At 45.5% G+C, this 71,764-nt stretch overlaps 2 protein-coding genes across 3 annotated transcripts; one reads left to right on the forward strand and one right to left on the reverse strand.

Moving 5' to 3' along the window:
• Positions 1 to 13,195: 13,195 nt before the first annotated feature.
• GLRX3 (glutaredoxin 3) lies at positions 13,196 to 37,488 on the reverse strand (the record flags this gene model as incomplete). Of its 2 annotated transcripts, none has more annotated exons than XM_080620495.1 (11): positions 13,196 to 13,420; positions 15,047 to 15,139; positions 15,224 to 15,263; positions 16,663 to 16,715; positions 19,035 to 19,092; positions 22,240 to 22,301; positions 22,387 to 22,559; positions 26,733 to 26,934; positions 27,924 to 27,998; positions 29,887 to 29,995; positions 37,418 to 37,488. In XM_080620495.1, the coding sequence occupies 11 exons, from the start codon at positions 37,486 to 37,488 to the stop codon at positions 13,370 to 13,372; spliced, it is 987 nt and encodes a 328-aa protein (XP_080476621.1). In that variant the 3' UTR covers positions 13,196 to 13,369. The 2 variants fall into 2 exon arrangements, with proteins under 2 accessions (XP_080476621.1, XP_080476622.1); XM_080620496.1 differs by lacking the exon at positions 37,418 to 37,488 and adding an exon at positions 32,297 to 32,854.
• An 8,714-nt stretch (positions 37,489 to 46,202) lies between these two features.
• Positions 46,203 to 54,679, forward strand: LOC308222688 (uncharacterized protein C10orf143 homolog). Its single transcript, XM_080621024.1, has 4 exons — positions 46,203 to 46,334; positions 52,063 to 52,203; positions 52,320 to 52,385; positions 53,991 to 54,679. The coding sequence occupies exons 1-4, from the start codon at positions 46,248 to 46,250 to the stop codon at positions 54,018 to 54,020; spliced, it is 324 nt and encodes a 107-aa protein (XP_080477150.1). The 5' UTR covers positions 46,203 to 46,247; the 3' UTR covers positions 54,021 to 54,679.
• Positions 54,680 to 71,764: the final 17,085 nt, after the last annotated feature.

A 71,764-nucleotide genomic window follows, 5' to 3' on the forward strand; every position in this document is an offset into this window, starting at 1 on the left:
GACCTGGGAAGATAAGCCGTGTTGTTCACCAGCAAGCAACATCCTCCAGCAAGCGGCATGCACTGGAAATGAATAAACACGAGAAGAAAAATGATACAAACTGGAAATAAATCCTAAAGGAACCAAAAATGGTTCAGCCGCAGGTCAAAGCATCATCTGCATCTGGCCATCAACTACCCATAAGCACAATTCCTCCCACTTGGCTCAAATACTCAAGGATGTGTCATTTCCCAAGTGCAGCCAGGCTGTACACGTGTTATTCCTCCCTTCTTTTACCTGAATTTTGATCTGATGATGCACGTTTCGAAGCACATGTGTAACTTCAGTCCAATAAACACCTCTAGGGCTTTGGATGTTCGCTCCTCAGCACATTACTCATGTGAATACGAGTTCCTAGGATCATGGTTTTAAATAAATCAGTTGAACCGAGTAAACCTCTTCCTATGCTTCTTTGCATGCTATTCAGACACACTTGTGAAGAGCCTAAATTCAATTTGTAGCATGGTCACTGGTTTAGAAGAGCAGAGCTTAAAACACGCACAGCTCTTAGCAGGATTTTGGCATATACTGTCATAACAGTGATATACTTTGGGATTTCTGCCTCATATTTTCACTATCCCTGTGGCATATTTAAACTGTCATCCCGGTATTTTATTTATTATTTTATTGTAGACATCCCACAAAGATCATTCAGGGAATAAGACTGCATTGTTAGCATGTGCCCTAAGTGTTTTATTTTCCATTGGACTACCTGCAGGTCTCATCAGACCTTGCATAGTGCAGAGGCTGATAACAAACGATTTAGCTACCAGCCATCTTTAGTCCCACAAAATTACTTTAGGAATGTGCACAGTGAGTGACACATTACAAATGTAGTTGACAGAAAGATGCTTTTTTGTGAAGCATGAAGATGCTGTGAATACACAAAACACACGTGATGCTTGGAGAAGGGATTTGGAGTATCCACATGAACTTCCTTAGAATCATAGAATAGTTTGGGTTGGAAAGGACCTTAAGATCACATAGTTCCAACCCCCTGCCATGGGCAGGGATGCCTTGCCCAAGGCTCTGTCCAGCCTGGCCTTGAACAGGGATGAAGCATTTACCACTTCTCTGAGCACCCCGTGCCAGCGCCTTCAGCACCCTCACAGTAAGGAACTTCTGCCTTGTATCTAACCTGAACTCCCCATTGAGGTTTGAACCCATCATCCGTTGTCCTGTCACTCCAGTCCCTGATGAAGAGTCCCTCCCCAGCATCCTTGTAGCCCCCTTCAGATACTGGAAGCTGCTCTGAGGTCTCCACGCAGCTTCTCTTCTCCAGGCTGAACAGCCCCAACTTTCTCAGCCTGTCTCCATATGGGAGGTGCTCCAACTTCCTTGGAATCATTACTGTGCTTCAATAGCCACTGTACATTAACCATAGGCACTTCATGCATTGTCGATAGCGCTTAATTATTAACATGGCTACAATAATTTTACAAATAATGAGCTAATTTGTACAATTATGTATTTTCAATCATCTGAAACTGCTCAGCTCCACTGCAGGCGCGGAGGGAACATGAGCTCTCTTGTAAAGGAGTACAGGAGACAGATGTGATTCACAAATGATCGTGAATACTCACTATTTACTGGTCTTTTGCAGTAGAGGAAGAGAGTGTAAAGTCAAACTGCTTTAGTTTAATAGCATTTACTGTCAAACCAAGCAGGAAAAACAAGCCTCAGGGTTTTGGTATCAAACTTGGAATTACATCTAATTAATATAATGTGCTCAAGTTGATTCTAACCCATGGGAATTGATTTTATCCAAGTTAGTGTCTGTTTCACACTATATCCACTGCATGTACAGACTATGGATTGTATAGTGCACTATATATGTGTATATACACAGACATATTCTCAGTGAAGATTCTCGCCTAAAAATCCAAGCCTAAAAATCACTTCTGAGCAATCTGCTCTACTACACATCTGCTTTTCTGTCCTTGTTTTGGCTAAAGAATAAAGCAAAATTCCCTGTTCAATAGAGACGGAGAGGAAGCCCGGCTCTGCCAATGGGAAAAATAAGCAGTGCCCATCCCTTGTAGGGTTAATGCAATTTTAACACAGGTTCCTCACTCAGTTTTAGTTTCCTTTAGGTTCCATCATTTCTCAGGATGTCCTTTAACACAAGTCATACAAAACAGGAAGAAAAGATGATATAATGACTATCCAGGTGATCTAATGGGTGCCCCAGGTAGACCTTCACCTACCCTGAAGCATACCAAGCCCAGGCCACCTGCACAGGCTGCCTAAATCATCTCATTCAGGTAGAGGGGTAAGAAAGATCTAAACACTAACATGAATCAAAGACAACAGAAGGAACCCTGGTGTCTTCCTTTGGGAAGCAAAGTCCATTTAATCCTAAGGAAGAAGGACATACCAGCTCAGAAACCCGGCTGTGGCAGCTGGGTTTGGATGACCAGTGCGGCAGTGACATTGGAAGAGCACAGTGCACCCATTGTAGCTGAAATGCAACATGGATCTCAATTGAGGAGGTCTAGGGCTTCCAAAAACTTCAACTTCAAGCACGTTATAAGAACTAACAAGTGTAAAATGAGATCCAGAGGAGGAGAACTCCCACATGCTATTTCTCAGGAGCACAGAGCAGAACCAAGTCAGATCAAGCGAGCACCAACACCTGATGAGGACACGGCCCAACGTGAGCACAGAACTGAAGTGAGGCAGCATTAGGAGCTGAAGCAGAAGAAAAGATAATAATCTCATAGATAAGCCTTAGTGAGCCATTAAGATTTGCTCTCAGGCTATTTCAAACTGATTCACTGAAGGAGATGCACATAAAATCCTTCCAGTAGATGACTCGGCTATAAAGAGCCCCATAACATTTTATAATTTAGAATAAATTGATCAGTTAAGAACTGCATAAAGTCAGAAGACGAGGAGCACTTGAGAGCACTGCCATTAAGCAGCATAAGAGACCTCTTGGACCGAGGAACCTCAAGACATACAGAAGATGAGGTGATACTGGCCTTCTGAGGATTATAAGATACTCTCTTATTGAACTCATTCCCATTCTCCAAAGGAAAGGAAGAACAAGATAGGATAGAGGACACAAGGGGTTACTGCACCAATTTATTCATGTGGCCCTGAAAACCTTGTAGCAAAGACAAGTGTCTTTATCTCTGTAGAGCACAAGGGACACACAGAAACTTTAAGGTCTAAAAATGATATTTTCTGCTCTCCATTACAATCAGTCCGGACTGACAACTTGATTTTGTCACATCCCATTCGGGATGACTAAAGGGCCAGAAATCTTATTACTGAGATAACGGCCCAGGATTTTGCAAAGCTCTTGGGAAGAAAAAGGCTGGAGATGCTGTAACATAAAATACTCTTCATAAGAGGGGAAAAAACCACAAACCTTTTGTGACGTGAGCTTACATCCTAAGAACAGTTTACTGCCTTGAGGAGAGCAAGTAAATAAAAAGCTGGATGCAATAAAGAACTTCAGTTCTCAGAACATGCAATCACCTTTAGAAGAAGCGGGAAAGGACAACTCCAGAAGTTACTTACAGTTTCCTCTGAAACATCCAGCAATGGCTGCTGTGGGAAGGATGATGGGACCATGAGACTGGTCCGGCACGGTAGGACACATCGTCACCCTCCCAAATTGGCACTTCTGCATCTCCTCAGGAAGATAACACTTTGGAGGAAATAAGAGGAAAAACCTATTTATTTCAAAAACAGATGTGTATAAAAGACAGTTTTCCACAGGAAATGGGATAGTGCACTTCAGGGATGGGAAATCACGATTACTGATCATGTTTCCAGCAATGGTACTCGACGCTCATCCTGATACCAGTCCTAAAACCAGATTTTCCCCAGAGTTTTCCCTCTTCCTCTGGCTGCAGGAACCTGCCGCTGCAGAAGCAAACCATCAGGAGGTTCCCTGCCAGGGGCTGGAGGTGTGGGATGCACGTAAGGGTTAGAACTGGATGAGCTTTAAAATCCCTTCCAACCCAAACCAGTCTCTGATTCGACGAGAAGGGGACAACTGCTCTGGTACATGTCCCTGTCAGCTCCCATCACCAGGGCTATTTGTTAGAGTACAGAATACTTGGTGACACAGGAGTTTCAGTCTCTTTGTGGCATTAGAATCTTCATAGCAGCAATTTGGGTAGCAAAAAGCTTCAGATGAGGAGGAGTCAGTAGGATCATCACATTGGGTAGTAAAAGGCTTGGGGGCTTGCAAGAAAAATATACAAATTGAGGGTAATAATGACACCAAATGCAAGAATTGGGTTTTTGCCTAAGTAATTTTCTTGTTATTTTTATTGGCTTTATTAAGATGTACTGGGGGGAATAGGGCGCAATCTAAAACAGGATTTTCATTAGATTCTCTGGTTCAGTTCTTTTTAATGTCTCGGGCTAAATTCAGCGAATAGCCAGTAAGTGAAGGCTTTGTCCTGTTCAATCTATTAAATAGGCTCAGAAACCCCATAAAATCTAGATTTAGCTTTCAGATGAAAAGATAAAAGCCCTCACCACACAATTACATTCTGTCTGGCTGTGAAATTCAGGAATACAGTGAAACCATAAAGGCTGCATTGGAGATGGACCAGCAGATGCCATCCTCACACAGGATGCAGACAGCACATCACCCGTGAGCTGAACTCCACTGGGCAGGGTGCTTCCCACCCTCTTAATGTCCTTAAATTGAACCTTTCATAGCACCAGGTCTCAAAAATACCATCAAAACAGCCTTTGCCTTCCCTGTTTTGACACAATGAACAGCACAAGAGGGTAAAGCCAGCTCCCAGTTCTTGGAAAGGAGTAAACCGGGATGCTCTTCCCTCCTAATGGACTACAAGGAAAAACCCAATTGCCTACAAGTGTTCCTATGTAGAAGCGAAGCAGAAGCTGTAGGGCCCCATCAAGCAGAGGCAACAGGCACAGTCTGATCTCTGACTTCTTGTATTGGGTTTCCTGCTAAACACTAAGGAAAATCATCTCCTTTTGTGTTGTTGTTATTGGGGCTGGGAATGAACTGGAGCCGTCGCTGAGCATTTTGGAAGCGTCAAGTTCCTTACAGGCCCTGTAATTTTGAGGGTATTGTCTTTTCCTCTGTCTAGAGCAAACCCTGGCACCTGGAACAATTTGTCCCTGGGAACACTGTTTAACATCAGATTTTAATGAGCTCTCAGCATCAAAAAGGCAAAACCTGTGCCCCTAGCAGAAACAACTTGCTGCTTGCAGCAAGTACACGTGGACAGAGGGAGCTCTGAAGGCTGAGATCCCATTTCCTTAAGCCATTAATTCCCTGAACTTTCTGAACACAGTGCACAAAAGGGGTTCTGATGTTTGCTCCTTTGGCTTGTGGTTGACCAAAGCACTGACATCTACTACTCAGATGCAGAGACTCTCTGTGCCAACACGTCAACCCTTCCCCATGCACAAGGCACCAGCTGCCAGAAGGCATCAGAATTAGATCACAAATGGGTTGTTGCATGAGCACCAAATTACTATTATTTCAAGTATTCCAAGTAATCTAAACCTGAATTAATTCCTGTGCTTCATCTGAAAGTCCCAGGTATGGCTGCGGTGCCCTATGGATCTACAAGTGTAGACGACACTGTCAAATATCAGCCAGTGAGACCCAGACCTCTATTCCTTAGTGGAAAAACAAACAATGAAGACCAATATCTTTGTGGTTTGAGATATCAAGGTACTAAAATACCAGGTTTCCAACTAAAAGCACTGAAAAATCTAAGGTAATACAGAAATCCTCATTGCCCTTTAGGGTCTATAGTACCCAAGTGTTTCACTTCCAAAATGCAGGTTTCTCAAATGATGCCCAAAACCAGCAGCAACAGGGATCTGCATCCCCTTTGCTTGTCAGGAGCTGTTCACAGGGCAAGAGAGAGGTAATCCAAAGGAGGATGGGAGGTACGACCTCTCCATGTGCTCCAAAGGCATTTGATGAAGTTCCTGCCTAGCTAAAAGCTGTAGAGGAAACACAGCACTGGGTGAATGATAAAGTCCTGTCATGGATTAAAACAAGTTAAGAGATAGGAAAGAGAACAGAAAAAAATGGCCAATTCTGAGCATGGGGAAAGGTTAATAGTGGAGTGCTCCAGGGATCAGTCTTGGGCTGCAGTGTTTCAATATATTCATTAACAGGCAGCAAGAGGTGGTGAAGAGTGAGGCAGGGTGAGCGCCTGGCAGAAGTGGTTTAGGTCAGTCACAAGGAGGGGAGGCTGGGAAGGAGCAACCATCAGTGCAGACACACACTGAGCAGCCCAGGCTCTGCTCCCTGGGTGCAGCGGTGGGCACAGAGGCACCAGAGCTCCCAGTATTGGCCATAGAATCCCAGCCTGGTTTGTGTTGGAAGGGACCTTAAAGCTCCTCCAGCTCCAGCCCCTGCCACAGGCAGGGACCCCTTCCACTGGAGCAGCTTGCTCCAAGCCCCTGTGTCCAACCTGGCCTTGAGCACTGCCAGGGATGGGGCAGCCACAGCTTCTCTGGGCACCCTGGGCCAGCGCCTCAGCACCCTCACAGGGAAGAGCTCCTGCCTTACATCCAACCTAAATCTCTGCTGTGCCCTAAGGTGACAGCAAACCACTGCTGCCTTGGATTGACCACCCAAAGCAAAGGTCACCAAAATGATAAACTGAGATGCCTGAAGGAGCTCCCCATCTGTAAATGGCATCAAGGTGCCCTCGCCACAGCAAACAGGCAAACATCAGCTCTACGACTATTCCCTGGCTCCCCCTGTGCAGTGCATTCAATTACCAGCATCAAGATGGAGACAGCAACATCTTCATGGTCAACCGCACACCCCATATCACCACCTGAGTCATGGGAAGAGTCCTTTTAATACAAAGACCAAGTCAATTGGAGGAGCTGGCCCAACCAACCCCTCTTCACTTTGCTCCACTGCGTACTATCAAGCGGCTGAAGTGGAAAGCGGTAGTAATTTATGTGAGCGAGGATGAAGGTGAGCTTTGACAGATCACCTTCACCACTGGTGGCTGGAATCATGTCAAAGGCCCCTGAGCAGTGTATGAAAGCCACATCCACCTGGAAATGAAGGGAAAGCCACCCAGCGCCAGGGGCCTGTGCATCTGATGAGTTACAAAATGCAAGGCAAACTTCACAAGGCACGGGTTAACTCGGGTGCTTTAGGAGAAGTCGCATCACTCTGCATTACTTGCAGAAATCCACTGAAAACTCAACATCCCCTTGGCACCCCATTTAATTTACAAGACAAAGTATTTTACCGCGGATGCTGCTGCTGTTGTTTCCATCCCATTCGTGTTACTTTGCTAGATTGAATCCATCAGCCAAACCCTCCTGAAGCCTGCTGCGGCGGGTTGCTGAGCAAGGCGGGGTGCAGACAGCGACGGCTTCTCACTGAAAAGAGACTATGAACCCGTTTCATAGACTGGAGAGTCAACAGCAGCCTTCCCTGCCCCATCCCTTAGTGCAGCAATGCAAGTCAATAGTGTGCTGCAGTGCAGGAGCAAAGCACGTGAAGGCAGGAAAGAACTTTAACCTTAAACACATCCATTTTCATTTTTTCCTAAACAATTAAGCAGCATGTACCCATTCCTTAAACATTAGTGTTTTGTAACTATGGCCATACATGTAGGAGTATGAAAGACGGCATCATTCTCTTGATTTTCCACCAAAGAGGCTCTAATGAAGCCATTCCAGTAAACTCATTAGGAACTATTCAGCTGAGCACAACCTTAAAGCATAAATATTTGCAGGATGAGGCCACCAACCCATCAAGGATCCATTTCTACAAGGTTTGGACACTGATGGGAAGCTTATGGCTCAGAGGAGCCACCCTCTGTGTCTCCATGAGTTTCCTACAGCAACTTCCCTTTCAGTTACCATTCTCTGCACAAACACCAGTCATTTGCCCAAAATTTGCTTTATATTTGCATTTTCCCAGCATCCTATGATCATTCCGGATGCCAGCAAGATGCACAAGCTGTTTATACGCAGGCTAAAAGCTGCACGGAGTAATTAAGATGACACGGTTCAGTTCATAATGATGTTGCAATTTTGGCTTCTTAGAAACCAGTATTCCTTAATCTGCTTCCCTGGTTGCTTTCAGAGGCTGGGAATGTGCATGGAATGCTGACGCCGCTCGGCTTCGCTGGGAATAGCACTGGGAAGAGCCCCTTAATGCAGCCACCACCACTGCTGCGTTGCTCAGAGCAGCAGCCAGTGCCCGGTCACCAAAGCCATAACATGGAACAATAACAAGCTTAAAGTGTCAAAACTCATTGTACTTTGGACACTATTCCCAGGAAAAACAGCACAAATGGTTGTGGAAAGGCAGATATTTGAAGGACAAACAATCCTACCTATACCTAGGTGTGAGCATGCGTTCCCAAAGCCAAAACATAACCACCAGCCACAATCACAACCCTTCCTCTCCAAAACGCACTCTGAAAACGGTGTGTACCTAACCTGCAATGCTCCACTTCCGAGCTCCGATGGATTTTTGCCCTCTGCAGGTGTGAGAAAGAATTCCCTATCCCGTTTTCCCGGCTGCCTGGCAGCCTCTTTGCCAGCTCTTGCATTAACCCGTTCCACAAACTGCGGCTGGAAGCGGGAGCGCTGCGCTGACCGCTTCAAACGCTCCTCCAGCGCACAGAGGGCTCCATCTAGTGTCGTACCCACAGAATTCCAGGGAAAAACAGGCGAGAGGGAAAAAGCCAATTGATAATTGCCATAGATTTTTAAGGCAAAATAACTGCACTTCCCTGCCCATGCTGTCCCGTGCTTGAGAGTATATGGAGTAGATTTTACTACATAGACCTCTTCAGTCCCCTGCCTAAACCCCTCACACATGTACAAACCATCACAGTCATTAGCACAATAATGGGAAAGGAGATGCAATTTACACCAAGCAGGAATGGTGTCAGGAATTGGATTTTCACCCAGTTTTGGCAGCGCGGACACGCTGTGGCTCCTCACTCTCATCAAACTTCAGGAGTTCCCCTTGACTTAGTGGCTGCAGGGTGTTTGGGATCACAGGTCTCCATCCAGAGATGGTTAACAGCAAATGTTGTACCCTAAAGTCACATCATGAGAGAATGCAACACAGCATCTCCAGCCCAAATCAAAGCAGCTGAGGACCAGCTCTCCCATCCTGACTCTCACGTTGATTGTGGCCATGACTTCACTGCATTGAAGGTTGTGCTGCAACCAGCAGTGGTTTTGAATACAACAGGTTTCTGTACAAAACAAGCTCTTGGAACACGGTGCTGGCAGGCAGACCAGTGGCACCAGAACCAGGGTGGGTCTGAGGAGCCCAGCTGATGGGTACCCCGGGGTGCTGTGTCAGCAGAAATGCAAAAGGGATATTGCTGCAAACCTCAACACCCCTGGGCTTGAGTTTCAGTCTTCAAGACAGCTTGAGCCTGCCTAGTGCTGAGATTCTTAATTCCAACCCAATATTCCAAGCTGAAGGAATCACAGAATGGTTTGTGTTGGAAGGGACCTTAAAGCTCATCCAGCTCCAACCCCTGCCACGGGCAGGGACCCCTTCCACTAGAGCAGCTTGCTCCAAGCCCCTGTGTCCAACCTGGCCTTGAACACTGCCAGGGATGGGGCAGCCACAGCTTCTCTGGGCACCCTGTGCCAGCGCCTCAGCACCCTCACAGGGAAGAGCTTCTTCCTATATACCCAATATTTCCTTATAATCTAATATAAAGTGCAAGGAAAAAAAAAGAATCAAACCAAAACCTTGGGAGAAGGATGGAAAAGCAAGCAAAACAGAAATAAGCAGAACATGTTATATTAATTGTGTCCAAAACCCAATGTCAAATACTTCTCCACATGCCACCTTCAGTAGCCATAAAGGCTCAAAACCTCACTTACCTCTTCACCTGCAGCACTGTGGATCCAGGACTTTCTTGCCCCTTCTCCTTTCTGTTCAAAACATGTTTTTCCTCGTGTGTCTCCCAGCAGAACCCCCCAGTCCTCCCCATGCTCCACTTTGAAGCTCTGGGAACATCATCTAATTGTAATGCTCAAATCATTGGGATCTGCAGAAAAACAGTTCAGGAACTCATTCCACACACACACACACATGGAAAGTCAAAACAAGAGCCAGCCAGTCCTGGTTATAGGCATTAACTACTTAATTCCAGCAGCCCTTGCCCCTCAATGCATTAGTACCTCATCCTGAGACCGCCCCTGGAGCACCATCAGCTCTGGGCAAGAACACAGGAGGCCACAGAGATGCTGCGAGGGCTGGAGCAGCTCTGCTCTGGAGGCGCTGGCCCAGGGTGCCCAGAGAAGCTGTGGCTGCCCCATCCCTGGCAGTGTTCAAGGCCAGGTTGGACACAGGGGCTTGGAGCAAGCTGCTCTAGTGGAAGGTGTCCCTGCCTGTGGCAGGGGTTGGAGCTGGGTGAGCTTCAAGCCAACCCAAACCATTCTAGAATTCTATGATTTTATGATCTTCACCTTGTTGCAGGTGCTGATGAAGTACACACCGTCTCTTCCATTCCACACAAAGCCAAACCTTTTCCCCACAGTAGCAGCAGTCTATTCCAGAGGCAGAGGGATAACACATACCTAAAGATAGGGAAGAATCATCTTGCACAGCAGCACCATACGTACCAGCCATGCTCCCCAGCAGTGCCTTGAGTGGAGGTTTTGTCCATATGGTTGAAGCCTTTTCCAAGAATGTGTTACATTTCCTGAGTACTAAATATATTAAATATAGGAATTCATATACACACTAATCAATAATAATAATGAAAAACAAGCAATGGGAAAGGCAAAAATAAAGATAGTAATGAACGTTGCCAATAACACAAGCTGGAGACCCTCAATTGAGCACCGTAAGTGGAGAGAACAGCCACCAAACATCAAGAGCAGCACTGGAGCTTTACTTCACAAATAAATTCTGTCCTGGTATAAGAGTCATTTCCATACCAGTCTAAGTGGTGTAGCAGAGTATACGGAGTACAAGAGTATATAGCATGTATCTATACAAGTATATGGAATATAAGTTGTCAGAGACAGTAACAACCTTTATTCACTGGTGGTCTGTTGCACTTCTATAAACCTTGAGTGGTTAAATTCCATCAAAGTGACTTTTAAGGAAAACTAATGCAAAAGAAGTAGCATCTTGTATTTAGTCTTCGTTTAATTAAAGCTTCTAACTCCTAATTTGGCCACAGGGATGCTGCTCTTTGGTATAAGTTTACTGTTTTAAATGAAGTAGGTTACGATTCTTACCAATAAACGCACGGATGCATTTGAAATTCACTTTGAGAGATTAAGGTTTTCATGAGGACAGGATCTTTCCATAGTAGTTAAGCTTGGTTTTAAAGGTATAACCTCTACTATTTTATAGTGATTACTAAAGTTATTCCTAGAAAACTGACAGACCAGATTAAGTATCAATCACTAAGAATTCTGTAACACGGCCAAGTCCATTCTTCTCTGCAGTCAACCTTTCCCAGTTGGGGACTACCTCCAGTAACAGTCCTGCTTCAGATTCCAGTATACTTAGATTATACTGAGAACTGAAGCATCAAACCCCTAAACTTGCCTCCAAAACCTGCTCAGCTGCTGCCTGAAGGAAAAACCTCCTCAAGTGGGTTTCTGGCCAGGAATCTCAAGTAGACATCACTGTTTCTCTGCAAGATCAACCAACACAAGCATCAGGGAGGAAAAGGCTCTCAGCAATACTTCCCTGCTCAAAATGTGCTACAGGTGAGGTTCAGGCATTTTGCTGATCACCAGTGCTTCATTTTCTGGGTTTCAGGAAGGAATCATACTCCTCTTCAGTTCTAGACTTCTCCAAGAACATGATGTCCTTGTCCTCCTTGCTGTGCATAACCAGTGTGCCCAGAACAGTTTAATCCATTGCAGTTGATACTACTATAAACTCAGTAGCAGCTGACACTGCTGTCACACACAACAATATACATGTAGTTAACCTGCAACATTCCAGTACTTCACAAGCACAAAACCACCTTCCAGAAGAAATCCCTCAGGTTTAACTTCAGTCCGAGTGCAGATGCTAAGAACTCAAGAGACCTGAAAGCAAAAAGTGTTCCTCTCGAAGGGAAACCCCCTCCTGCACATACCTGCAAGTACAAAAGTGCTGCAAGTGGTTTCATGGTCAGCCTGTTCTTAGAGCCAATTGTATTTCAGAGCATTAAAGGTATTAAAAGAAGGATTAAAATGAAATTAAATCCTCTGAATACAGAAATTAAGGATTCATATATCAAGACAATTATTTAAATTGTCTAAGTCATACCCCAGTAAGTAACCCTTTCCATTTAACTGAAGGAGCACTGATAATACTGGAAAAGACTCCAGGGAGACCTTAAGAGCAGCTCCAGTGCCTAAAGGGGCTCCAGGAAACCTGGAGAGGGGCTTTGGACAAGGGCCTGTAGGGACAGGACAAGGGGAATGGCTTTAACTTGACAGAGGGGAGACTGAGAGGAGCTCTTAGGCAGAAGCTCTTCCCTGTGAGGGTGCTGAGGCACTGGCACAGGGTGCCCAGAGAAGCTGTGGCTGCCCCATCCCTGGCAGTGTTCAAGGCCAGGTTGGACACAGGGGCCTGGAGCAACCCGGTCCAGAGGAAGGCGTCCCTGCCCGTGGCAGGGGGTTGGAACTGGAGGTGTTTTAAGGTCCCTTCCAACACAAACCAGTCTGAGATTCTACGATTTATGATACACCAACAGACTGGCCTAACCACTGTGTTTATTAGCTCATTTCAACTGTAATTTCAATATGCCCCAAAAGCTATGTTAAAACAGGCTGAACATCTGAGATGAACAATTATGGACCAGCTTTGCTAATGAAGATGCACAGAGTAGAGCTGAAACTCATTAATATCCAGTTCCTAATGCGGCACTGGATTAAGGTTTCAATAGGATTTTTCTTGCTTACTAGACAGGAAAACAGTTATGAAGAGGGACAGAAAATTATGCTCCACACCACAGAGCTACAGCCATTAATATTCTCCTAATAAGAGCTGAGCCCAGAAAAGTAAAGATGCAATTTAGTCCCATATAGTACTACAAAGGGTAGTGGTATCATTACTCTATGCATAAATATCTATATGCAATGAACACACTGAAAGAGTGTAATAACCACCCCAAAGTTCTTCAGCATCATATTTTAATTGAATTTGAAGATCTAGACATGTTTGCATCTTCAGTGGAAACACATTTTCATACGTAGCATGGTCTTGTGAAACACACAGAGGACATAAGCTGTGTTTATTTACTCCTGATCAGTTCCACAGGGCTAAGTTGCCTATTGCTCTGATATCTAGAAGTGAATAAGTGTTCAAAGTGTTCCTGTTCCCATTGATGTCCTTTTTCCATTAATTTTCTCCCTTCAGAACAGGCAGCAATTCACCAGTTTCCTTTAGTTCCTGTAAAGAAACAGATACAGCAATGATTCTCGATGTACACTTTGTGATTACAACAAGGCTCCAATAGGGGCGGTTTAGGGGTACGGAAATCGATTCAGCAGCTACAAGGGAATGTGCCAGTCAACCCACTAGAGGTCCCCCTTGGCCAACACATTGGAGTTCTTCAGGCTGGACTGAAATCCTGTGTTTAGTAAGAGAGGAAATTTACTCAGTGAAAAGATACCTCCCAAAAGAACGGGTTGTTATCAGCTTTCCTGGGTAAAGCCCCTGCTCTGTTTCCTTCTAGGTGCAATTCAACGTCTATTTTAGGTACATACAGAATTTTGACATCAAAAACGCCTCCCAAATATATAAAAAATCATCATCCACTGACAGATTTTGTTACAGCCACACATTAAAACACACAAGACAGGAAGAGATTTGTAAGATTCCTGACTAAGAGGTACTTGCCCCATCCCTGGCAGTGTTCAAGGCCAGGTTGGATGGGGCATGGATCAACCTGCTCTAGTGGAGCAACCTGCCTGCAGCAGGGAGCTGGAACTGGATGTGCTTTAAGGCCCCTTCCAAGACAAACCAGGCTGCGATTCTATAAAAGTTTGATGATTTAAATTCAAATGATAAGGCTGTTAGCTTCCTAAAGATCTCAATAACATCAGGAAATAGTTATAAAATAACATGTTGTGAAGTATATGAGGGGCTGGAACTAAATGATCTTTAAGATCCTTTCCAACCCAAGCCACTGTGATTCTACATACTCTTTTCCCACATCAAGAGAAACAACTCAATTTTATTACATATTAAGCTGTATTACAGAATGCATTTTAAGATACTGACAACATAACTACAAGTCAGTGTGAACTGAACACAGTCCAGCAATGCAAACAGACAAATCACATTTAAATACCAGTGAGAGAAGTATTCCACAGCACCTCCACAATGCCCAGGACTCTACTTCCCAATCACTGAAATAACCCACACTCTTGTTAAATAAATAAAATTAGTCCATATAATTTAAGTAATACCAGTATTTTTAGAACTAAATGAGATTTATTGATTGTATCTTCCCAGGAGTTACAATGTCTGAGGAATTGGCTATAAAACATTCAGACAAGAATGGGCTCCAGAGTATTTGGGCTTTAGAACACTGTGCCTGCTCTGTTACAGAAATCAAAAACCAGAGTAAGAGATGCAGATCTATTTTTGTTGCTTCAGGGCCTGTTCAAACAACTCCAATAAACCTTCCTTTCTTCCAGGAATGAGCCTGTTTGCTAGGAAAAGAATGTCTTGCCCACTTTCTCTGAGGAAAGCAATGTCAGAAGTAAAACGAGGAAAAGAAACCTGTAAAACTGCACCCATGGGGTGAAACTGGTCTTTACAGTAACAGTAACTGACTGCTGTCAAGAAAATACATTTCACTGCTAAATCTTGGCATATGAGAACACGGGAGATTTAGAGCTGCTTTCAGTTGTGTGTTGAGCTAAGAGAAGTCCCAGTAAAAGCAACCAAGGCGGGTGGTTTCATGATGCAGGGCCATTACACTGGAGTGTCTGTAAGTGATGGGCAGGAAATATTCCTACACTTTTAAGCACTCAATTTACATCTCCAACAAGATGCTCCCATTCCTACCTTAATGATATCCAGCCCTCCGACCAGTTCACCTTTCACATATAACTGTGGATACGTTGGCCAGTTGGAATAGGTTTTCAATCCTTGCCGCACCTAAGACAACAGAAACCTTAAGTATAAACTTCAACCTTTGCAGAAACAGCAATGAAATCCTCAATGCTGGAGAAGCTTCATTACCTCTTCATCTTCCAGTATGTCAAATGTCTCATAGTCAATGCTAGGAAAAGAAAAGAACACACAAAATCATCTACTGTGGAGTTTTGCAATGTAAGACCTTTTAAAACTCAGAATGGGCATGTTTATAAAGCAGCTTCCAAATCACTCAGAATTGACAGGTAAGAGGAAGAAAATAGCCAACACCTTATGCACAATATTATATTATGCAAATATTATGCAAAATACGTAAGTAGTTTCAGGTTTCATAGGAAACCCCTTATAAAACACAGATAACCTCTTATAACCCACTGGAAATTCAGCTGTGTGGCTTAGGCTCTAATTGGGCAAAATGTGTTCACAGTAATTCCACTCAAATTAACTTAAAAAAATACCCAAAGACACATCCACACTTTGGAGGGTTTTATTAAGGAGGAAGTTGTTCCCTGTGGGGGTGCTGAGGCGCTGGCCCAGGGTGCCCAGAGAAGCTGTGGCTACCCCATCCCTGGCAGTGCTCAAGGCCAGGTTGGACACAGGGGCTTGGAGCAAGCTGCTCCAGTGGAAGGGGTCCCTGCCCGTGGCAGGAGGTTAGGACTCTTTAAGGCCCCTTCCAACACAAAGCAGTCTGTCTATAAAACAAAGAGCTGCTATTTCATCATCTTCATATACTACTTGTGTAAAAACACAGAACTAAAGTTCCTGTGTAAATCTGATCTCTGGTTGGTTCACGTACAAGTTTGGGTAAGCCATTCCTAGTATCTCCCATAACCAGCACATGCACAGATTCCTCAACTGGACTAGGACCATGATGGGGAACAATAATTTGAGTGCTGCTTATTTCCAAGTTATATATTACTGATATATTTATATATATAAAGTTATATATATTACTGATATATTGTTATCTATGATCTCAAAAAGCCCGTTCTAACATGCAGTAATCAAGACAACTGCTTAACCTCTACCGAGCAGTGCAAATGAAATGGGAGTTTGTTCAAAGGGAGATGATACCAATCTCTCTCACTACAGAAAGAGCTGCTTTAAAGAGGAAAACTGAGGCTAGGTAACATGAGAGGCTCCAAGATTAAGGAGACAGATCAAGAGGGACCTCTCTGAGATGAGCTGCTTATCAGAGTGGAAGGACTGCTTTCATGTTAACAATCACAGCAAGAAGAAAAAAATCACTGTTGCAATGAACTCCTCAATCTGAGCAAGACAATCACGATGTAGTAGTGCTAAAGCAGTGTAATACCTAATATGCCACATCTGACTTGGTATCAAGAGAGTGTAGTAGTGATTTACACTATAGGCTTTCACATAAATATACTTGAAAATACTCTTAAACAAAGAAAATTACATTTGGGGGACTCTTACACAAATATTTTTCAAACTATTCATGTATAAGCTGTAGTTTTTAGCACAGAACTGGCTTCCCAAATGCAATGAAAAACCCACTTACGTACCCAGTATTATTCATGATTTCTACAATTTGCTTGCTGAACCCACATTTTGCCACCTAAAATGCAAAGCACACATAGGTTAAAACATTCTACTATATTTAATCCACAAACTACCAAGTCCTCAAGCTACACTACAGCTACTACAGATTTACTGTTAGTGATGACCTTATTGGATCAGCAACACTACTAATCCCTTTTTCCTTCTTCTTTACACTCTTTGAGCTTTAAACAGCACTAAGTTGCTCTTTCCTTACATACACTGCTGATATAAATGAAAGCATTTAGGATATTAAGCACTTTCCTCAGTTGTGGTTTGAAATGATATCAAATGAATCCGTTTTCCAGCTCTGGCAACACTGCATTGAGAACTAGTCAGGTTTGCTTATTTTCTGAACATTCAAGAAGCCAAAGCTGTAGGCAGGATGTGTACAAATGCCTCACATGCATTTTAAAACACATGTGGTTTAGTTCAAGACATACATTGGCCTTTACTTACTGTTCCGGAGAGACTAGCAAACTATAGTGGTGAATGCTCCATCCCTGGCAGTGTTCAAGGCCAGGCTGGACAGAACCCTGGGTGACACTGTCTAGGGTGAGGTGTCTCTGCCCATGGCAAGGGGTGGGAATTGAATGACCTTAAGGTCCTTTTGAACCCAAACTATTCTATGATTTTATGATAAACAGGCTGCGTGGACAGCAACTCCCAACTGAAATCAGTAATTGAAACTATCTACTGGAAACTTTCCACATAGACAGTATAAGGACACGGAACACCAACCACTGCTTTAGAAATTGAGTTTTCAATCCTAACTTCCTCTTCCTACTGATGATTTAACTCCACCAATAGCTCAAGCAAAATTAAAATGCATTAAGCAACCTGCCCAACATTTTGCTTTCTGTGGGCAAGACACAGGTTTTAAAGGAGACAAGTGGAGATAGAAGCCTGGAGAAGAGAAGGCTCCTGAAGGGGAGACCTTAGAGCAGCGCCAGTGCCTAAAGGGGCTGCAGGAAACCTGGAGAGGGGCTTTGGACAAGGGCCTGTAGGGACAGGCCAAGGGGAATGGCTTGAACCTGCCAGAGGGGAGACTGAGATGAGCTCTTAGGCAGAAGCTCTTCCCTGTGAGGGTGCTGAGGTGCTGGCACAGGGTGCCCAGAGAAGCTGTGGCTGCCCCATCCCTGGCAGTGTTCAAGGCCAGGTTGGACACAGGGGCTTGGAGCAAGCTGCTCCAGTGGAAGGGGTCCCTGCCCGTGCAGGGGTTGGGGCTGGATGAGCTTTAAGGTCCCTTCCAACACAAACCAGGCTGGGATTCTGTAAGTGTGTCTGTTTAGAAGACCCAATCCCAAGCAGCTGATCACCATGGTTTCCGTGACTCGGCATAACCCACAGGGTTCCAGTGCCTATGAAACGCCTTTAGAAAACAGCCTACAAACTCTGTTGTCATGGAACAAATAAGAAAATAAAATGGAAACACAAATCACATGGAAGAGCTCAGTCCCCTACCTATGTATCCCTTTAAAAAACATCATAGAACAACTCATCACTAACTATAACTATTATTCAGGGTTCACCACTCCAGTGAAAAGCCCAAGTCAGGTGCCACTCAAGTAACTGTGACAGGAAGAACTGCAGTGCCTGCTGTTCAAAGGGGAGTATTTTGTCCCCTGGTTACTTGGTCAGAGTATACAACACAAAGCAATAGACTGACCTTTTGGTTTACAGTCACTTGTTCTTATTTTAACCCTGTCTGTTAGCAGCTGTCTGTCTTCTCTATTTCAGTGAGCAAGATAATCAAGTGCACCTTAAATACACCAGGCACAGATCATCCCATGCACGTGAGAAAGAGTGGATCATTTCTGGCATGTGGCATTATTCTTTAGCCTTAAAAAGATCAGCACCTTATTTTAAACGCAGTTGTGAAAGTATGATGAAGGGAGGGAAACTAAAAAGGACAGGACAGGACACTCAATGCAACCAAGCCAACAGAGGGGAATTTCAAGAAGCATGGATCCAGAGATGAAATTCTGGGCCACACTCAAGGTGTTTGCCTCAGGTGGGCAGCTGAGCGAGGATGTGCAAAGCCAACTGCTAACAGACCAAAGGACACACAGAGTTCCTGCATCATTCCTGAACAGTACATCACTTGATGGGCATCACTGCAGGGCTTCAAATTCCCTGATTTTACTGGGGCACAGCTAGCAGCATTTTAGCAATATATATTACCCTTCAGGTTAAATGGACACTGCTCTTACAGAAGCACCAAACAAGAAGACAAATAACTGACTTCCCAGCACCATTAATTTTCAATAGCAAAGAAAAAATGTAATAGTCACTATTTAAAGAAACTGTTTAAATATACCATGAAACACAATCTTACCTGTTTGCTTCCCTTCATGAAAAGCATCACAGGAGCTTTGTTTATCAGGGCTTTAAGCCTACAGAAAGCACACAAAAGAAAACCATAGAACACCTCAGTTATTATCCCAAGCTTTGTTTCCATAGGAGGTTAAAACACAAAAGTGGAAAGATACCAACTTAGAGCTTTACAAAATGCACTTAAAGCATTCCAAAAAGGAACTTTATTGATTTAAATTGCTTAAAGTGACTCTGGTGAATGAAGTTCAACCATCCTGTTACTTTCAGAGCAACAATTTACTTTCCCACATCAGCCTCTAACTATTAAGCAGCAGTAAGTGCAAGGAGGAACACCACTGGGTCTATATCCAGGAACATACTGCTTTTTTCCCCCCACACTGAACATCATACTTTGCATTTCTCATTCCCTGTATGAGAATATCTTTTGCAGAGTAAGAGCTGTACCTATCGTCCACCAGTTGTAAGACCTATGGACTTACAGACTAAGGACTAACTACTACCCAAAGGAACAGGTCTGGTTTGCACCACTGTGCCCTGCCCACTACTGGTCTACCAGCACAACTCCTCCTCTTTCCTTTTCCTTTAGGAAAGGTTTTTTCATGACAAGTGATGGAAAAAGTTATCAAACTGTCAAATGGTTTCTTGATAAAGGCAAACCAGTCACTCTGTGTGACTCCTAACACAAAGATTCCAGACTGGAGAACGCGGGGCCTTTGCAAAATGAAACTAAATGAAGTTTTTGGAAATGGCTTTAACCTGCCAGAGGGGAGACTGAGAGGAGCTCTTAGGCAGAAGCTCTTCCCTGTGAGGGTGCTGAGGTGCTGGCACAGGGTGCCCAGAGAAGGTGTGGCTGCCCCATCCCTGGCAGTGCTCAAGGCCAGGTTGGACACAGGGGCTTGGAGCAAGCTGCTCCAGTGGAAGGTGTCCCTGCCCGTGGCAGGGGTTGGAGCTGGATGAGATTTGAGGTCCCTTCCAACACAAACCAGGCTGGGAGTCCATGATTTGCTGTGTCACCTACAGCCTTCACACATGTAAACCTCAAAACAATTCTTCCAACCAAGCTGTCTTTAGGTCAGAAAGCAACAGTAAAACAGCTACAGCAAGGGTGAGCTGCCAGATCTGTTTCCTGAAACCCAGCTGATTTCCAGAGTCCATTTTCAAGTAAAGAAGATGCAGTAAATTGATGGAAAGAGATCAAACACTGAGTAAAGGAACATAATCTAGCATTAAAAAGTTTCTAGACTGACATTCCTTCATTTTATTAAGTCTTAGCATGTTTGAAGAACTACCCCATAGGGTTTTCTTTATGAGTGACTGGTAAGAGTGAATACAGTTGGGAAGAGATGTCAGTTGGTCACAAGTATGAGATTAGTCACGAAGGAAAACTAACCCGAGTCACGGAAAAAGAACTTCCCAGTTGTCATCAGAGAACAGAGGACAAACCTCAGCCAAATGTCCTGGTTTAACCCAAGAAACAAACACCCACTGAAGGATCAAGAACAAATGAGGCAAGAAGCTGCTTGTGACCCGGCTGCGGAACTGTCAGCCAGTCTTCCTTCACTGGTAAAAACTTCACCCACCTTTTCCACAGATGCTGCTGCCGCTCCTTTAGGGAGACATTGAGCTATACCAATCATTTTCATCTGTTTAAACACATTAGATAAGCACAAGACATTTCCCATTTCCTTCTCACCCCAAAAACATTAAGTAAAGCAGAATCCATGTAGTAACTCAATCAAGTTGCAGCTTATGCAAGATTGCAAAAAAGAAGGAAGAAAGGACATTTTATACAGTAAATTTTTAAAAGGCCATACAAAGAATCTCATCTTTACCTATAATTAAAGCTCAGAATACAAAAGGTAGTGACTGGGTTTTGTGGCCCTGCTGAAATAATTTAGTTACCCTACTAGAGTAACAAAAGGTAAACCTTGGCCATAGAACACATTAAAAAGGAAGTAGTAACTACACTGCTGTAAAGGTAAGTATACTTCATCACCATATAGAAATGGCTTGCATCAAATTCCTTCCCCACTGTGCTGAGAGGGCAAAAGAACCAGAAGCAGATACAGCCAGAGTACTGTCAGACTTGCTCTCACCATCCAGACAGCAAGAGGGAATCTTTGCTAACATATCTGCCTGCAAGGTACAGGCCACCTCCTAATAAACCAACCCCCTTTGAATGTTCTCATGGCACAATTCGCATAAGAACTAGGGAAAAACAAAGCCACATCCAGGAGGAACCTCTCAGAGAGGAGGACATGTCAGATATCTGGAGCCTGACTGCCTGGGGCACACCAGGATTGTAAATGAGAGCAAATCTTCAAATGGGAAGGTTAAAGTAGGACAAATTGGTTTCTAGCTATTACAGCTGATTCAGGAAGCAGCACACTTCCTGCTGCTGCAGCACATATTCCTGTTGCCAAGGTGAAAGAAAACAGGGCCTGAAGGACATGAGTAACCAAGAAAAATGAGACAAGACTACCTATTTTCTCCAGTGATACCACACTTATGAAGTCTGTGCCAAATGAAGCTACTAATATTTAAAAGATGATTTTCCAAGCTATCTTTATACAATAAATTCTTAAGAGATACAAGAAGGAATGTATATATTCCTGCTGTAATTAAAAGATAACAAACTACAAATATAGTAAGTAAAGCCTATTGGAGCAGTACAGCTTAATACCACAGCTTTATGTGAAGTGATGCTTACTGGATAGAAAACTGAACATACTAAACAACTGCAGGAATTCTGTAATTAAAGAAAACCTTGATGCACTTATGATGCAGTCAAAGGACAGAGTTTATATAAGGGTTCGTATACATAAGAAACATACAGGAAACATGGATCGCACGAAACATGGAGAGGGGCTTTGGACAAAGGCCTGTAGGGAAAGGACGAGGGGAATGGCTTTAACCTGCCAGAGGGGAGACTGAGAGGAGCTCTTAGGCAGAAGCTCTTCCCTGTGAGGGTGCTGAGGCACTGGCACAGGGTGCCCAGAGAAGCTGTGGCTGCCCCATCCCTGGCAGTGCTCAAGGCCAGGTTGGACACAGGGGCTTGGAGCAAGCTGCTCTAGTGGAAGGTGTCCCTGCCTGTGGCAGCGGTTGGAACTGGATGAGCTTTAAGGTCCCTTCCAACACAAACCAGGCTGGGATTCTATGAAACCTCAAAACAGACACCTTTAAAATACTGACACAGCTCATTATACCTGTTCTCCAACTTCTGTGCCTTCGGACAGACCGTGTCCAGCTCTCCAGAGGCTTCAAGTTCCTGGGGAGAAGAAAAGTCAGATGTAAAAAGCAAGAAAAATGTGCTTCTGACAACTACCAAGAGGAAGAACTGCACAGTTTCTAACCTTGACAATATCAAGTCCACCTATGAGCTCCCCAGATACATACAACTGTGGGTAAGTTGGCCAGTTAGAATATGTTTTCAGCCCCTGACGAACTTCTTCATCAGAGAAAATATCAAAACTGCTAAATGAAATGCCATGCTTGTTCAGAATCTCCACCGTCTGCTTGCTGAAACCTGCAGACACAAAAAGAGGAATGACATACAGTTTAACCAAAGCTTTCCCATGTCTGTACTAGACATTAGTCATTTAAAAATGCAATTCTTTAGGACAGTAAGTTCAAAACAGCTCTAAGGTGTCTTGCTTCGCTCTAGCAACAGTCCCAAATAGGGCAAAAGAAGTATTTATTATTGGGATAACAAAACCAAAGTACATGATTGGTAAGTGTGGTGCTTCCCTATTTAGAGCACTATATGGTCTGCAACCTTCATTTAAGTGCTTTGTTGTTCTAAGATACAATTAAAGCAAAGTTAAACCCATTCCCTTATTCTGTCTTTTCCAGCTCTTCTTCACTTGAGCATTCACAAGGAATAAAATGACTTTAACATTAACCAATGACCACAACAGCACCTTCAGTAGCCTTTTCATTTCTCTAAAACACAGCATTTCTCTACCCTTTCATTTCTTCCTACAGCTACCACTGAACTTTGCTTCCACCAAATATGTATGAAGTTGACACAGAAGTGGAAACCAGGATCTCACCCTCCTATTGTGTCACCAGTTTAACTCAGAAACTTGGCTTTAGATGGTTTTCCACTACTTTCGCTTTAGGAGCTATTCCTTTCCTACTTCATGGTAAAGGGTGGATTCCTTTTCATTTTCTAAACTCTCTGTCCCCATGAGTACTTAATACCATTTCACTACCTTGTGACACTATCACACCATGTTCTGTCTTCCTTTATGACAGATCTTCACTATGTCCAAACACATGCTCTGAGCTGGATATTAAGCACTGAATATTATGATGTAAACATCCAGATTTGATAAGTTTACTCTGTGTCAACTTGAGAAGAAAAGTTTCTCCCTTCTGTAATTAAATGTCTTGTTTCTAAGCAAATCTTCACATCATTTGCAGAAAGGTGTATCCATTAAAATTGTAATGTTATAGTATTTACAGTCTATAATCACCTAAATCTTCTTACACTAGAGGGAAACACTCAAAATTTCACTTTCAAACAATTCTTCTCTATTCTATTTTCACAGAGGATAATCTGGTTCGTGTTGGAAAGGACCTTAAAGCTCCTCCAGCTCCAACCCCTGCCACGGGCAGGGACACCTTCCACTAGAGCAGCTTGCTCCAAGCCCCTGTGTCCAACCTGGCCTTGAACACTGCCAGGGATGGGGCAGCCACAGCTTCTCTGGGCACCCTGGGCCAGCGCCTCAGCACCCTCAAAGTGAATAATAATGTGATAAGAATAATAATGTGTGTTTTACGTGTTTGCCAACTCATTGTGGTTTGCATTCAAACGCTCCTGCAATCCTACCAATTCCGTCAAAGAATTCCACCAAATGGTGTGCAGACACACATAAATTTAAGAAGGGAAAAAAAAAAAAAGACAATGCTTACAGGCTTTAATAAAGGAATAAAAAAATAAAGCAGCCTTAAATGGGAAACAGAATCCAAGTGCCATAGAAGAATAACCTTTGATTTCAGCTTGCAAGACCACCTATTAGTTTTTGAAATATGGATTTTCTTACAGCAGCTTTCTGCAGTTTTCATGCTCCACAATTTACTGGGATATGAAGGAGCACTAGTTCTATGGATGGCATCTAAGTTGCTTTTCTTTCTACAACTGAAGTGTGCAGTTCATGTACAGCCTGAAGTAAAACACAGGTTCTGAAATCTTTCATGCATCTGGGAGTTCATTAGTAAACAGCTAAAGGCTGATTGCTGATGGTGATTCCAGCACCAATACATTAACTCATTTCTACTGTAAGGAACTGGGGAGAATAAAAAACAGCTTTATTTTTGCTGGAGGCCATTACATGCAAACTAGAAAGATTGATTGCTTGTGCTTTATTTTGAAGGGTTATGGTAGCAGGCTGGATGTGTTCTGCTTAGGGATAAAGTGCCAGAACAGCTTTATTTCCGTAACAAAAGGGTTAGGCGGAATTCCTGATGAAATGCCATATATGCCTTACAAAGAAGAATTAAACTGCTAACAAACTGGTTTAACTGGTTATGCAGATGATCACAAGTGCTACTGCAGGGGCTACACCAGTAAAAACACCCTGAATAAATAACAGTATTGAAGCAAATCAACAAATACCACCACAGTCCAAATAAATTCACTGAAATAATACAAGGTATGGAGCAAACACAACCGCTAGTAAACACATAGCCAAGGGGAAAACCTCTCTTTAGACTGTGTTTAGCTGGCTTCTCCCCTGGAGAAATGACAGGCTACACGCAGACCCCCATATACACTGCTGGAGAGGGTCCCCCTTCACTGCACTACGGACTTCAGTGCAAGTCTTACTTGTATCAAAATCGATACAACTCAAGAATAGAGTCACCTTTAAATAAGCATGGCTCCTTTTATTTAATTCAACTGATATTACTCCTACTACTGTTTAAACTGCATCATCTTTGTCAAAGTGATAAATTACCTTCCACTTGAAAAAGGCTATTCCAGGAAGTTTAATAGACCCAACTTTGTAACATCTTTGAAACTACCACAACAGTTTAAGGCAGGCACAATATTTAACTGCAAAATAAGTTTACATTATTTCCTGTTTTGTACTACATTTTAATACTTCCAATTTTAATACATACCTGTATTTAAGTAAGCACATCCTGTGCACTTTTCATAGGGTAGCAGGGAAGAACTGAAAGCTTGTAGAAATACCTGTGAGGGTGGTCAGCCACTGGCACAGGGTGCCCAGAGAAGCTGTGACTGCCCCATCCCTGGCAATGTTCAAGGCCAGGTTGGACACAGGGGCTTGGAGCAAGCTGCTCTAGTGGAAGGTGTCCCTGCCCATGGCAGGGGTTGGAGCTGGATGAGCTTTAAGGTCCCTTCCAACACAAACCAGGCTGGGATTCTATAAGTCTGTGATCTACTTCATCATAGTAAATCACGCAAATGAACCTGTGTTACACTCTTAAATCACTTTCCATATTGGTTTTATGATGAAGTGCCAAAACATCCTTAATCTCAACGCCTCAATGTCTTTTTTGTGGGTTTTTGTGTTTATTTTAAATAGATTCAGAATTGCCTCCCATCAAAACATCAAGCTCATGAGAAGCAGGAAGGGTCTTTTCTCTATATAGCTTCAAAATCTTCCCATTGTTTTGCTCAACGTCCTTTAGAACCAGCTCTTGACTCAGCATCCACAGAAATCCAAGGAAACTGTGTCCGTGTGTCATCAATGATCCCGCTGACCCAGGAATAACAGAGAACCTGGGCACATGAGCAGTTCTGAGGAGACTCACCACTGTCTGCACGACACCGAGCTTGCCATGGCCACAGCAAGACCATGCTGTGTTATTGCAGCTTGCCACATGCCTGCCAAACCACTCACACCACAAGCACAGTGGGGTCACCAACAGCAGTGCCACATTAACATCCAACACAGTTAAACTCACAACACATGTATCTGAACAGCCTGAGCTGCAGACATCCCAAACGTGCTCAGAAGTATCACGAGCCAGTGAGAACCTCACAGAGTTCAACCAGGCCAAATGCAAGGTCCTGCCCTTGGGTCGGGGCAACCCCACCTCAAATACAGGCTGAGGGTAGATGGGACAGAGCAGCCTGAGAAGGACTTGGGGTGTTGGCTCCCCATAACCCAGTGTGAGCTTGAGCACAGAACCCCCCCTCATGTGCTGGGCTGCACCCCCAGAGCGTGAGCAGCAGGTCGAGGGAGGAAACACCCCCCCCCCACAGTCCTGATCCAGCTCTGGGACAACACAAAAGGGATGTGGAGCGAGTCCAGAGGAGGCCACGGAGATGCTCCAAGGTCTCACCAGACAATTTACTGTGATCCCAGTGAATTCTTGTTATTCCTTGAACTGAAACATAATCTTCAAACTATTTTACCTTTTCAACATGGGCAACTTCATGCAGAAAACACGTCCTGAATATTCCTGAGGTAGCTCACAGGGTTAAGCGTCCCAGCTCAAGGACAACACTACACATCATGTTCTCTTCAGAAAGGCCCTAATCTCTGTGATTCCATTGCCAGAACTTAACTAAGAGACTAACTCTCTAACTACACTTAACCAACATAAAGACACTTTCTTTACTACTCCTAAGACACTGCTGAGATGTATCCTCCCAAAACTAAGTGTGACAACTAGCCCAAAGCAAGAGTCGTCATGTTGAACATGAACTTGACTCAATCCTTACCACAACGGGGCTCTTTTGGAGTCCCCTTCATGAAGAGCATGCATGGGGCAGCGTTGACAAGTTTCTTGAGGCGCACGTTCAGATCTTCTTTCACACTGTCATTGGAACCAGCAGAGAGCGAGCTGCTGGATGCGTGGCGCTGCACCCTCTTGGTCAGCTCGGGGGCATGTGCACCATCCAACCTGTCCACTTTCTGAGAGTTCTGAGGGGAACAAAACACAGGCTCCTGTTAGAGGATTAAATTCAGACTCTGTACTGTAATAAAAAAAAGCCAAACCACCACATAAATGCAGAGTCTGAGATGCAGGGTGGGCTCGTATATTGAGCTTTTAGCTACTCTTTATATCCAAGGCTCAGACCATTCTGCTGGCTGGCTACTGCTAACAACAGGGTCTGGAGCACAAGTGTGATCGGGAACGGCTGAGGGACCTGGGGCGGGTTCAGTCTGGAGAAGAGAAGGCTTAGGGGGGACCTTATCACTCCCTACAACTGCCTGACAGGAGGATGGAGCCAGGAGGGGCTGGGCTCTGCTCCCAAAGGACAAGAGGAAACGGCCTCAAGCTGCTCCAGGGCAGGTTTAGATGGAGCTGAGGAACAATTCCTGCCCCAAAGGGTGCTCAGGCATTGGAACAGGCTGCCCAGGGCAGGGCTGCAGTCACCGTCCCTGCAAGTGTTCACACACCATGGAGATGAGGCCTCAGTGCCATGGGTTAGCAGTGGCCTTGGCAGTGCTGGGGAACAGTTGGACTTCATAAGCTTAAATATCTTTTCCAACCTGGTTCATTCTGTGATTTGGATTCCATCAAATTTGCTACTTGAAGAAAATACTCTGAATTTTATCATCACAGGCAAATGTGACCTAAACAGACCTCTTTATTTCTACCTAAGATTACCCAGGTTTTTGCCATGTTGTAGAACTGCAGCTAAACAAGGAACCAGCACTGAAACTTCTCTGACCCAATATAAAGTACAACTAAAGGCTATGTAAGAATCCCAAAGCAATTAAGGAAGCTCTGAAATATTACATATAAAGTGTAAGAACCATTTCTATCCACTTTTTCAGGTTCCACTGGATAAACTTAAATCAGATACAGAAGTGTTTCTTCACTGAGAACGTTAAGGTTGCGCTCGTATTAGAAGTATTAAGAGTCCACATGGAATCAGTCTTCTCTTAAATCCATTTTCTCTTACCTTAAAGAACAGGAACGTTGGAACAGAACTAATTCCGTATTTTTCAGATACTTCAGGCACAGCTTCAGCTTCCAGCTACAAAACACAAACACAGAGAAAAAGATGATTTTCATAATCTTCTTTAAAGTTTGACTGCAGATGTCAATGTTGTTCTTGGCATTTTATACATTTAAAGAGGCTTTGATGCACAAGTTGGTGCCACATTTGCATTGAAAAGAGACTCTGTGGGCTGGCCTGTCATCCACTGAGCCTCTACAGCGGCAAAACAGGTTCAGAGGGTTTTATTTTGTTGCACATTTCAAAAGATGCCCAGAGGCTGCAAATAAAATTTTTGGTGCACTACTGACCTAGTAAATTTTCAATCATATGCAGCTACTACTATATTGAAATCCATAAATCATTGACCCCAGTTATGTCATGATTACAGTGCTTATTTTGTGCCCACAGCAATTCTTGCTGGTTGCTCTATTGACTAATTTCGAGGGGCAGTACATCATGAGTGACATTTGCAGCCTTCTGCAAATGAGGAAGGAAAAAAAGAGTGTTTCTTCAAGAAGCTATTGATGCCTGCTGAATTGTATGTTTAACTCCTGCAAGGCTACTGAGGGGCCAGTTGTTGAGATTATTGGTTCTAATTCTAGTCAGCATTCGAATGCAAACTTGAAATCGTATCATGGGGTAATCTGCCAAGAAAATGTATCTTTTAATTAACTCAAATTCATGATTTTCTGGGATGGGCTAAAAGCTTATTTGTATCATCAAACCCCAGACTGTTTGGGTAGAAAGGGACCTTAAAGCTCATCCAGTTCCAACCCCCTTCCACGGGCAGGGACACCTTTCACTAGATTAGGACTTGCTTCAAAATACAAGGAGAATGCCTTAAATTTGGGCTATGTTTCCCAAACATTTCATAGTTAGTTACATGTATTAAGCCTGTATTTTTATCTATATCTGTTCTTCCCTGTGAGGGTGCTGAGGCACTGGCACAGGGTGCCCAGAGAAGCTGTGGCTGCCCCATCCCTGGCAGTGTTCAAGGCCAGGTTGGACACAGGGGCTTGGAGCAAGCTGCTCTAGTGGAAGGTGTCCCTGCCCATGGCAGGGGCTTGAACTGGATAACCTTTAAGGTCTCTTCCAACACAAACCAGTCTGGGATTCTATGAAACAAGCAGCTGCAGCTACTTCATCTTCATATACTAGTGTAAAACCAGAGATGTTTAGGAGTGAATTTGAGCCTAGGAAGAAGGGAGAGTTGGGGGAAGATGTTTTTAAGGTTTGGTTTTATTTCTCATTCTCTTACTCCAATTTGACTTCCAATAGATTAGACTAATTTCACCAGGTGAACTCTGCTTTGCCCATGTTTCTAACTGGCAAGTGATCTCTCCCTGTCCTTATCTCAACCCTTTCAATACATTTTCTCTCAGGTGCCTAGGTGAAGAAGGGGGTGATAGAGCAGCTTTGGTGGGCACTCAGCATGCAGCCAGGGCCAACCCACCCCACATGGGAACAAATCAAGTCCCCAGCACATTTGGAAAGAACAGTGTTGCCAAATTAAAATCAAATCCAGGGACAAAATCCATGCTTCAAAAATATTCCTGTCTATAGAACTGAAGGACTGAACCATTGCAGCACAGAGAAATTTAAAAGCCTGTTAGGTAGAGTAGCTAATGAAAAAACTCCTTCATTGTATCTTGTGGACAAATCAGTGTGGGGTTTTTCCCTTTATACACCATAATAAAATGAAGGTATTATTTAAGCTGCAATACCAAGTTTGGAAAGATGAACCAACAACTTTCATCCCACAGAGTTTTGGTGCCATCTTGCCCATATGTTCAACTCTCATCTTGAAATGTGAATCCATAAAGGAACTTCAAAAATCAGCTTTGCCCTTATTTTGTAATAGTTTGCTCATACTTTGTACTAATGGCTCTCTTCTGTTTAGAACCAGCTCCACTGCCTGACTTACCTTCACAAATGCAACCTGCGTGTGCTCCTTCGCCAGCGCTGCCATAACATCGTTCATCTGAGCACACTGAGGAGCCCATGGTGCCCAGAAGTGGACAACTACAAGGGACCTGTTCAGAAACAGAAAAAGAGAGTAACAGCATTTATAGTTTAAAACAAGACCCATGAAACACAACAGCTTGATACACCTTGCGAAAAAACCCACAAACACAAACCCCACCGCTCAGAGCATGCTCCTGAAACAAGAAAATCCAACAAGTGAAACCAGGAATATTTTCTATTACTTTTTCAGAAAGCATTTCAAAACCCAACCAGCACTGTTAAGGTAACAGAATACAAAGAAAAATACCATCCTGCATTTCAATAGTAAAAGATCATTCCACATGAGTGTCAAACAGGAGGAAGAACAAGCAGAAACACTAAAGTTCAAGTCACACACTACAGGACACAGACGTTGAGGCCAAGCACTTGGAATGGCTCTGGGGCACATCAGCCCAAGCAAAGCCATCTGCCTTCAGCTCCAGAGCTCAGCAGCTCCATGCCTGAATTGCACCACTGCTCTTCCCCTCAGCCATGCCCCTGCCTCTTCACTGCATATCCAGGAAATAATCATAGAATCCCAGACTGGTTTGGGTTGAAGGGACCTTAAAGCTCATCCAGCTCCAACCCCCTGTCACGGGCAGTGACACCTTCCAATAGAACTCCAAGCCCCATCCAACCCAGCCTTTAAGGTCCCTTCCAATCCAAGCCAGTCTGTGATTATGATTCTATCTTCTCCATGGCTGTCACCTGTAGACTCTTCCAACACTCCTGCACACAAGTCACCACCTCCAGTGATTCGAAAGGCAAACCACTTCCCTTTAACCATAACAAAATAGCTGTGAGGCTTCTTTGCACTGATCTCACTGCTCACAACTGACGCAGGCATTTAAACCCCAGTAAAGACTCATACCAGTGATTTACTCTACTTACAAATAGGATTTGGGAAGGACTCCTTGTAAAGCCTGAGACCACATCACACTGCTCAGAGCAAAACCTCCACTGCAAAGCTGTTTGAGCACTACACACCACAGTGCAATCTCCACTTTATCACAGTGTAATGAGGTGAAAACAATTAGGTAGGTTGGAAGATGGGGAAGGCATTTGTGTGTGTGAGAACATCCAGTCCAAACAGACAGAACAGTGTCAAATTCAAAAAGCAGCAGCAGTTCAGTAGCTCAGAAAACAGAGCAGGCTCTGATGCAGAGAATCAAGAGGTTTGCTCTAGGATTGGCTTTCTGGAGCTTGTTCATCACAAGCTTCATTTGAGACCTCCTCCAGTATTGTTTCTAACTGTCGTGGTTTAAGCCCAGGCCATAAATCAGAGCCCCGAAGTCCACTTCCCCCCCACCTTTCTTCCCCCCACTCCTGGAGGGACGGGGAGGAGAATCAAAAGAATGCAACTCCCATGGGTTGAGATAAGAACAGTTTAATAACTAAGGCATAACACAAATCACTACTGCTACCACTAATAGTAATAATGATAAAGGAAATAACAAGGAAGAGAATACAACCGCTCACCAACTGGTACCTCCCCCCCGCACCGCAGTCCTCTAGCCCTTCCGGGAACTCTCAGTTCTACATCCTGGACATGACGTGCTGTGGTATGGAATACCTCTTTGGTTAGTTTGGGTCAAGTGTCCTGTCCCTGCTTCCTCCCTGCTTCTCCTCCTCCCTGGCAGAGCATGAGACTCACAAAGTCCTTGGTCAGGGTAAACATTCTGACCAGCAACTGAAAACATTGGCTTTATCAGTATTATTCCCAGGCCAAAAGTCAAAACACAGCACTGCACCAGTAGAAAAAATGACCGCTACTGCTAAACCAGGACAGTATCCACCCCTTATTCCATACCATTCACGTCATGCTCAGATCCCACATTTTCAATATACCATCACTTTCATCTCAGTGCACTCTTATCTTAGTGCACGGACCAATCCCTATAAAGCTGCTGAGTCCATTCAGTCCATGATGGTGGGCTCCATCTCTTGTAACAGTCTTTCAGAGCAGGAGAGGCCCATTGCAAAGTCCACCCCTCGATCATGAGTCCATCTCTATGATGCATCTCTGCCCTGATGACCTGAAGTGTCACGGGCCCATTAGGCTCAAAATAATTCACCCTCCCCTGCAGCAGTCTCTGCAACTTGTTGGGGACTCCACACAGCTGCCTTCCATCTCCGATGCTTCCAAAGCACTGGAGGGGCCCAGTGGATTACATACTCGCCCATACTGTCCCACACACCGTGACACTCATGACTGTCCAGCCTTGGGGAAAACCTCTCGGTCCCCCCGTATTGTCTAAACCCAGACAAGACCCAAACCTGACTCTGCTTAACTCTCGGGATCAGACAAAATGGTCGTGGGTAGAACTCACTCTGTGTGTGTGCCAACATGGTGATCCCCATCACAATCAGCAGGCAGGTCCCAAGGGTACCCAAAGGCCATTCAAAACCTTCAAAACTCTCAAATGATGCTGCTGTACTTGTCACTGGGGCTAGTGTAGCTGGTGTGCTTGAAGGCTCTCTCACCACCAGCTTCTCTTTTTCCGAGTCCAGATCTTCCTCCTCTGCCTTGCTGGGAAATGCTGCAGGGTCTCCTGCATCCTCCTGGGGCTCAGGCTCATGGGGCTCGGTGGACTGCTGCTGAGGAATGCTCTCGGCCTCTGCGGGGCTGGGCTCTGCCCTGGCGCTCGGCTCCGCCGCCGCCTCCTCCCGCTGCTCGGCAGCCGCCTCCTTTCCCTTCTCGACCGTCCCCACTCCTTCCACCGGCAGCCGCTCCCTGCCAGCCTCAGGTCCCGCTCCCGCTGCCGCTTGGTCCCCGGGGCCGCTCTCCCGGGCCGCTTCGGCCGCCGCCAGCTCCCGGAGCTGCTCCCCCTCAGCTCCCCGCAGCCTCACAAAGACGGAGGCGAGGACGAGGGCCAGGACGGTGAAGAGCAGCGGGACGGCCAGGTACAAGTCCACGGCCACGTCCATCCCGCCCTGCTGCCAGAACCCCCCCCCCGTATTACAAGCCATTACCGTAAAATACAATGAAACAAGAACCTCAGCCCAAGGCCCACACTTGATAAACACTAACACAGCAAATACCAGATCTAGGTAAGCTACAGCATACTGAAACTGTGACATCAAGAGAAACAACTTTGAGAGCCAATAAATCAGCATTGTGCCTCGGTCAGATCTGTTGTTATCTCAACCCTTCGTGCCCCACGTTGGGCGCCAAAAAGAACTGTCGTGGTTTAAGCCCAGGCCATAAATCAGAGCCCCGAAGTCCACTTCCCCCCCACCTTTCTTCCCCCCACTCCTGGAGGGACGGGGAGGAGAATCAAAAGAATGCAACTCCCATGGGTTGAGATAAGAACAGTTTAATAACTAAGGCATAACACAAATCACTACTGCTACCACTAATAGTAATAATGATAAAGGAAATAACAAGGAAGAGAATACAACCGCTCACCAACTGGTACCTCCCCCCCCGCACCGCAGTCCTCTAGCCCTTCCGGGAACTCTCAGTTCTACATCCTGGACATGACGTGCTGTGGTATGGAATACCTCTTTGGTTAGTTTGGGTCAAGTGTCCTGTCCCTGCTTCCTCCCTGCTTCTCCTCCTCCCTGGCAGAGCATGAGACTCACAAAGTCCTTGGTCAGGGTAAACATTCTGACCAGCAACTGAAAACATTGGCTTTATCAGTATTATTCCCAGGCCAAAAGTCAAAACACAGCACTGCACCAGTAGAAAAAATGACCGCTACTGCTAAACCAGGACACTAACCTATGCACTGTTCACTGATGCTGTGAAGGGCTCAGGGAAGATTCATTAGTAACAAGTACTCTTTGTTTGTTTTAATCAGGCTTGATGTTTCCATGGTCTTCAAAAAGCAGGCTGCTCTACTTTGATCTATCACAGCTTTTGGAATCAAAGGGAATGAAGTTTTTGAGCTGCCCTTTAACAGCACAATGCCTCCAAGTTTAAAACACTGATTTTTGCATCTGTTAAATTACAAGTGGAGCAAGAAGATGCTTCCACTGGCTAAAAAATAGTAGAAAATAGGAGACCCAAACCCAGTGATTCTAAACAAATTATTTCCTACATTCAACCAAGACACTTCTAAAAACCCAACTAATACCTATAAAAGAAGATAATAACAAAAAGGTTATGACACCTCCCAAAGCTTCTCTTCCTGCATCAATCCATATTTCACATTTTGGAGGAAAACCTATGGGCCCAAAACTAAAATTCACTTTGTTTAACACAACTTAGTTTTTTAAACCTGACTAGTAGAAGAAAAACCAGGAGGATACATCACGCTTTCTCTGCAGAAATAAAAATTCCAAAGTCTTTTTTTTATAGTGTATTAATATAGAATCATAGAATCCCAGCCTGGTTTATGTTGGAAGAGATCTTAAAGCTCATCCAGTTCCAACCCCTAAGGCTCAAACTAGGGAGAAAAGAGGGAGCTGCTGAAGCTGTAACTTGCACTAGTGCCTGATGCAGGGGATGTGAGGCCTGAATGGGCAGAGAGGCAGGAGAACCACAAAAATGGGACTTTCTGCAACCTAAGAAGTTGTTTTTCCTCTTAAGCCCTGAGGTGTCAACAAGCCAAAGTTATTATACAACGTTTCCAATAAAACCAGCAGCATTTGAATGAATAGAACTGTAGAATCCCAGAGTGGTTTATGTCGGAGGAGATCTTAAAGCTCATTCAGTTCCAACCCCTGCCACGGGCAGGGACACCTTCCACTAGAGCAGCTTGCTCCAAGCCCCTGTGTCCAACCTGGCCTTGAACACTGCCAGGGACGGAGCAGCCATAGCTTCTCTGGGCACCCTGTGCTAGCGCCTCAGCACCCTCACAGGGAAGAGCTTCTGCCTGAGATCTCACCTGAAAATACATACATATATTTGCTTGAGGCAGACTCTAACCATACCTTTATTTGCCAAAATAGTAAGACATTCTCCAATAAGGATATCCAGAAAATAACTACTAAATAATTACTCCGTTGATGACCCACCCTTGTAACTGTGTAATCTCTCCCTGACAGACAGCACAAGTCTTTTGGTTTATAAGCTGATTTCTCCAAAACACACTCCAAGTAAAACAACACTTACAGTGTGATAAATGATCCCATGATTTTGAAGCCATTGGCTTAATTGTCCTTTTGCAATTTATAAAATTTAGATGCATTTTGCAAACAATTAAACCTTAAAATTCACACTTATTCTCTGACACAAATTTTACTAATAGCCTGAATCACAAAACATTCATTTTCTGAAGCAAGGAATCTGATGGAATTGTCAATATAAAATGCTGGTAACTGCAAGTGATTTGTGGCAATTCCATTAGCCTGGAAAAGTCAGGAAGTCTATGGAAAAGAACAATTTTAGCAGTAAAAGAGCCTCGGGCCTATCCTTAAAAATTCAGCACACTCTTTGTCTTCAGCTTTATCTTTCAAGAGAGCAATACTTCCTTTAACTCCTTCTCTCCTGGGTAAGGAATAAGTTCCCTTCCTTACTCCTTACCCACCTTCAATAAAGTGAAGGTTTAGAACTACTTTTTAAACCTTTAAGTTTCAAATTCTCTTGATAATTTAACATAAGAGGTACCCTAAGTCGGACAGCTTATATTTTTAGAGTTCTACTACCACCCAAACCCAAGATCATTAAAAAGAAACAAAACCCCCGCTATGACTTGGGGAATGTGTTATGTTCTGTAAGGGCAGGTTCGTTTTCTTCCTTGGTTTCTTAACAGTACCAAAAGCCAAAGCCAAATGTTTTCAAATGAAGCAAAGGAAGAGAGTTATCAATTGTATCAACTTGTCTTAGGAACAGAAACATGCATAAAAGAATCAAATCCATAAAACAGAAAACTGACTCATGTCCTGTGGGCAAAGTGAATGAGAATTACTGAGGGGTTTGTTGAAAATAACAGGCTGCTGAAGCCATTTTTATTTTGATACATGTTTATCCATGTGACAGAGGGGGAGTTTCCTCTGGAATGTCCTTACACAACAATTCAGTTGAAAATTAATTCCAGGAAAGAAAAACTGGAAGTGATGTGCAAGTCTTGAAGGATCTAGTTTCTTCTTCCCATAATCAGCACTTATGAATGTTTCCTTCTGCTGTCTTTAAGACTGAAATGCTGATAGCTCCATCACCCTTTTTAAACCATTTAATCAATCAGTTTCCTCTCCTTATACACTTAAAAGTCCACTTCCTAATGCAGCAGTTAAATGACATGGAAATGCTTCTAACAGAGCACTTTATTGTGCCTTCCAAGGCCTAGTTAAATAAAAACTCAGCTAAGGGATTAAAAACTGTAACGATATAGTTACTACCCCTTTGATTTCTCAAGAGAAGCAAGCAAAGCTCATAACCAAACCTGTCTTTCTGCAGCGGTGTGCCTGAGCACCCATTAATCTTTAATTACAATAGCAGTTATTGTGACACTTTCCCAGGAATGTAAAACTTGTGCACAGAACTTCCCCCTAAAGATCAGTGCCCAAGATTCTCAACACCAGGCCAGGAGCTACTGCTCAGACGCTACAGAGAATCCATGAGAAACCAGTGGATAAAGAGCCCTGCTACTCATTACTAGAGCATAAAACCAGAGTAACGAGAAACCAGCCCTGTGACATGAGAGATTAACAGTTTTGCTTCATGTTTTTTTCTCAATATGCAACTTAATAAACACTGGAACATGGTGTCCCATCCCTGGCAGTGCTCAAGGCCAGGTTGGACACAGGGGCTTGGAGCAAGCTACTCTAGCGGAAGGTGTCCCTGTCCATGGCACGGGTTGGAACTGAATGAGCTTTAAGGTCTCCTCCGACATAAACCACTCTGGGATTCTACAGTTCTATTCATTCAAATGCTGCTGGTTTTATTGGAAACGTTGTATAATAACTTTGGCTTGTTGACACCTCAGGGCTTAAGAGGAAAAACAACTTCTTAGGTTGCAGAAAGTCCCATTTTCGTGGTTCTCCTGCCTCTCTGCCCATTCAGGCCTCACATCCCCTGCATCAGGCACTAGTGCAAATTACAGCTTCAGCAGCTCCCTCTTTTCTCCCTAGTTTGAGCCTTCCCAACCTGTTCCTTAACAAACAGCTCCCTGAAGAACAACCTCCCCAACACCACTCCCGAAGCCGCTCTTCAACCAGGGCTCTGTTTCGGACTGCTCCCTGTCCCCGCGCAGGGCTCTGCGGCAGCACAGGGCCCGCTCCCCTCAGCACACACCAGCCCCTCGAAAACCTCAGCCTGAAGGCAGGAAGCAACCGCTGAGCCGTGTTTCGAGGCAGACCGGGACAACCCCCCGACGCCACAGCCCCTCACCGGCAAACACACGGTACAACCGGTTGGCGGCCAAGTCAGACACCATTCATCCCTCCTCCCCCCGCCCATACCCAGGCCAGAACCGGCGGGGAGAGCGGGCGCTCACGGGTGGCAGGACCCTGCGAGCCTCATCCCGTCCCTCACAGCCCCACCAGCCCGACCACCGGGGCCTCACCGGTCCTTCTGCTGCAGCAACTGCTGAAGCTCCTCCGCGGAGCTCGCCTCACAAACCTCCCCTGCCGCCATGGCCGCGCCGCAGGAAGGAGGGGACGCCACACGTCACGTGGGGCGCGACTGCGCCTGCGCCACTCCGCAGCGCTTCCCGCCCATGCGTAGAGCCTCCGCGCAGGCGCTGTGAGCAGTGGGCGTTGTGGGTCATGGCTGTTGCTCATTCTTACCTGGGGCCTTGGGTTTCATCGTGGAATCATGGACTGGTTTGTGTTGGAAGGGATCTTAAAGCCCATCCAGCTCTCTGGACTTGCTCCAGCAGCTCCACGTCGTTCTTGTGTTGTTCCAGAGCTGGCTCTATGTGGCCATAATCTCTGGGTATCACCTGCAGAAAGCAAATCCTCAGATAGCTTTACCATTTCTGAACAAGGGAAATAATGCTGTAGTTTGTGTCTCTGAGGTGTATTTTTAAGTAAAATAAAGCATCTTAGTGCTAAGCATAGAGAAAGCTTGATACTCATAAAAGGGCTATGTTCATGATATGATTACCACAAATCCACTCTAATTCTGATGAGAGTAACCACAAAAAGTTTTGATGTCATACAAAAAACACACATCTGGAGTAATTTCTTCAGTTTTCTAGAATCTACTGATTCAACACGTCAGGTTTGCATTCACCACTCAAAAATTATTATTAGTTCACACTTTCTGCTACCAAAATCACTCATCTTCTGTTTCTGATGAAGAAAAGACGTCAAGATGACAATCCGGGGTAATTTACAGAATAAAGACACACAGAAGTTGGTAAGACTTTATGTATTAGCACATAAAGCTAGAAAATAGGCTCAAGTGGACATAGGGGGACTCAAGGGCTTTCATCCGCATTCAGCTCTCGAGTGGGCTGGGTGTACAGAATGGGAATCATAGAATCCGAGGTTGAAAGGGCCTCAGGGATCATCTGCTCCAGCCTTTCTAGGCAAAGCATGACCCAGAGTGGATGTCCCAGCACCCGATCCAGCCAGAGCTTAGTGGTGTTCAGTGCTGGGAGAAACCCCTTCCCTGGGGGGATTATTCCAGTGGCTGATTGTTCTCACTGGGATTTTCCTCTTGCGTCCAGTGGGGATCTCCTCAGGAGCAACTTGTGCCCATCACCCCTTGTCTGTTCCATGAGACTCCTTGTCAAAAGGGAGTCTCCATCTTCTTAGTAGCCACCCTTTCAATACTGGAATATGGTGATAAGGGAAGGCAGGCAGGGCATGCTTTTCCTGCCATGGAATCTTTTGCTTCCAAGCAGCATCAAGACAGGAATTTTTCCAACATGCTTGATGCCAGAATGCTCAGACTATAATGAAACAGCCACTTACACTGTCCTCTTACAAAGAAACAAAGGTACCATGAGGCAGCTTGGCTGCTGTTCTTACCAGTCATATCAGGTTGTTCAGGACTGATGTATTACTGTTTCCCTTCTTATTTGCCAAGATATCTGTTGAATAACGAATCGGATATAATGCCAGCCTGAAATGAGATTTTTCACTCCTCAAGCTCTGTGCCCAAGCTGTCACTGGAACCAGGATTACCACTGGTGATGGGAATCGCACTGTGAGGAAGTGGAAGAGGATAAGAAGAGTGAATATTTTATTTAGCTTTGTCTAATAATACTGATTCCTTTTGAAGCGGAAAGAGAACAGAAAAATGTAATCCAAAATAGTGTCTTATCTCTGTGCTGTTAAAAACCAGTCATAAAGCACCCTGAAGAATGTTTACTGTCCTTAATAAATTTAATGTAAGATGTTGGCACATGAATCATCGACAATGTTACCTGATATCCCAAAAAGCAAAATAGAAATTAATCCAAAATAAAATATTCCTATCTCCACTGAGGTCCTCTATTTCTCAATAATTCTAAGGAAACAAAAGCACGTGAATACTCTTTTAAGACAAATGGAAAGCAAGATGTACAACTAGGTGCTTGCTACAAACAAAGCCTCATTGACATGAAGTGCATTGAACAAACAGCCACTGGAGGGTATGGTCTGAAGTTGGTGTGTGACACCACAGCAACAGGCCAGCTGAAAACAGCTCCAGCGTTAAGATTGTTCCCAGAACATCCTAAATCTTCACGGGTCAATAATACTGTTGGGTTTTGATTCCTTTTGAAGAGCAGCAGGTGGAGGATGCGTCTGCAAATGTTGATCTTCTTCACCATTCATCTGTTCAACACTTACTAATTGACTGCATTACCTGAGAGAAAAAAATAGTTCAGGAACAGACTTTTGGACTACATTACAAGTATTCTAAGAAAATTCTAAAAGAAGTATGTGAATTGTGACACAAGTTGGCCACAGTTTGCTCATCTTAACAGTTACAGGCTCATCTTAACGGGTATCGTGGTAAAAGCAGTGGTAAGAAGTATGAGCACCTCAGCTCTGCTTCCTGGTTGCTGCATCTCTCAGGTGATTTGGGATGAGTGGAGGGGAGAAAGTGCCGTTCTATGTATTTTCTCTGACATTTTAACTTGAGAGAAAACCAGTGGCACCATCAGAAAGAATGGAAGATCTTTAGGGAAGGTGTATTTGGGATTTTATACCATATTGTGCTCAGTTTCAGAGCTTTTAAAAGTTACTGTTCCAGTCACAAAACAAGGATAAGACAGTTATTTTCACTCCATAAAATATTTGTTCCAAAGAAAATAATGTTGCTTAAATTCTGTTTTTTTGTTAAATAAGTCCCACAATTGCCCAATTTTATTTTAGATTTCAGATCATTAAAAAAACCCATCTTAAATAATCTAGAACATTGAGCAAATAGCATGTAACCTCCTCCTGCTGCTCCTTCGTGCCTAATGGGAAGCATTAGACTGTGCAGAGTGACACAGGACATAGCACTGAGGGAGTAATAAGACTAAAATATGTAATTCCACAGACAAATCTATTTTCTAATGGTAAATTCTTTTGCCTTCCAGGTTCCCTAGTACCACACACAATGTTCATCCTGTTTGATCTCCACAGTTCTGCTCTATTGAAGATGTTCATGGAGAAGACTGAGGGTTTTGCAGTAGTAAAATGCTCTGTTCCAGCCACATTCACTCTTGGTTTATTATTTCTTGCCCATATTGTTCGTGCTGTTGCCTGACCCGTTTTCAACCACTGGAGCTACTTTTTCACTGTGAAGGAATTCAGCACTAGATACCTTATTCCATATGCTATTCTGGTGATGCCAGCTTGGGATGGAGGGTTAAAGCGTGCTGTGCTCTGGTGACCAAAGCTCAATGACACCATCACACATTGGGAATGACTTGCCCTGCATCAGCTCTAGGACAACTGTAACTTCTGGAGATAAATGTGTGTCTCTGTAGCCTATGTCAACCACAGCTATGTCACATAATTTAAAACCCCATTCTTTAATAAGGTTCACAAGACCTTTTCAAGGTTCATTTGGAAGGAAAAAACAAGGATTGCTGTTAAAAATGTATAGGCCTATTGAGACGCAGGGGAACTAAATCTCTCGAACGTTAGGCAATATTTCTGGCCATCCCATATGGAGTATTTGGCAGCACGGTCCCAGGGAAACCCGGGGCTCAATGACTCCAGATTGAACAACAGGCAGCAGGCCAAATTAATCTGGCAAGGCTCCCATAGTGCCCAGTTGATCTACTGCTCACCTCGAGTTGCAAAGAACTCAACAGCGGAGGCGATACCCGAAATGGATGAGAGCAAAGCTGAAGGCAGAGCACAAGGCAGCAGCATGGGTGGCCACTTGTGAGCACCACAAGGGGTTTCCAGCCCTGACAGAGTGAGTTGGTTCACAAAAGAACTGTGTCATGGCCTTACATTTGCTCATTACCATGTTGCACTGAGGTGCATGCTCCTCGCAGACACAGGTTTTACTCTGTTGTATTCAAGCTGGGAATTCCCTGTAAAATATTGATGTGTTTTAACATCATTGTCATCCACCAGTCCCTGAACTCACAGCTTTATGTGTGGCAGAAGAGTTAGTAGGACTCAATACTATTTTCCTGAGCCTTAGACAGAGAGAAAAAGAGAGAGACTATGTCATTCCAGTTTGAAGAAATTAAAGTAGCTGGAAGTTGCTAAGTGATCAGGATATATATACATAGAAATATATTTACTTGATACAGAAATATTTATTACAGCATAAAATAAGCCCCAATATTTTTGGAATACCCTAATATCTTTGGAATATCTCCTGTATGAAGATAGGCTGAGAAAGTTGGGGCTGTTCAGCCTGGAGAAGAGAAAGCTGCGTGGAGACCTCATAGCAGCCTTCCAGTATCTGAAGGGGGGGCTATAAGGATGCTGGGGAGGGACTCTTCATCAGGGACTGTAGTGACAGGACAAGGGGTAACGGGTTCAAACTGAAACAGGGGAAGTTTAGATTGGATCTAAGGAAGAAATTCTTTACTGAGAGGGTGGTGAGGCACTGGAATGGGTTGCCCAAGGAAGCTGTGAAGGCTCCATCCCTGGCGGTGCTCAAGGCCAGGTTGGACAGAGCCTTGGGTACCATGGTTTAGTGTGAGGTGTCCCTGCCCATGGCAGGGGGGTTGAAACTGGATGATCTTAAGGTCCTTTCCAACCCTGACTATTCTGTGATTCTATGAATACACCTAAGTAACACCTTTTCTTGTTTTATCTGATTACAGCATTTCTTTATTCTGGCACACTGTCAGCTACACTTTGGGGAATTGAGTCCATCCTTTGCTACAAAAAACTTTTATTAGGTATTAATTTGATGTCTCATTTCTACAAAGTGATGAAGAATTGCAGGGGTTTGATGGTTCTTGCAAAACCAACTTGAATCTGAATCAGAGATATTTACCAGACTGCCAATGAAGATTGATTCCTCTGTTTCAAGGAATTGGCTGCATTCAGAGCCAAATTAGAATTTATATTAAAAAAGATTTCTTTGATTCATAAAATTATTTTTGAGGATATTTTTCCCTAGGGGCCTTGGCTATTACCACTGATGGCATAATTGACATGGAAGTTCTCTCCCTCCTTAACAAATCATGGTAAATCAAGGCAGAATTGTTTGCCATGTAGCAAGAGGCATCCAAAGGTGACAACCTCCTTTCACTGAAGCCAAGATGAGATTCCATACATGTGTCCTATTCACACCATCCTTGTTGGTTCATAGGATTAGTTAATGTCCTCTTTTCTTCTAGAGGCTTTGGAAAGCCCTAAACACAGAATCCCAGCCTGGTTTGTGTTGGAAGGGACCTCAAATCTCATCCAGCTCCAACCCCTGCCACGGGCAGGGACACCTTCCACTAGAGCAGCTTGCTCCAAGCCCCTGTGTCCAACTTGGCCTTGAACACTGCCAGGGATGGGGCATCCACAGCTTCTCTGGGCACCCTGGGCCAGCGCCTCAGCACCCTCACAGGGAAGAGCTTCTTCATAATAAGAATGTGTCATAAGTTTATAAAGAGTGAAAGTGGCAGATTCAGAAGATGAGAACAAAAATCTCACAGTAATGAGAGAGCAGAAGCCAATAAGAGGGCACTGACATGGGTAAGAACACACAGGAGAGCTCTGGAAACACCTTGTGCAATAAGCAAAACTGTGGTCCAACATTATATTGTGGATGTGCATCCTTTTGGATGCAAGACATGAGGTGAAACAAAAACCACTTTGACCTGGAAGAGTGTATAGGTTTGGGAGGTGAAGAGATGGTGTGGTATGAACATGGCCAAACAAAGAGCAAATATTCCACAAGAAGACAGGAATTCACTTTAAGACATGTCAGGCCTTAGTGGAATAGCAGTGGGAAAAGGCTATGAGAGGTCACCAGTTTTCTTGATTAAATGTCAGTAAGAGTTGTATACACAGAATAAAACAAAATGAGGGGGAGTTTAACGGGAAATCAAATACAGCAAACATGGAAATACTGACAATTTCCTCTAGGAAAACGGTCAAATTAAGGTCCCAGTTGAAGACCTGAAGGTATCAGTCAGCTTTGGACCAAGGAGATCAAAAAGAACTAACACTTCTGTGACCACATTGTTCCCAGAGTCTTTCTCCAGCAGCACTCTGCTGAGGTGTGTGAGGAAACAGGTTGGAAGGTGTGACAGGTTTGTGACCAATAAATCTATTTACTGAGGGTAAACATGATCCTCTCAAGGGGTCCCTTCCAATCCAAATCCTCTTCTGAAGAAGAGAGGGCTCAGGGGGGACCTGATCGCTCCCTGTAACTGCCTGACAGGCGGATGGAGCCAGGAGGGGCTGGGCTCTGCTCCCAAGGAACAAGGGATGGGACAAGAGGAACCGGCCTCAAGCTGCACCAGGGCAGGTTTAGATGGAGCTGAGGAGCAATTCCTTGCCCAAAGGGTGCTCAGGCATTGGAACAGGCTGCCCAGGGCAGGGCTGCAGTCACCGTCCCTGCAAGTGTTTGCACGCCATGGAGACGAGGCCTCAGTGCCGTGGGTTAGTGGTAAAGGTTGGACTGGATGATCTTGAAGGTCTTTTCCAACCTGGCTGATTCTGTGAAATGATTCCATGAAATTATCCTCCAATTACATTACATGGTACTCCACAAAATGATGGAGTTAACAGCAGAGAAAGCACAAAGAAACGTTTAGCAAATTAGCTTAATGGAATAAAGGGAAATAACTGAGCAAATGGAGAAAAAAAGGAAAAGGCTTGTGAGTTTCTCAGGAGACAAGAACAGCAAATCCAAGAATGGAATTTTGGGGTGGCAAAAACTAATTTCTCTGCAAAAAAAAAGGTCAAACTACTCCAGATAAAAGTCATTAAAGTCCTAAGAGGCAAAGGACTATGAATTTAGCAAGTGCAACTGTAGTGGATACCTGTGGAAGGCAACAAGCTACCGCTGACAACCAGAGTCAATCTCCATGCTTTTGCTAGAGGGCTTTTTGGTCAGGTCTCACCTGCAAAAGCCAAAGTGCATCCCTAACTGAAAACTTCAAGTTCTTAGTTCACAAGATGTCTTGGAAGAGGTTTGTCAATTGTACATCCTCTGCCTTTGCTACTGAACTCTTTAAATCTGGTGACTGTTCTGTGGTTTTCCTTCAGGCCTTCACAGCAGAAGGAATTAATCACATCCCCAAGTCATAGAATTATAGAATCATAGAACAGTCAGGGTTGGAAAGGACCTTGAGATCATCCAGTTCCAAGCCCCCTGCCGTGGGCAGGGACACCTCACACTAAACCATGGCACCCAAGGCTCTGTCCAACCTGGCCTTGAACCCTGCCAGGGATGGAGCATTCACAGCCTCCCTGGGCAACCCATTCCAGTGCCTCACCCTTTTGATCTGCATGACCGTTCTTTGCAATTCTGACGTGATCTCTCATACTCTTCCTCCTCCTCTTTGCAAAGTGAAGCTTTTCCTCATTCCAAGGAGATCCATGGCTGGAGGGAAGTGATGGTCTGTTCGCACAGGTACCACTTACCTCCGTGGTTCACACGGATGAGACTTCTGACACTTGCAAAGCTGGCACCTGCAGAAGAGGGTCCCCTGCCATCTGCTGACACATTGAGATGGATGGGTCACAAAACCCATGCTTTTTATAGTGTATCCTGTTGTTCTAAGCATGTGAATATGAAGGGTAAGGCAGCCCACAGTGTTCGCTGTACTGGCAAGGCATGTAACTGGGCTCTGGGGGTGGAACTGGAAGGTGGCTTTGAAATAATGAAATAAATCTGATTTGATGTGAATGGATTTGGGTTTTGTTCAGCCTCTGGAATGACTTACGCTTCGTGTGTTCTGCAAACTGGATTACCCAGATTTGGGGTTGGTTTTCTATCAGGCATGTCAAATGCTAAATTAAAAGAAGAATCTGTGGATGATTTTATTGTGATACGGCCTCAGGCTCAAAGGCTGTGACAGAGCGTATACAGTAAGTACAACTGGATCCCTAGTGAAGAATAAGCTCCAGACAGAATGAATGCTAGGGATAGCTTGATAATAGTGTTCTCTCTTGCAAAACAGCTTGATTTAGCAGAGCAAAAAAGACAAGCAGTGTATTACACCGTCATGAAGGAGGATATCATCCTGTGCTGGCCTCAAGACCCAGCAGCAGTATAGGAAAGGACTCTGATTTTATCTCTGGGTCCTCAAACACAAGAGGAACGAGGAGCAAGTCCAGAGGAGGCCATGGAGATGCTGCGAGGGCTGGAGCAGCTCTGCTCTGGAGCCAGGCTGAGAGAGCTGGGCTGGGTCAGCCTGGAGAAGAGAAGGCTCCTGAAGGGGAGACCTGAGAGCAGCTCCAGTGCCTAAAGGGGCTGCAGGAAACCTGGAGAGGGGCTTGGGACAAGGGCCTGTAGGGACAGGCCAAGGGGAATGGCTTGAACCTGCCAGAGGGGAGACTGAGATGAGCTCTTAGGCAGAAGCTCTTCCCTGTGAGGGTGCTGAGGCGCTGGCCCAGGGTGCCCAGAGAAGCTGTGGCTGCCCCATCCCTGGCAGTGCTCAAGGCCAGGTTGGGCACAGGGGCTTGGAGCATCCTGCTCTAGTGGTCTCATCTCAGTCTCCGCTCTCATCTTTCATTACCGATTTAAGGAACGCCCAGTTATAATAAACCGCGAATTGACAGAACTGGTCGTGCTGAACCACCATCACCAGCGCTCCTGGTGACCTCAGCTCGTCCCTCCCCTCCGCTGGGGCTCCCGTCCGAGTCTGACGGAGGAAGCCGGTGCCGGTTCCTCCCCGCCCAATGAAGGCGGAGGGACCACCGTACTGCCCCATGTCACCGGCTAGGGCTGGCCCAGGCCTGGCCTCGCTCCGCCCCGCTGGGGCGGCACTGCCCGGGGCGGTGGCGGGGCTGTGGGGCGGTGGATCCCGCTGTCCCGTCCCGCCCGCCGACATGGCAGCGCTGCCGCTGCCCGCCCGTGGGGGCCGGCGGATTGAGGCGCTGCGCGCACACGACCCGGACCCGGGAGAGCCGGAGCGAGTGAGTTCCGACCGAGTGGACACCGGGAGGGGGCGGCGGGAGGGGGCAGCGGGGCCTCCCTCCGGGCACCGGCGGTCGGAAGCGCCGGGCCGGGCCCGCGGGGCCCTACGCAAAGTCGGCGGCGGGAGCGGCCTGGCCGCGGCGAGTCCCGGCGCGCAACCCGCGCCGCCTGACCGGGCCCGGCGGGGCCGCGGTCAGCGCCTGCCTGGCGGGGAGGCCGCTGGCCCTGAGGCGGTTGTGTAGGCGGCCGCTGGCCGGGGGCAGCCCGGCGGCCTCTGCCCTCTGGCGGCGCCGCGGCGGCAGTGGCGGAGCGGGGCCGGGCCGGTGCTGGGGAGCGGAGCGGGAGACGGCAGTGACAGCGGCCCTTGTCCTCCACCCCCGCTGTAAACGCGTCCCCGGGGGGACTGGTGCCGCTGTGGGAGTTGGGGCTGTGTGAGCGCATCGGGCTGTGATCCGCGTGGAGACCGGGAATGTGCACGTGTGCTCTGGGAGTTTTGATAGGAATTTCACTGAACGATCGTTTATTATTACTACTATTACTATTGCTGATACTTTTTTTTTTTTTGATACTGATACTGCTATTACTTTTGCACGTGGGGGCATCATTAATGCTATTGCATAGAATCCCAGCCTGGTTTGTGTTGGAAGGGACCTTAAAGCTCCTCCAGTTCCAACCCCTGCCACGGGCAGGGACCCCTTCCACTGGAGCAGCTTGCTCCAAGCCCCTGTGTCCACCCTGGCCTTGAACACTGCCAGGGATGGGGCAGCCACAGCTTCTCTGGGCACCCTGGGCCAGCGCCTCAGCACCCTCACAGGGAAGAGCTTCTGCCTAAGAGCTCATCTCAGTCTCCCCTCGGGCAGGTTCAAGCCATTCCCCTTGGCCTGTCCCTACAGGCCCTTGTCCCAAGCCCCTCTCCAGGTTTCCTGCAGCCCCTTTAGGCACTGGAGCTGCTCTCAGGTCTCCCCTTCAGGAGCCTTCTCTTCTCCAGGCTGCCCCAGCCCAGCTCTCTCAGCCTGGCTCCAGAGCAGAGCTGCTCCAGCCCTCGCAGCATCTCCATGGCCTCCTCTGGCCTCGCTCCAGCAGCTCCACGTCCCTCTTGTGCTGCTGCCCCAGAGCTGGATCAGGGCTGCAGGGGGGGTCTCACAGAGCACAGCAGAGGGGCAGGATCCCCTCCCTGAGCTGCTGCTCACGCTCTGGGGATGCAGCCCAGCACACGGGGCAGTTCTGGTTTGCAGGCGCACACTCCCCTGCTGTCCTGGCTCCACGAGGTGCTTCCCAGCAGTGCTGTGTGGAGCATTCATACTTTGGGCCTCTGAAATAATTTTTCCATTTCAGCTGAGCTCATTTGTATTTCTCCGATGGGATTCATTCCAACAAGGTATTTCTCCTCCACCACCTTGTCAGCATCTTCCATCCTAGTAAGTGCCAAGCTGCTAGCTTTGGAAAGGTACCGAGTTCCCGGAAAACCTTATCCTGGTGTTCACACTGTCCCTTTCTGTTACTTGAGCATCCCTGTCTGTGTGTGACGTGAGCAAAAACTTGTGCAGTTTGGGGCTGACATCTGCCCAGAGAAATACCATTTGTAGAGGAGAGGAAGAGCGGTGAACTTGGACTGTGACTGATAAGGTAACATAGGAAAGAGGGAATTTCTCTTTTCCTGGTTTTTGAGGTTGGAGAGGCAAATAATAACTTTCTTCCGGTTCATGAACTGCAGTTTTACCCCTAAAAAAGGCAGTAACAAGCCAGTTGTGTGGAGACCAGATGAAATTCTTCTGGAACTTCTATGACAGAGACTCTGAATCACTGTCTCCACCTCTGTAGGTAGCAGAATACATATGTCAAGCTCTGTAAGGTAGTTTTAAAAGAGAAGATTAGAGTACATTTACTGTGTAGAGTAGCCTGGACAAGACGTTAGAGGTTGTTTTATCCTATAGGGCAGTTGTTATGGTCTGAATTACAACTGCATCATCACAGCTTAATGCGCTTACTTATGCTGCTGCAGTCCTGGCTCTATCGCAGACACAAGATGAAACATCTACACTTAACCCTTCTCACTGTCTCCACCTTGGAGTACCTCCTTGCTGTGGTGTGGGGATTTCTTAGCTAAATAACTGGCATCTGTGTCTGATGTTAGCTAACAGCATGAACCCGAGCACAGCACAGGCAAGGTGCTGTACTTTGTATCTCATACAGCTGTCACAGAGTAGTCCTGTACATTTTAAGTCTAATGCTAGAAGATCTGCTGCTCTTCTCCTTGGCCATCTGCCCTGTTTGGTTTGAAGGTGCTGGGACTGGGGCTTGCAGTCCTTACAAATGCTGTACCTAGGTTTTGCAGAGAAAGCTCTGCTGAAGGAAGCAAGCAGGGCCAGGCTGAGCCCTGGATTTGGGGAGACAACCACATCCTAATCCTCCTTTTATTTGATGCCATTGTCATGCAATGTCTGTGCTAGTAGCTGTTGTTACTGGGGAAGATTCCCTACGGGTTTTTCTGCTCTCCCTCAGCTCCTGCTGCACGCTGTAGATCTGTACATATGGTTTCCTTTTGTACCTTGATGTAGATATTTGCACATATTTCTGAATCTTGCCTTAGGATAGAGCTCATTGATGTCCTACTGCTTTTAAGGCGTTTGGATTTAGAGGCTGGTAAATAACAAATAGTAACTTTCAAGGCTAGAGCTATCTGTGTGGCATGTTCTGGTTTGGATTTGAATGGAAGCAAAGCTTCCCAGAACAGGGACCTGTGCAGACTTCGCATTCCTTCTGCTCCCCCAGACTCACATTCCATCTGCACCTCTTTCATAGGGAGCTGGACCCTACAACGGGGAGCATCCACACATGGCCATTGTTGGCCTTTCCGTAAAGGTACTCAGTAGAGCTAACCAAGTAAAGCTGTGCTGCACAAGACTTGGTTTATGCCTACAGGGCAGCTGCTTATGGAACACAAACCAGCAGCGAGCCTGGCTTCTAAGAATGTGCTAAACAAACCAGAAATTGCATGTGATGAACATATTAAATTTATAGATCTTTCGAATCTTACAGCTAAGTCAAAGAAAGCAAGTGATAGTCTTCCTTAAAAGTACTTCCCATTGCATTTAGGTTAGTTATTTCAATGCAGCTAGTTTTTGCAGCAGTTTAGTTTCCCCCTTTCTGAAAAGCAGCATCTGTGAGGCCTTTATCCTTTCGGTATCAGTGAAAATCAGTGGCATCAGCAAGCTGGTATAGTGGAAAGTGTCCCTGCTTGTAGCAGGGAGGGTTGGAATTGGGTGAGCTTTACGGTTCCTTCCAACCCAAATCATTCTATGATTCTGTGATTTATTCTATGAAAATGCATGTGGTTTTCCAGGACTTCCCAGCTGCAAAAGAAAGTTACAGAATATCCACTCTGCAGAAGACTCCTTTTCTACCTGTTCTAGTACAGTATGTAATTTGCTGTTACTTGTCTTAAACTGCATTTCCAAGCTGGATGTAGCACGACCATTCATGCATGGGAGAAGAAAAGGCTCCTTAAGGGGAGATCGTAAGAGCAGCTCCCAGTGCCTTAAAAGGGCTATAAGAAACCTGGAGAGGGGCTTTGGACAAGGGCCTGTAGGGACAGGCCAAGGGGAATGGCTTTAACCTGCCCGAGGGGAGACTGAGATGAGCTCTTAGGCAGAAGCTCTTCCCTGTGAGGGTGCTGAGGCGCTGGCACAGGGTGCCCAGAGAAGCTGTGGCTGCCCCATCCCTGGCAGTGTTCAATGTATTGACTGTCTCCTAAAAGAGAGGATTCAAGGGAGTGAAGTCTTCCCTGAAGCCAGCTTCCTGATAGAAACACCCACACACTGTCTCAGCATTGGCATGAGAAGTTTGGCACCATCTATTCTGTATGCTGAATTCCTGTCACCGATGCCAAGTATCTTAACCCCCCCCAAAAGACAATACCTTGAATTCATTTTTCATAAGCCAGATTTCTTCTAATGGATGGCAATAAGTCGCTCCTTTCCCTTTTCTCCTTCATCTCACACATCTTCCTAGTTATGCTGCTGTACTTCTTTGCTGTACCTTTTAATAAAGGACGAGTTCTTCAGCAAGAAAGGAATGTTTTCCCAGTGGAAGCTGCTCCGTCTTTAGAGGACCTTCTCAGACTTTCCGTTGTTGTATTATTCACTTTCTGACTACAATACATATTTCACTTTTTGATTTATTTCCCATCCAAACACTTGATAGCATTCTTGTTTCAACTCTTTTCCGCTGAGGTTCCTCTTGTATTGATCCACTTTAGTTTTGCATAAGATATTCAAATTTGAAATGTAGTTGCCATGCTTCAATAGTCTGTTAGTTCTGTGACAACGCATCTCGTGCCTGTGAAATCAGATGCTTGTGAAAGAGATGGAATATTGTTATTCCTTAAACAAAGTTTGTTCAGAAAGGCATCAGAAAAGTATTTCAAAGGCATGTGTTATCTCTGGAATTCAGAGTTGGACCCTGCAATGTCAGTGTTTAAATTTCCTCTTAATTTGCTGTTAGAATTTCAAGGAGCCCCTGGGATTTACATGGTTCCCCCCCTTGCATGGGATAGCAGTCACAGGCCAAGGATATCCTTCTTAGGGTTTCCAGTTGGCGTCTTCCTCAAACTTCGTAGACTCACAGACTGGTTTGGGTTGAAAGGGACCTTAAAGCTCCTCCAGCTCCAACCCCTGCCATGGGCACCTTCCACTGGAGCAGCTTGCTCCAAGCCCCTGTGTCCAACCTGGCCTTGAGCACTGCCAGGGATGGGGCAGCCACAGCTTCTCTGGGCACCCTGTGCCAGCGCCTCAGCACCCTCACAGGGAAGAGCTCCTGCCTAAGAGCTCATCTCAGTCTCCCCTCTGGCAGGTTAAAGCCATTCCCACTGCATCTTAACCTTATCAGTTCCCAACCTGGTTCTCACAGGGCAGTAAAGCAGCATGTGTTGGGACCTCTAAGCTGGTGTTGAGTTGCTGTGCACATGGGGAAGGACAGCTTAGGGAAGCCCTTCCTCCAGAGAAGGATGCTTTTGGTTCATGGGACATCCAGATGTCATTCAGTACTAGATAACAGCTCATCTTAGAGCTTCAAGAGCACGAAGGGATGCCCCATCCCTGGCAGTGTTCAAGGCCAGGTTGGGCACAGGGGCTTGGAGCAAGCTGCTCCAGTGGAAGGTGTCCCTGCCCGTGGCAGGGGTTGGAACTGGATGAGCTTTAAGGTCCCAATTAAACCAGTCTGGGATTCTGTGATAATTAATGGATTACATAGCAATGGAAAGCTGTAAAAATGTGACAGTCAGAGAATGATACAAAAATCATTACAGCATATGTCTTCATAACTGTCTTGACTTGGCTCCAGGGTTTTCCTTCTGTTTCCTTGATTTAATTAGTCATTTCACACAACTTCCTCTGCTCCTCTCCTTTGATAAACACATTCCCACATTATGCACTAATGCTACATGATGTTCTTTTCCCAGTGGCGTTTTATCTCCAGTTTCTAAATGTGAGGCACAGAGATGTTTAGTGAGACCTGCTCAGCCAGCACGAGATGTGTTAAATGCAAGATGTGGAGTTCTGGCCTAGTGTCTGGTGGTCTGTTACTAACTTAGGGTTCTACAAAGTAAATGCAAGAGCCTTATTGGTCATAAACAATAAATAACAGTAGTAATAATAATAATCCCAAAAAGCTGGGTTCAGTGGCCTGTTCCTTGCAAAGACGTGTCCATATTGCTTTTGACTCTTTCAGAAGCGAGCATGCAAGCGGCTAGAAACCATCCCCAATGAGGCTGAGACTCGTCTGCTTGGTTATGCCATGGAGCTGGATTCCAAACAGAAAATCTCCTCTGACTGTGGTCCTTGGGCTACAAAGGCAAAGCAGAATTCAATGGTATGTTTGCACCGTCCACAACATCTTATTTTTGTAGAACACGATTAAAATACATTTTATAATACAATTGCAAGTAATTGCCCTCTTCTTTTTATGCATGTGTCTTTGTTCATGAGGTTTTTGAAAACCATGGAAGCAGAGGTACTGCTCAGCCTTGCCCAAGATGTATTGCTGGGGAATCTGTAAGTATATTAACCTTCTTTCTGTGACATAAAAGATAGACTTGTTCGTAAGTATTAGAGCCATAAAACACAAAGTTAATAAACCCCACAATTACACTGCTCAGGAATGAAGCATGTAAATAAAAGAAGACAGATTGATTTAGCACTTCAGAGCTACACCAGCAGAGCACAGACTAATATGTTTCCAGCAGCAGTTGGAAAATATGGAGAGTATGAAGACATATTTCAGATTCATTCTAAAAAGCAGAGTTTAGGAAGTAACTGAAGCAAACACTAACATCCAACTTCCTCTCCCCCCTTTTTATATCTTACTTGAGTTGCTGGATCATAATAAAGCAGTCAGCAATCCCATTCCATCTCCTGTTTTTAACTCTAATTGGATACTTCCTTTCCAACAAATAGACACAGCCTAAAAATAATACCTGTAGACATACCAGAGCTATTTCTAAGTGAGGGAGCAAAAGAGCCAGTTGCAATCAGAGCTGGGCACAGCCTGGATTTCTGAGGAACAGCACATGGATTTGGGCAGCTGCACAGTGCTGGCTCCTGAGCTCCTGCACACAGGCTCCTCCTGGCATCCAGAGAAAGCTCTTCAAAACCTGTATTGGTTATTTGATTTCTCTAGGCCGTAGTTGCAGTTATAGAACTATAGAATAGTTTGGGTTGGAAAAAACCTTAAGCTCATCTAGTTCTAAACCCTTGCCATGGGCAGGGATGCCTCACACGAGACCTGGCCTTGAACAGTGCCAGGGATGGAGCATTTACCACCTCTTTGGGCACCTTGTGCCAGCACCTCACTACCCCACAGTAAAGAGCTTCTTATATCTAACCTGAACTGCCTCTGTTTTAGTTTGAACTCATCACCCCTTGGCACTGTGCACTCTGGTGTAGTGGTGCAGCAGCAGCACTAGAACCCCCCACTGACAGATGACTAAGCTTACCCAGCTCAGTCATCTGTTAGTGATGACTCTCTTTACTCTTTTTAGCCCTGGATAGGATACCAAAACACTGAAGAGATAATGGCTAGTAATAGTGAACAAGGGGACCTGTAAGAAAGCTGGAGAGGGGCTTTTGACAAGGGCCTGTAGGACAGGACAAGGGGGAATGTCTTTAACCTGCCAGAGGGGAGATTGAGATGAGCTCTTAGGCAGAAACTCTTCCCTGTGAGGGTGCTGAGGCGCTGGCACAGGGTGCCCAGAGGAGATGTGGCTGCCTAAATAATAAAACCCCAAAAAGAAAAGAACATTTTGGGATTAACCCCCAAACTGGCACATTAGGATATCAGTTTTGTTGTATTCCAGAACTACAGTGACAACATTATAGTTTGTAAAATTCTTCTGTATCAGTGACCACTTTATTGGGAAAAAATCTGAGTATAAATATCTTCATTCCAAGTAACACCATTCCTGTGGCTCCTTACACAGATTACACTAGACAGTCCCTTTATTATCCAGACTTTCCAATTGTCCACTGGTCTTTCAGGGACGAAAAGAGAACATTTGTGATGCTGTTAGTGGAAGTGTCAGTTCCTTTATACACTGAGGAGGAAGAGACTTCAGGTTTGGCTGAGATAACTCTTAGAGACATGAAACTTTGTCATTTCAGGGACACTTCAATCATATCCTGAGCTTCTAGAAGTGGCAAGACAGAAGATCAGCAGTGCTGCTTTTCAGTTGGAGTTCTGAAGGTAGACCTGGGAACCTGTGCAGCTGGATATCTGTACCCTCACTCAAAGCATGGACTTGTGTGGACTTGTGTGTGGCATTCAGCATACAGCGCTTCACCGGATGCGTCACTCTTTCAGTGCACAGTTATGGGTATCATCGTTTTTACACTTGAAACAATGCTTCTGCTTTTAAGGTAGTGACTATCTTTTTTAAATAAGAAAATGAGGTTGATTTAAAGTTTTAGATTAGTTGGGTTGATCTGGCCTTTGGAGGAGTTTTCTCCTGGGTCGGGAGTCATGATCCAAGATTTTCCTGTCTCTTATGAGCACTTTTTCTGATACTCTTGGAAAACAGTCCTTGCATTTACATGCATACAGGCATGTATACATTGCATAGCTCAGCTCTGTATGTGCAGGTAGAAATGTCTTCATCTTTAGATGGCTGTTCTGCTTTGCAGCTGTGAAAGCCAGTAAAAATCCTATTGAAACTTAAGTTTAGATCCAAATTACATACCCAGTTCATGTATCTTATACACTGCATTTGTAGTTTGTTTATAACAAGCAGAGTTTGTGAATGTGGCAGTTAAGTATCTAACAGGAAAAGGAATATTGCTTGGACTACCTTCTATAGGATGAGTAGTAGATGAGCTCTGTGAAGTCCTCACAAAGCTGTTAATATACAACTGACACTGGCCAACTCTGTCTTTCCAGTTACTGTGATATTAGAACAAATCTGTTCAGAAAGCCTTGAGCTTGTCATTCAACATCCTGTGTTGGCTTATAGATAATTTCACAGATAATTTCACCTATGTTTTGCCAGTGCATGGAACTATATAATTTTATATAGGATCAGACTTCTAGACTCAAAAGATAGGCAAGCTGTGCTGTTTTGAGTATGACACTTCAGTGCCTGCTCTAGTTTAGGCAGAAGGGTCATAGAATCATAGAGTCAGAGACTGGTTTGGGTTGGAAGGGAGCTGAAAGCTCATCCAGTTCAGAATGGGCTCCAAAAAAGGGTGTTGAAACAGACTGTCTCAGTGTGTTTTTCCTCCTTAGGAGGAAATTCCTCCTTAGGAGAGATTTCTGTGAAAACCCTTCTGTATCTTTTTATTCCTTCAGAACTGAGAAGTGTTTTAATTTTTGCATCCCAAACATTTCAGCATCCAGGATAATCTGCAAAAGCACTGGCCTGGGTCACATGAGAACACTGAGCTCAGTAGCTCAAGTGGCCAGTTTTTGGCAGGCCCAGGGAAGAGTCCAAGAAGCAGAGCAAGCATTGAAGGAAAGACTTGGTACAAATACAAAGCCAGTATTTTATATCAGGTTGTGTTGTGGGCATCCTTTCTTGCCTCATAGTCAAGCCTCAAACATCAGAGATCTCAGGAATGATGAAAACATCAGTATTTTCCAACAGTATTTTTGTTCTCTGCTATGATCTGTAGCTATAATGTATGTTCATTATCAAGAGAACATTAAACTTACCAATGCTTAGCAAATAGAGCAATACCACCTTCAACAGTTAAGCAGCAGTTCCTTTATGACTAGAATTCAAGTGTGTGGCTATATTCACGCTTAATTTACACAGTGCAAGGATGCTCCTCCCATACAGTCAAAAATAGCAGCTGCCTCCTTTCTCTTTCTCTTGAGTTGGCTGACGCTATCAAGAACCCCAGAATAACCTTTGGGAGCTGCAACTGAGGCAGGAGGGTAACTGTGGAGTATGTTTTTATTAGAGTTCTACATTCCTCCCTGTTGCAGGAGGAATGTGAAGTCATAAGGAAAACTTGGAAGCCCTAACAAAAACTTGAATACGTGTAGTTAGATTTCTAGGGATGCTATTGCTGGTAAATGAAGTATTCCAGGTAGGTGAACATTTCAGGTAGAGGCCGTGTGAAGTAGCTGCTGTTGCTCCTGGAGTATGAACTGGCCTCTCCAGTGAACTGGGAACATGTTTGGCTATTTAGAAATACTGGGTTTATCCTGATTTTCTTTCCAAAAGAGTATTCGTACGCATCTGGGTGAACTTTGAAGAGAATCTTTCAGCTAGGATGGGATTCCGCACTCCATGCTTTCCAGTGGGGTGAGAAATGCAGCCATAAATCAGCCAGGACAAAACCAACTTGTAGCTGAATAGTTAAATACATTGCAGGCTTATGGTAGTGTATGTTTTACAATAGACATACTGTGTAATTAGCAACAGGATGTGTCAGTTGGAATCATAAGCAATAGATATAGGTGAATGCCATGGGGACAGGGGAAGAGTTTCTTTAAAGCAGATTTGTGTCAAGTCTGCACTAGAACCACAAAGTTATTTTTGTATGACTTTTCTTTGCCTTGTATATCTATGGGATTATGTTTTATTGATAAAAGGAAGACACTTTATATTTCCTAATACTGTGATTTGTACACAAAATTACCTGAGTGATTTTATTTATGTGTATATAGTAAAATAGCCATATGGTCTGCCTTTAATTCAGGCTAATGGGATATATTCTTCTATTAGGATATATTCTTCTATTTTTAACTTTGTATTTTGTAAATTGTTACTTATAAAAGCAGAAGCATTAAACACCACTTTGGCTGCAGTGTGGAACTGGCTGGTTCTGTTACTCCATTCAAGATTGGATTGCAGACACTGAGGTAGGTAAATCATGAAATCATAGAATGGTTTGGGTTGGAAAAGACCTTAAAGCTCGTCCAGTTCCAACCCCCTGCCAACAGCGACAGTACAAGGGGAATGGCTTTAACCTGCCAAAAGGGAGACTGAGATGAGCTCTTAGGCAGAAGCTCTTCCCTGTGAGGGTGCTGAGGCGCTGGCCCAGGGTGCCCAGAGAAGCTGTGGCTGCCCCATCCCTGGCAGTGTTCAAGGCCAGGTTGGACACAGGGGCTTGGAGCAAGCTGCTCTAGTGGAAGGTGTCCCTGCCCGTGGCAGGGGTTGGAGCTGGATGAGCTTTACGGTCCCTTCAACACAAAGCAGTTTGGGACTCTGTGATTCAAAACACCCGTTTGCTCTTCCACAGCAATATCTGTGTTGAGATCTCCAGATCGCAGCACCCAGGGTTGAAGTTCTTGTGCTTTGTTCTTGCTGGAACATCCCCCCTGTTGTTCTGAATCCGAGTTTTCCAAAAGCTCTCAGAGAGCTGAACATCAACCTCTGTGGTGCTGAGCAGCCTCTAGGACACCAGCGTCCCCATGCACATGGTCAACACATGGTGGCTTAGTTAGCACTAGACATTTATTGCATTGGCTTCTGAAGTCCTCACTCTTTAATGCCATTTGCTCTGTAGAATGAGGTGTGCTGATATTTGTGTATGGTTACAGTGTTGTTACAGAAACAATATAGAAATCACGGCGTGATATTTGCTTGCAACACAGGGTGTCATTCATGAGTTATACATAAATGGCAGCTTTACATATTTAAAAGGAACATGGACTGCTTCATATCTGAAGTATGTTTCCCAGGAGATAACACCACCATTTGATCTATTTTTGATTAAAATGTAAAAATTAAAAATTAAATCAAATGGTAGTGCAATTCCTTTGGGAAAACATACTTCAGTTATGAAGTATTCCCCATAGTAACCTTGAGAATCTTACAGCTGTATTGTCTCATCTGTAGGTGGTCTTTTTATGTCTCACATAATTAAAATGAATTGCTGTTAGAGAACCCATACTGCTGCATACAGATTTATGAACCTTGAGGCACCTCCATTCACAGACAAACAGCAATATCAAAAGCCAACTGCGTGGATACACCACGGCAAGGCAGGGACTGGGAATGGAGATGGTTACTGGGAAGCGGTACCTCTGCCTTGGAAGGGTGAAGAAGGAGCGCGCTGCAAAACAAGACCATGCTTCCAATAAATAGCGCCTAAAGAGAGATGCTGTATAGCACAACAGCACTGAGAGACACGGGGACGTAAAACACAGTAGTTAAAATATTCAAAGGATACTTTCTATCCTAAGGAAGGGCTAATATTGTCACCAGGAAAAGATTGTGGAATTGGATTTATTGGGGAAACACGCTCTACAAAAATCCAATGCAACTGGTTTAGAACAAGCTGCTTTAGCAGATCCACTCCGAATATAGGAATGTAGATTTGATAAGATTAGAGCATAGTGGGGATCAGGAAAATACAAGACTGCAGAATTTGCGTTCACGTTTTGACATATCTGAAGGACAAAAGTGCCATTTATTTGTTGTTTGGTTTGGATTCTCCACATCCCATTGGCACTCTCCATCGCAATGACTTGTGATGTTCATTCTCCTCAGGCTGTAATTAAGACTTCCATAACATATTTCAGTCAAAAAAGAGAAGATGGAAGTGAAATGCTTGGATTTAATGTTTAAATAATTAAAAACATCCTAACAATGAAAATGTGAAGTCCAACAGCAGCTTGCAGCAACATTTTGTAAGGAGCAGCAGGACTGTTCTAATTTCAACGTAACACTTAAAATGTCTCTGATCACTGAATTTCTTTCTAGACGGGAGTTTTTAATGTATAATCAGCCTAAAGTCCTCCTGTAATTGCACAGTGAGAGGCCTGTGAAGTTGCAGGAAGGCTGCAGATGGGATCTGGACCTACAGAAGCAAAAAGATCTTGGCTAATCTATGGAGCCAGCAAAGTGAAATCAGCCTGAGGTTTCCTTGCGCTGTGTTCTGCACGGGATCTCTCTCCACCGGCTATGTTGCCACCTAGTGATGGCCAGAAACGGTTCCAAGGAGACAGGATGGTTAAATACTGAGAGCAATTACGGTGACATTGTCTTCTCTCAGGACATTAAAACAGTTGCAGGTAGTTCACGTGGGACTTCTCTCCGCTTTCTGCTTGTTGAGGTCTGCCCTGTGGAGACTCCTCAACTCCTTGTGAAACAATAACATTCACCTCTTAATTACATGAAACATCCACACATGGACTGACTAAAGCTTTACACTATCTATAATCATAGAATCCCAGCCTGGTTTGTGTTGGAAGGGACCTTAAAGCTTATCCAGTTCCAACCCCTGCCCTTGTCCCAAGCCCCTCTCCAGGTTTCCTGCAGCCCCTTTAGGCACTGGAGCTGCTCTCAGGTCTCCCCTTCAGGAGCCTTCTCTTCTCCAGGCTGCCCCAGCCCAGCTCTCTCAGCCTGGCTCCAGAGCAGAGCTGCTCCAGCCCTCGCAGCAGCTCCATGGCCTCCTCTGGCCTCGCTCCAGCAGCTCCACGTCCCTCTTGTGCTGCTGCCCCAGAGCTGGATCAGGGCTGCAGGGGGGATCTCACAGAGCACAGCAGAGGGGCAGGATCCCCTCCCTGAGCTGCTGCTCACGCTCTGGGGATGCAGCCCAGCACACGGGAGGTTCTGAGCTCAAGCCACTGAAGCCGGGTAATGGGGAGCTTTTCACCCAACACCCAAATGCTTGGTTAAACACACACAGCTATGACTTAGGCCTGAATTAATGAAGAGATGTCACCACCACCTCTCCCTTTCTCACTAGTGTCCTAGACCAGCGTCCTGGGAAAAACGAGGCACAATTTAGTGTAACATGGCTGTTGCACCACATTTTGGTTGACAGAGCACAGCTAAAACCTTCCATGTGCTTCCCACCTCATCCAAAAGGTTTCCTCTGCTTGTGGACACCACCTGAGCATCAGCCTTTGGTCCCACCACCCTCGTTTTCACACCCACAGGAAGAAGAGTCAGGAACCCATCCGTGGTTCCTCAGGGATGCTGGATTCATGTCTCTAACAAAGCTATTTTCTATCAATGTAATAAGAAGCCTTTAAGTAAAAGAAGGTTGTCTGACCTCAAAACCTCTGGAAAACACATGAGAAGTGAAAGACATTTTATGTCCATGATCCAGTAACTTGCAAAGGAAAGAGTCTACGAAGCCTTTAAAGCTTTTAAGATATTCACTTGAAGCACAAGGCTGGAAGAATTCAGAAGAGCTATTTTCAAAAGGGGTTATAAGGAAAGGGCAATAACTGGATTGAGTTACGCAGCAAAGAGATGCTGTTTTGCTAAAGGTTGGGTGATTTAGTCAGTAAATCACATTCCTGATTCTCCATCTGCTTTTAATTGCCAGCATTCCATCCATTTGACAGCTCTGCAGGTGGTAATGTTAGAGCTATTCTAACTCCGTTAAAAGTTGAGACGCAAGATCCTGCTCTCTATACACCAGCACTTTCTGTGCCACAAACCCCTTTCTCAGGTCAGAGGCTGTGATAGCTATTTCAGAACAGGGGCTCCTATTCCCTGCCCATGGCAGGGCATTGGAACTGGATGAGCTTTAATGTCTCTTCCAACCCAAACCAGGCTGGGATTCCTTGGCAAAGATGTTACTACCTGTGCTGAAGAGCAGTGGGACGGTTCAGTTTTAGTGCCAGCCATGGCAAGGGATTTGGTTAAAGCCATTCCCCTTGTCCTGTCCCCCCAGGCCCTTGTCCAAAGCCCCTCTCCAGGTTTCCTGTAGTCCCCTTAGGCACAATTCTTCTTACTCCTGCTTCGGGCAGTGCTGCTCTGGGAGCACCCCTGGGATAACTCGTGGATTGAAGCCCTGAGTCGCTTGGATGGCTTTGCTGAGCTCTTGCTGCCCACTGAAGGCCCTGCATGCACAATACAGTTATGTGATGAAAATGCCCCCTTGGTGTTATAGGGGTGGGAAAACCACTGCACCTCGGAGCAGGCAAGGGGCTTTAACTAAAGCTATGATGGACCAGAGATGCTTATTTCAGAGCAAGGAGGTAACAGAGCCTTGGGCAACATGGCCTAGTGTGAGGCATCCCTGCCCATGGCAGGGGGTTGGAACTGGTCGACCTTAAGGTCCTTTCCAACCCAAACCATTCTATGATTCTATGATAAGTTATTCAGGTGCTAGAGCAGAACAGAATCAGTATTTACTATTGTTTTATACTGAAAACTGCAAATGTCTGTTTGCACAATCACTAACTCTTCAGTAATTCTGGTGTCTGAACCTGAAGGGAAAGCCCAGCAGCAGAAGTCCTGTTGAATTAGGGAATACCCAGGTCCAAGCAAGATGATCTGTGTGGATTCCACCTCCTAATGTGATTTGGACTGACTCAGGCACAGAGCTCAGGCTGTATCACAGAGCAGGACGAGCAGGTGAAGCAAGCTCTGAGGCTTCCCTGGGTCTGAAGAGCAGATGATTTAACAGCAGCATGAATAACCAGTGAAAACAGGCTGAGAAAGTTGGGGCTGTTCAGCCTGGAGAAGAGAAGCTGCGTGGAGACCTCAGAGCAGCTTCCAGTGTCTGAAGGGGGCCTACAAGGATGCTGGGGAGGGACTCTTCATCAGGGACTGTAGTGACAGGACAAGGGGTAACGGGTTCAAACTGAAACAGGGGAAGTTTAGATTGGATCTAAGGAAGAAATTCTTTACTGAGAGGGTGGTGAGGCACTGGAATGGGTTGCCCAGGGAGGTTGTGAATGCTCCATCCCTGGTGGTGTTCAAGGCCAGGTTGGACAGAGCCTTGGGTGCCATGGTTTAGTGTGAGGTGTCCCTGCCCATGGCAGGGGGGTTGGAACTGGATGATCTCAAGGTCCTTTCTAACCCTAACTGTTCTATGATTCTATGATAAGGCAACTGTACCTATAAATTGTGCTTCCTTATTTGAAGGGACTCATCACCTCCTTCATGGTTATAAATGAGTCACAAACTCCGGGTCATTTACAAAATAACAGAACACTCTAGGGTTACCCTTAGCTTTATGTAAATGCAATATTAATATTCTATCTTCATTAATGATCTAATCCTGGGAGTAGATAAACCACTGACACAATTCCATAGCTGTTTTGCTGGCAGGATTTCCTTTGAAGTCGGTGCTGGTTGTAAGAGGAAGTCGATGACAGGATTGAGCCTCACCATCACTTGGAGAAGCAAAACTTCCACAGCAGCTGAAACTCCAGCCCTCACATAGGCACAGAGCTGGTGCTGCGCTCCGAGATATTCATGACTGCAATGAATAGGTGGCCTTTTATTCCTGCTGTTTGGCTGTGGTGCTCCCATTCCCGAAGCTCTGGAGCCTGCTCAGTGCCATGCACAGCCCTAATGCAGACTCTGCAGGGTTCAGAGGCCAATTCATACCTGGTGTGGGTGTATATGTGTGTTCATATACAGTTCATTCAGGCTGTTTGGTCTTTGTAAGACTGGGGTAAGAGCAACATAACAGAGGAGAACACAACCCGCAGCCCAGAGCGCAGATGTACCATTGACCACTGGGGAAAGCTGCACCAGCTCCCACTCACCCTACTCAGCTTCCCATTCCTATGTTAATACAGGCAAATTAGCCCTGGATGTTTCCCACCTTATGTGGAATTTTACCTCAGCTATATGCATATAAATGTTCGTATTAAGAGGAATTCATTAATAACTCATACTAGGTCTCTTCAGTGCAAAAAGAGCCAAATCAGTGCAGCGGCTAGAAGGAGTAGAGTTCAGAATTGCCATCCCCAGCCCAAGCAGCAGTAGGTCTGCTAATACTCCCCTTAGAGCTCATCAGCTGAGACAACAGATTTCAAAGTATGAATCCTGGCACTGCGCAACCCCAGGGCTATTCATTACATTACACAGTTTCCCGTCTGCTTTATGAAAGGTAGAGATGTATATTACGGTAGTTTGCAGGCTATCATTTTCATTAATAATCTGATCCATGTCTTTAGATTATTTTAGTAATTACTTCACATAAAAAGACTACTGAGTATGATTACAAATATGTCTTTGTTTTCCCTGTCTGCTTTGGTGGGGAATACCAGCTGTCTGCATTCCTTGACTTTGCTTAACAATCCCACTAATGCTCACTGAGGTTTCCAAATGCCTCGCTCCCACCCCAGGAGTATACAACTTAATAATACAACACTCTAATAAACTGAGCTGCAAACTGTTCAAAGTTCAGAAATTAAACCTTATTTGCATACAAAAAAGACATCAAAAGAACATGAGGGGCCAGATCCTGCTTGTTTGAAGATCTCCGTGAGCGACCTGCAGATTACTGCTGCTTCCCACATGGTGAAACCTGCGGCTCTGCCCGTTGCCTGCCTGTTTTGGTGGGGCTGGGGACAATAGGCTGGGTAGGGTGTCCCCAGGCATCCTTGTCATTGCTGGTACCAAGCACCAGACACACACATGGTACCTGTGCCACTTTGTCTTCCCTTGCTCCTCTTTTACACGCAATACAAAGTGTTTGAGCATCCCTGCTTAGGATAACATGGGTAAATGGAGTAAAAAAAGGAGCATTAAATAAAGAATATACTATGAGTGACCGTACATCTGGCCAAGAGCTAAACCGCATGGCGCAACCATGCAACTCATCTCCCATTAACCCTCATAGCCTCACTGGTAGGTACCAGCAAATCACACCACTCCTCTGCCCACCTCCTGCCAAACCTCAGAGCATTCGCAGGCTGTTGTTGTCCTCGCCATGGCCTGGCTGCAGAAGATGGAGAGCGGATCGCCAGGCGGATGCAGGCTGGGGCTGATCTCCCGATGCTGGTGGTACACAACAGTAACTCATCATTGCCACCACAGGAAGGAGCTCAAGCACCGCTCCTGGCGCGCCGCTCTCCGCGCTCCTGCTCCCTGGGCTCTCCTGGGTTAACACTGCCCATGGCTGAGGGTGCTGGAGGAGGCTGCTCCCCCATTCACTTCAATAAGGGGAAGCTGGAGGCTCAGCACTGCTAGGGAGGAACCTTGGTCTGTCCAAATGTCATTGCTGGACCCCAGCCCTGCCTGATGCTGGCAAAGCTGCCTACAAGTACCTCGCTGTGTCTCACTTCCAGGAGAGGGTGATTTGCAATTCTGAGAAGGGTTCAAAGAAGATATTAAGTTCTGTTTTATCTAGAGGGAAAGTGCAAAGTGTAACCTTTGCTGGTGCTGTCAGCTGCAACCGAGATAGGCTCAAAGTATTGATCAGCCCTTCATAAAACCAGCGAGCGCTCCTGGTAAGGCATCCTTTAACATCTAAGGAAGGGCTGGGCAGGAGCCTTGGGTTGGAGCCACACTTCTGCTGTGGGACCACGAGCACAGGACCCGATGGAGAAGGCCCAGCAGCACTAGGTTGATCTGGGTGAGCTCTGACACCAGGGGGTTAATGGTCACCACCATCGGCCATGCCAGTAACTCAGCTGCCCGCTCACCAGTGTGGCTTATGTAAAGGCAATGTCCACATCCCCTGTCACACAGCTCCACGCGAGAGTCCCCTGGCCCACCCAGGATCCCCCCCACCCCGGCAGGACAGACCCAATGCCAGGTGAGCTGATGCAGCCTTTTCATCATTGCCCCCCAAAATTATGATGCCCACCCAAACCCACCCCAGCACCAGCAGAGGAACCTTCTCAGCAGTGCAGGTGTCTCAGTGGAAAACCACAGCAGTAAAGCACATTGGTGGATAAATGAACAACTTCTGGGGGCTACAAAGGGCACCCCCATGCTTCCACCTCCCCATTACTCAGTTTCCTGGTTAGCCCTCTTTTGGGGACCTAAACACTGCACAGAGGAGCAGGATGCTGGTATGGGAGTGGGCACCAGTCAAAGGGATCCCCTCATCCCAGGCAGGAGGCCGAGGTCCTCTGGACCCCTTCAGTTTTGACTATAAGGACCCAAGCCACCAGGAGAAGCAGCCCAGAGGAATGACTGCTTCTGGTCACATCCCTGCAGCCACCCTGGTGACCCTTTCTTTTATGAGGGTGCTGAGGCGCTGGCTCAGGGTGCCCAGAGAAGCTGTGGCTGCCCCATCCCTGGCAGTGTTCAAGGCCAGGTTGGACACAGGGGCTTGGAGCAAGCTGCTCCAGTGGAAGGTGTCCCTGCCTGTGGCAGGGCTTTAAGGTCCTTTCCAACACAACCCATGCTGTGACTCCATCATTAACCTCTCAAACCAAGAAACAAAAGCTTAGTGACAGGCCAAGGAAACCCCAGTGCTCAAAGCTAAAGGGTAACACTGTGCAAATCCAGGGGTGACCATGCCCAGGGCTGGCATCCGCATCCCTGTTCATCCTGACAGCCTCAGCAGCTCGCTGTTCATCGCAGGCACTCAGCAGAGCAAACACCAGTGGTTACACGTGTTCAATCCACACACTCATCTCCCCTCTGCTGGAAAGCTTCAGCATTAATTACTCCTGATCTCAGCTGCTGGGGAGTGTGAAAAGCTCCTCTTTAGCTTTGGTAGTTCCCTGAAACTGAGGAAAAGCAGTGTTTTAAATAACAGCCCTTTTCTTTGCTCCAAAATGGATTTACGTGAGAGAACACCAGCTACTAATCCTGGGAAGCAAAGCGTGAGAAGCAGTTGCAAAGACCCCATCCCTTATGTGAGCACCCATTGCTGCGTATGTGTGAGCCTTCCCAAAGGCTTCCCAGAACTAGCCGGGATGAGTTCAGCCTCGTGTCCTGCTACCAAGTGTATCTGGTGTCTTTTCTCAGGTACGTGTCTAACAAAACCCATTACCTACAACAAAAACCACTGCTCTGCCCCCTTGCTGCCTTCCAGTCACCTCTGCTGCTCTAGATGGTGCAATGAACTGCGTAACATGCCACAAAAAGGGAATAAAGCAATGCTTTTTATACAAGATAGGAATAGCAGTATGTTCACTATTATATCAGCAGGTACTATGTAGTCAAAATTGGCAAACCATTATCACCCAATTTGTTACAAAGGGTTTTAGGTCCAGAACATCCCCCCCAAAGGGCACAGGCCTTTATTTTGGAAGCTGAAAGAGTACAAATGCAAAGCAAACTCAAGAAATCAATTACTTCAGCCAGGGTTTCTCACTTTATGATTTAAATCATGATTCAAAGCAGTTACTTGGCTCACTGATTTAAATCAATCCACACCATGTTTCCCTCTGATATCCTAAGCAGTTAAATAAGAGAATATCATCAATGACCCATCTGGGTCAGTGATGAGAAAGAATCCCAATGGGAATGCTTTTCCCTGTTTTTCATGGAATGGTCCCCAAGTTCTCCAGGAGTGGGGGGGGGCTCAGAAGAAGCCCCAAAATGCAGGAGTTTGTACCTGGAAGCACATTCCAGGAGGATGGAGCAGCAAGGACTCACCCAGCCCAGATGCATAGAGGAGTATTTCTGCTCCTTCAGGAGAGTCTAAAGCAGCCTGAAGTGACACAGCCTGAAGTTAGGATTCACAAAAGTGAAGTTTTGAGGATAAAAAGCCCCCATTTTGGAAGCGTTTGCACATAAATAACTGAAAAGCTCCTGAGGATGGTGAAAATGGGCAGGAAAAGCCCCTCTTCCCACTCGAACATGCTGCTCCACCAGCCACGGTCCCCAACTAAGCCCAGCACAGGGGCACTGATGGGCAACGGTTTGCATTAAGGAGATGATAAATGGACTCAGGGCTCAAAAACTGCATCAGGGAGAGAAGGAAAAGCAGAAAAGCCAAGCGAGGGCAGTTGGATGTGTGGGACAAGGGCTGGAGCTGCAGCCACAGGGCTGCCCGGGCACATTCCCTTCAGGCTGCGCTTCCCAAGGCATCTTAATTGTCCCTGATGTATCTTCTCTCCCCCAGGACACCATCCAGACCTCGCAGCACCAGATGTCTGAAAGCAGTGCAGGAAGCCAGTAAAATCCCTCCTATTTTTCCTGATAGTGATTAGAAGCGCAGGAAGAACACATTGCTTAACAGGCAAGGAATCCACCAAAGATACTTCATATGCATTTACAGCCGCTTAATGCCTCCGAAGTAGGTGATAAACACTATTGTAAGCCTTATAGTTTGTAAGTCTTTTACATTACCCCTTGTTGCTACAGAATCAGCCTTTGTGAAAAGTAAAACTAAGGGAAAAAGGAAGCGTTGAAACGGGAATTGAAGTCGGGACACTTCACAGCTTGTGATTACAGCTGCTTCCAGAGATGCCACCAAACACAAAGGCAGCAGGGCAGCAATGCCAGCTCCCCTCAAACAGCCCTGTCAGGTAGCTGCAGCTTTTAACCCAGCTTCGGGGTAGGTTCCTGCACCTTCCCTCCCCATTAATACCTCTGCATGCGTCAGCAATCCTGCCCCAGCAGGAGGAATGGCTTAGGTGGCTTCAGGAGGCTTTTCCAGCATTAATTGTTCTGATTTTGGAGCTCCCCAGGGTGAAGGCTTGAAAAGGAGAATTTGTTCTGAAGGTTGGGAGGAAAATGAAGACAACCCAGCGCTGGGGCTGTGCATGGTGCCAGGACAGAGAATGGAACTGTTCCAGCTCGTGGGCTGAAGGTTCCAAGCTCCTAGAAAGCACAAGTCACATCTGTGTGCTTGAAGTTTACAAGCAGCACGAGTTTAGGAGCACAGGAATAAGGAACCGAAGCGTCACAGGTGGCCAGCAGAACAACCTCGGGTCACTTGGCTCTTTCCTTTTCGCTTCTCATCCCATCAGAGCACATCAGTGAGCACGGGCCAGCCCCCCTTTGCTCAGCCCCCACTGACCTGCTATCAGTCCCCCTTGGCCTGTCCCTACAGGCCCTTGTCCCAAGCCCCTCTCTAGGTTTCCTGCAGCCCCTTTTGGCACTGGAGCTGCTCTGAGGTCTCCCCTTCAGGAGCCTTCTCTTCTCCAGGCTGCCCCAGCCCAGCTCTCTCAGCCTGGCTCCAGAGCAGAGCTGCTCCAGCCCTCGCAGCATCTCCATGGCCTCCTCTGGCCTCGCTCCATCAGCTCCACGTCCCTCTTGTGCTGCTGCCCCTGGGCTGGATCAGGGCTGCAGGGGGGGTCTCACAGAGCACAGCAGAGGGGCAGGATCCCCTCCCTGAGCTGCTGCTCACGCTCTGGGGATGCACCCAGCACATGGGGTAGTTCTGGGCTATAAGCGCTCACTGAAGCTGGGTCATGGGGAGCTTCTTCCTCACTCCAGCCTAGTCCCAGTCTGGCAATATCAACCCCAGAGCGCATCCGACCTTCACACTGAAGCGTGTTGTGCCCCATTTTCATGCACTGCTCCAAAACAGGGTTGTGGCAACTGTGAATAAAGCCTTCTTTCTGGTGTCACCCTCAGCAGGGACCCCAGCATTGCCCTGCCCAAGCAACCAGCTACAACCGCCACTGCAGAAACCAAGGCACGCAGGAACTGATGCTATAATTAATACTTCAGCTTTCCCCACTATGGCTTCCCTTATCTCTTTGTGACAGTTTATGCATCTACCACAACCATCCCAGGCTCTGTTATGGAAAGCCGAGGCCCTCTGCTGCAGTTCTCCAACTGCAGTGCAAAGGTGAGCACTGCATTTTGCAAAGACACTTCTCATCCTCCATTAGTCCTGCCCCCACGACATCCATTGCTGAGGACCCAGATTACCCAAAGCACTACTGACTGCCCATGTTCCCCTTGTCCCACCCTGCAAGCAGGGCAGAAAGCATTCAGTGCCACCACTGCTTAGGGAAGGGGTGCAGGAAACCCGACACGTGATCCTCACATCTTTTTCAAGCCTTCTCAAATGAAGGCTTAAAAATAGCCGCAGTGACATGAAGATTGCATGGTTAGCGCAATGTGACTAGTCCTCCCTAACCAAGGACTGACAGGAGCGCGAAGTTACTGTGCAAAATGATGTCTACACCAAGCAGTGCTTATAGGTGAGGCTCACAACCATCCGTGTACCTGCAGTGACCTGTAGCACCAGCTCCATGAAGGAAACTCAAAGATCCCTTCCGATTTCATCATTTTTATGCAGAAATAACCTGCAAACAGGCAAAAGAAGCATGTCCATTTGTCTCTGCCACCGCGCTTCATCTGGCTCAGGTGCGAGTCGAGTCTATACCTGTTGGAGGACTAAGATGATTCCTGCTTCTTGCTGCGATGAAGGAATTAAATACAAAATCTTCTGTAGGAAGCAATTGTGAAGTGTGGAAGTTTCTAGTCAGGCAAATAAATTGGATTTAAGTATATTACAGTCATAATCTTTTTCTGCCTCTCTCCAGACAGCCTTTGTACATGGAGAAATGAGAATGTATTCTCAGACAAATCTTGACCTGAGGGAGAAGGCTGCGGGAATCTGGATTTTCAATAACATAAGACAATAAAGCTCAGACTTCTAACCTGCCGCAATATGGTAAAAGTATAAAGAGCTTAGCAACTAATAAAAGAAAAGGGTCTTCCAACTCATATTTGAAGATCTAGACCCCCAAAAGGACACTTCATAAAGATCATAATGGGTTAGTCAGTATCTAACAGATACCATGTACCTTGTTGACCAATTGTCTGACAGTTGTCTTCTGCAGGCCTGGATATTAATAAGCCTTGTGTTGATTTCCTTGGGGTATTTTGTCTTCATAATTGTACATCTACTTGTTGTGACACTGCAGCTTGCTATATATTTATTTAATGCGATTCCTATAGCAAAAGGATGTATGTATGCTATTGTTTTCCTTAGATGATATGCATACACTGCAAATTTCATCCCTCTGAGGTACAGTGAATCAAAGCCATTACAGTGTAAGGGAGAGCACACGGTCTTGGGGCAAAGAGGAAATCCAGATGTGTTTTCCCCTTAGGTGTGAATATGTCTTACTCCTTGCGTTACATGGGGAATATAAAGGGATTCAATTATCACTGCATTTTTATTTCTAATAACAACAAAAACTTGTTCTGGAAGGTATTCCAGTTAAATAATATTTTGACAGATAATGCTGGTGTAAAGTAGCTGTCACTCACGCAGGCGGATCAAGGGGAAAGAGATGCACGATAAAGATCACAGCGTGGCTTATGTAGTGAAAATGAAGCCTGTTAGCAACTCCTCTCGCTTCCAAAACAAAGACTGGCTGTGGCTTGATCCTGCTCCCACCATTATCCATACAGCTACAGAATAAAATGCAAATATTTAGACATTGCATGTTATGTGTAAATCCCAGTTTTCCAGGGACTCTCAAGTACAGGGGTGTTTAAAAGTGCTCTGTTTTCACAGCTCCCTCAGTAGTACCAGACTTGGTCTAAGCAGCCATCAAACATCAAGACAGAGGGAGGCAGGACAGGTTTAAGTGTCTCTGCTGGCTTCTGTGGTCCTTGGCCAGATGATCCTTCTCCTGCTCCAGGTCACGGCCAGGACACCTTTACTGGCCCTAAGACAGGCTCAGCCATTCTGATGCCAATCTGGAAACACCAGTTTTTCCTCTATGTTGTTACCTTTGCACATCCACCAAAAGAAAACTCATCCCCCATTTATTTGCTCCACCTCTGGAGCAATCTGTGCTCCTGTTTTCAGCTGAATGAGAACTGAGTGAAGCCAAATGCTTCCTTGCACCCACCTTGCACATCTCCATATACATCCACCTACAAGTTTATCCCTGTGAGTAGGTATTTCATAATCCTAATATTCTTATCCTAATAATTATTATCCTAATAGTAGGATGGACTCTTCATTACGGACTGTAGTGACAGGACAAGGGGTAACGGGTTCAAACTGAAACAGGGGAAGTTTAGATTGGATCTAAGGAAGAAATTCTTTACTGAGAGGGTGGTGAGGCACTGGAATGGGTTGCCCAGGGAGGTTGTGAATGCTCCATCCTTGGCGGTGTTCAAGGCCAGGTTGGACAGAGCCTTGGGTGCCATGGTTTAGTGTGAGGTGTCCCTGCCCATGGCAGGGGGGTTGGAACTGGATGATCTTCAGGTCCTTTCCAACCCTGACTGTTCTATCACTCTATTTTCCTTTTCCTCCAAATTCTGCACTAAATTCCACACAACTCCTTTATAACAACCGTCTTTCTTCCACTAACTCAGCACCTGAGCCCTGACTGTGGCTAATCCCATCTCCAGCCACCACAACCCCCCTGTGGAGCCTTGGAGCAGCCCTGGGGTCATCCCCTGCTGCTATTGCTCCTCTCCTGAGGCTTTCCATGTTCTGTCTCCAAAGTGGGATTCAATAGAGATAAATGGGACAATGCAGTGCAGAGAGAAAGACTTTGGAGAGTGCCAAGGAGAATGCTAAAATCAAGGAAATTAAGGATATAATGATTTGTAGGAGCATCAGAAAGTCACAGGAAAGCGTGATGCAAAGAGCTGTGTGGTGCAGAGGGGGCTGCAGGTAATGGGCCTGCTTGGAGGTGACTCCTTACCCGATTCTGGCACATCACCAGGATAAGTTTAATTGTGGGACATGAGGGGAATAAGAGATGTGCTTAGAAGGTTCATTGAATTATAGCTACTTACAGTAGTTAAGAAGTCTCCAAACTTCCTATACAAGCTCTGAAAACTCATTGAAAACTACAAACTATTTAAAAGCCATTCAGCATTAACAAAATGTAAATTAGTTTCTTTTTAGAGCTGAATTTCTGCTGGAAACAGCAAAAAGCTTAAATACAGGATTAAGAAATAAGATACACATATATGTATTCATAAGGCTTTCTAGGTAAAATTTCACTTGGGGAGGAAAATCTTAATAGACAAAGTCTCTACAAGGAAGAAATGAAAGTACCTGATGCAGCACCTCTGTGTTCCTCCCCCCCCCAGCAAGTGATATGGGAAAAGATACACATATTGATAGGAGAAAAACAGCCCAGGAGATTAGGGGGATTTATTACAGGGTGCTGTGCTGCTGGGCTGCAAGGTATGGGCTAAGGGAAAGGGATAATCTAGCTGATAGCCCCAACAATAACTGCTTCAGGACTGTGCAAGAGTCTCGTAATAAGTGAGGAATGCATCTTTAAGTGGATTATTAATATACAGTGGTCTAAAGCTCAAGTCATTGTCAGTGCTCGAGGCAGGCTCAATACAACTGCATTTTTAAGATAGTTGATATTAGGAAACCTT

The sequence above is a fragment of the Psittacula echo genome (assembly GCF_963264785.1).
Source record: "Psittacula echo genome assembly, chromosome: 6".
NCBI classification, from domain to species: Eukaryota; Metazoa; Chordata; class Aves; order Psittaciformes; family Psittacidae; genus Psittacula; species Psittacula echo.

Excerpts from the sequence above, each read along its gene's own strand:
- LOC308222688 (XM_080621024.1), top strand. The coding sequence starts at position 46,248 with ATGGCAGCGCTGCCGCTGCCCGCCCGTGGGGGCCGGCGGATTGAGGCG. Across the intron at positions 52,204-52,319 it reads AGGCAAAGCAGAATTCAATG|GTTTTTGAAAACCATGGAAG; the intron begins GTATGTTTGCAC and ends TTTGTTCATGAG. Across the intron at positions 52,386-53,990 it reads GATGTATTGCTGGGGAATCT|GGACACTTCAATCATATCCT; the intron begins GTAAGTATATTA and ends TTGTCATTTCAG.